At 34.4% G+C, this 72,089-nt stretch overlaps 1 protein-coding gene across 2 annotated transcripts; it reads right to left on the minus strand.

Moving 5' to 3' along the window:
* Window positions 1-2,033: 2,033 nt before the first annotated feature.
* Window positions 2,034-60,512, minus strand: LOC149789813 (adhesion G protein-coupled receptor G2-like). 2 transcript variants are annotated; one of them, XM_089971805.1, is made up of 17 exons: window positions 60,366-60,512; window positions 51,658-51,944; window positions 48,232-48,381; window positions 43,761-43,928; window positions 31,156-31,260; window positions 29,894-30,039; window positions 29,310-29,453; window positions 23,677-23,771; window positions 22,437-22,684; window positions 21,572-21,744; window positions 19,644-19,790; window positions 16,503-16,627; window positions 12,432-12,694; window positions 9,186-9,255; window positions 6,106-6,302; window positions 4,635-4,762; window positions 2,034-3,873 (listed from the first exon to the last, which is right to left on the minus strand). In XM_089971805.1, the coding sequence occupies exons 2-17, from the start codon at window positions 51,713-51,715 to the stop codon at window positions 3,730-3,732; spliced, it is 2,361 nt and encodes a 786-aa protein (XP_089827931.1). In that variant the 5' UTR covers window positions 51,716-51,944; window positions 60,366-60,512; the 3' UTR covers window positions 2,034-3,729. The 2 variants fall into 2 exon arrangements, with proteins under 2 accessions (XP_089827931.1, XP_089827930.1); XM_089971804.1 differs by having other exon boundaries at window positions 19,644-19,802.
* Between the last annotated feature and the right edge of the window lie 11,577 nt (window positions 60,513-72,089).

A 72,089-nucleotide genomic window follows, 5' to 3' on the forward strand; every position in this document is an offset into this window, starting at 1 on the left:
AAGCCAGCAAGGCTTATTGTCCATCTGTAATTTAAAAACCAGTTTGTATAATTTGTAATCAACGGAGATCTATGTAGCTAAAAATTGACATAGTAGAGTGTCATAATCCTACCTATTAAAACGAAATGTTGCTGTCTGGATCCTTCTCTCTAGCTGTGATTGTAAAGAGGATTAGCTTGGTGGGGGGAGTAATTTTATTAAAATCAGATTTCCACTGTCCTGCATAAAGATCCGTTAGCGACCGCTTAGGGGTCTTGTTACCCATATTATTACAGTAATGGCTAATTTAACAGCCAATGAGATTTGTCTTATATCCCTGCGATTGGGATCCTGAGCAGTATGACGGAAGAGCATCCATATATGCTGAACGATTTTGATTCGCTTTCAAAATTCTGAAAGCTGCATTTCCATTTGCTAATTCAATGGTCCCGGGACCAAGGATCGTGGCGGTCTCTGTTAGATCTTCACGTAGGACAGTGGAGATCTGATTTTAATCAGATGGAGGGTCGGGGTCGCCGATGGATAGAACAGCAGTTCATTCATAAAGCACACTCAGGAAAAACATATGAGTTAGCAAATACTTGTTATATGTAATTTGATGAACGGTCTGGATTCAAGAGGAACAAATTCACAGACACAATTCAAATGCGTGGTCCCTACTTGGGACAAATTATACAGGCTCTACGATGCACGTGATAGCGCATTCCATCACCAACAGATTAATATATGCACTTAGGATTGATGGCTTGCTAATCTGACGAATTTACGTGTAATATTACCGAAAATGGATGACGGGAAATAATAAAATAGTGTAATTACTTAAATAATTTCGGTAGGGGACTGGAGTGTATGCATTTGTAACAGTTAATGCAGATTTTATTTATCTGGTGTACTACATTCTTTCCATTCGCATGAAAAATACTGCAAACTGTACCCGAATGTCCAGCGGATGTTGCTTGTCAATTTAGTTACAAAATCTGTTACATTTTGACTCAGTTATTCGTTTCAAGATGTTTACATGATTACCAAATAAAACATTTTGTTTTCAAGGAACATGAATCCAAGTGGGTATTTTTGAGGTACAATTAAAACTAACCACCGGTCTTTTACGTCTTCTTCTTTGAACTTTATCTAAGTAAAATGTCTACTCGCCCTTATTTTTTGACACACCCAACCCTCCTCCCCTTTTATTAATTTGCATGATGTTAAGCATAAGCTGAACACACCATAGCCGTAATGCTCAGTAGATCGCCAGAAATGGCAGACCTACGTGTTTGCAGAGGCTATGAAATCCATCTCTAATTGTACTGATTGCTACTTGTATGTGGCTTCTTATTATTCACGGCTTTAAACAGACATCCCTGATATGACTTTGTTAACTACATGCACTCCTAACTGGAGGTAGAAGATTATTTGGCTTCAATGTTTGTAAATGTCTTTCATTTCTTGTTTATTTGGAGCCTTTCGTATGTATTCTAAGGTCATAAACATTTTGTCGTTGTATTCACTTTCATTATTGTCGTAACGACCATTCATTCATCTTTCAGTCAAACACATTTCTGGAGCGTTAAGTTCGTACCTGTTAATTATAACCAGATTCGACACTATAGATCGTAAGAAAAGAAAATGCACACTAACACGCAAACATATCAAAACTGAAGCTCAACATCTTCCGGAACATCCGTTCTTAGCAATCATAGCGGCAGACTTGAAAGCACAATGTCCCTCCTGGGCTGTTGATTAATGATAGACTCTTGAAAGTAGTGACGAATACAGTAACCGTTATCGTTCAGATCACTTCGTTTATTGGATGGACAGACACTGATAGAGAACAGACTTTAATACTGTGTAGATGAATCTGGCGGATACAAAATGTTATTATACTCTCAAATAATCAGTCATAGTATAAGTCTACCTATAAGGGTATTTGTGTAGTGCAAATTTTAAGCATGCATCAAGGCCATTAGATATTTTTCTAAATTATGTTGGACAATCAACAATAATTATATTTAGTTTTTCATACAACACTAGAGACCAGTATACATTTTATTGAAGAGAGACAGTGGTGTAACTTTAAAAATTACACTATACATGGTTAACTGTAGGAAATCAGAGATGACGGTGATTTATAACTGGGTCATTGTTCACTCTCTTAGAAATTCAATTTTAATTGCTTAAATCAAATGTTCGTCAGCATGCAGCTGAGTAACTATACATCTACAATGTATATGCACGTACCTAAATTCAAATAAAACGCATTAAAGTGTTCGGGGAAAGAGTAGAATGGGCTACAATCGGTGCAAACTATGCAACTGATGCATATTAACTCTGACAAGAGTATCGGTCTTTCAGTAAAAAAAAATAAATGAGAAAATGCAAAGAAATCCGTGCAGAATATGAAATTATGTGTACAAAAAATATTTTCTTATTTACGTTTGGTTGTTTAGATATGATTCTTTATTCACTTGAAATTAAAGTTATATCATTATACTTACAATAGTTATCCTCTTACACACACACACACACACACACACACACACACACACACACACACATATCAAAGCATGTCATTTGCTAACATAATACTCTTAAAGTGTTTCAGACACTACCTTTATCTAAAACTGCAGATTTAAGAATAAAACAATTAGTTTCTTTTCATTCAAATCTGTAGAAGGAACAAGAGCGAGGCTTTCATTGTTCGAATATGGCGTTCATCGTTTTAAAATTATAGAAGACACAACGGCCAAAGAGCGAGTCTCTCATGGTTCGAATACGGGGATCAATGGTTCTAAAATTGTAGAATTTACTTTTTCGCTGTTCGAATATAGGGATCATCCGCAAGGGAATCCAATAATACTGGTGCATGGCGTCACTGTATATTAATGCATAAACAAGCTGAGACATTAGGGATTGGGGTTGTTTGTAAATTAAAGACAAAATATGCAGCATTTCCTCATTAGGAGATTGACATCAAGTACACGTGCTAATCGTTCGAATGGTAAATGTAGACATATTAACAGTTTTAGTTCCAAAATGGCAGACTTAAGTTGATCAATCGAAACAGATTCATCTGATTTGTTTGTGAATTATATAAGTTTCGGACAGATGCTTTCCTTGTGAAAATATTTTTGATCGTATTCCTTGTAGCATATATTAATATTTCGCTTAGAAATAATGAGGTGGATGTAGGTGTGCTAATAGAACTGCCTTTACAATTAGTTTATCTTATATTAAAAGAAAGCTGCCAGATTTATTATTTAAGTTAGCAAGCAATACGGCAATATAACAAACAACCCATCATTTATCCTGACGGGTGTTTGACACCACTGATAATATCAGCGTTCCAGGTTATGTAATCATGATTTAAGTTAAGCAAACAATGCAGAAATAGAACAAATGATGTATCATTTAAATTAAGTAGAGTATCTTTTCGGAAGGAATGCATCGATCAGGTTGATGACGACATTGCTCCTTTCCCATTAATATCTTCAGCTTTTAAACTTAGCAATTCAGAGCTGGAAGTTTATTTGTTGCTTTTAAACTTAGGCATGTAATCCCGGAAGTGTTAATGTTGTTTGTTGCTTTTAAACTTAGGCAATGTAATCCCGGAAGTGATTAATGTTGTTTTCCCGTTGGGACTTAATAGTTGATAATCGCTGTTTTTCCCAGTGGGACTTAATTGTTGATAATGGCTGTTTTTACCAGAAACATGTAAGCACACGGTGAAGTCTACGCATGACCAGACCACTCGTTGGAGACATTTGAAGAATGTGACAAAGGGACGCTGTACATCTTGCGACGTGAGTCTGAGTAGCTGGTGCTGTTCTTGTTAGCCCCGTTCTTACAACATAGTTTTACCCAGCTCTGTCGCACCTAGCGTGCAAAAGAGATAATTACAATGAAGGTGATGAGGATTAAATTATTTTAGTTTTAATGATCGCTGTTAAATCAATTTTTTGGTATAATTTTTTTATTTGCTCTATATTAAAGTCTACCAGACGTATAAACACCTTTTATTTTCGTTTTAAAGGGTTGTCTGCACTTCCGATTGAAAATAGGCATAATTTCCAAAGAATGACTGATCCTACATACCAATGTTTAAAGTGTATATTAAAAAAGTGAGATTTATTTATTTATGTGACCACATGCGGTGTATACACACACAGACACACACACAGACACACACACACATACACACACACACACACACACACACACACATATATATATATATATATATATATATATATATATATATATATATATATATATATATACTGAATCTCTTGAGTGCGAGCCATATCAGAGGTATTTGTACCAAATATTTCCCAGTAACATGTAACTTGCTTAAATATCTTCTCTGACATACATTATTATTATTATTATTATTATTATTATTAAATGTATTATTATTAAATATATTATTATTATTATTATTATTATTATTATTATTATTATTATTATTATTTTCAAGCTGATATTTATTATATGTTTTTTTGTGGTATTCAGAGTACCGCTAACCGTTCCCGAACAAATCATAATGAGTCATATGGTATATATATAGAACAAGTTTAAAGTCTAAACTAAAATCACTTTTACAGCAGCTCAGAAGACGTGTTCAGATGATGACTTACCTGCTTTTCTCTCGCAGTAAACAGAAGGAATACGAAAAAGCCTTGGAAGGCGTTCAGAAGAGCAAACACGTACATAAATGTCACTCTGGCTTCTTCTACAGCCATGAAACCAAACACCCATGTTAATCCTGTAGAAAATAACATATATGTATAAGGACACAACCTACATACATATTGGTTTTCACACCATAAACAAAGCGCAAATTACACATTTTTTCTCAGTTATTTTGACAATTTAATGAACTGGTGTTCGTGTTCTACACCACCAACGCATTTATTTTGGTGCGGCAAATAGGATATGGGCTGCCATATACTTTTGCGAACGCTTCGTAAGGGGAATGAGAATAACTTGTGGTGGGGATTTTAAGCGATGGCAAACGTTGTTGAAGCCGCTAAGACAAATAATTAGAAACTGAGCGACATTGAATAGGAACATGATAATCCAGCATTTGATTCCGTTCTTAGTTCATCGATGTCAGAAATTGCCTAGTAGCATCGCGTAACCTTGATAGATGATTTCAATCTCCACATTCTGGAGGTCAAAATTATTACGTGCCTATCAAGTGTTCGACTGTCAAGTATGTATACTGTCAAGTATGTATACTGTCAAGTATGTATCTTTTACCGGTAATCCCGCTTAAAGGAGATCTGTTTCAAAATGACATTGTGAATCGATCTAGTTTTGTTGTACGAAAAGTTAGCATTTACTTTAATTAAGAAATAGAGCAACGGGCAGTATGATGTTCTAAATATTTTAATTTAGCAAGTGTTATCATCGATATCTGCTAGAAAGTAATCGATGACCCAAGCTGTGTACTATTTGCCCCGTTACCGACCGACTATTATATGATTAATTGTAACTTTGTAACAGTTGCTGGACTCATATTGTCATTTTCTTTATGAATGTACTTTACAAAGTCAAAGTTATTCTGAAATGCCTTTTATGTGTACAAAATTAGTTCTACTGACATTGATCACGAAGTGAAGAGTGCCTTGTATATAAACATTCAGTATCATTACCAAATGGGGCGCTCTTAAGAACAAAACATATATGCATTTTATAATTTGTCGGTAACAGAAATGGGACTGACTGAAATACAGTCACACACAACAAGCATTGAGTACACCTATGTAACATGCAATTGTCCATCTCACTCTCTCTTTATGTAACACACACACACACACACACACACACACACACACACACACAGCCCCAACCAACCAACATCCTTTCACGAACATAGTAACCACCGTCGTTTGTTACATTTTGTACACTGAACGTGTGTGTCGCAAATATGACTAAGAGTAAAAAAAATTATGGCGAATCTTAGAATTTTAATTGAAAGAGTATATATTACATTTCTCTGGGCCACATAATAGAACAAAAACTTCCATTCCAGCTGTATTTATTACATTTCTCTGATCCGCATACGACAAATCCAGCTCTATGTGCTACATAGCTCTGACCCACCTAACAGAACGAAAACGGCCAATCCGGCTTGAAAATTCATCATGGCTATCTTACGGTTTGATTGGTTCGCCTGCATCCCTTTTGGTCGTCGACACAGTTTGACGATGACGATGATAAAGATGATAAAATTGGCGGCGATGATGAGTCCTATCGGCAAAATGAATGCCCAGTATAGTGGATACAGCTGCATCCAACAACTGTAGATTTAAAAATAAAAATTAGAAGTATTTTCTTTCCGCCTTGCCTGTTTACTATATAAGCCATATTGCAGAGATGAGCACATTATTGTTCCTGAGCATTTTAGTCAAAACCTCTTTTTCACGCGTGCAATATAGTCTTATGTAGTGGTCCTTTCTTAATTGTTTTGTTAGAAAACAAACAATTTATTGATGTGTCACTAATCTCTCCTTCTGTGACATACGTCATACTCAGTAGTACGCATTGATCATCTTTTCAGCTTGTTAGCATTCATAGATACCTGATTGCCTTCAGGTGTTTGTTCTGTACGATATGTTTTGTTACAATCTTAAGTAAAGAACAAACACTTCTGTACTTAGAATTTTGTTACAATGTATGAAACGAAGTTACCACTCAGGTGTCCTAAGTGGTTAGAGAGTCTGCAGGAGGTGGTGGGTTCTAACCACAGCCGAGTCGTACAAAAGGCTTATAAAAATGGTACTAGCAGTTGCCTCGCTTGGCGCCCAGTATTAAGAGGTTAGTGATACTATTAGGACAGGTAGACCTGGTGTCAGTATAATGTGACTAGGTGGGACATACTGCTACATGTTTGCACCATGATGTCCCAGTGGTAGACATCACTATAAACTGCTAGACATCGTTGCTATATGACTAAAAATTATAAGTCCTGTTATACATCAAAATATCTAGTTCACTCAAGAATGTTTGTTAATTGATAATCGTGCATTTTCTAGTCAACAATTAAAAGTTGAAATCAAAATTATTTAGATAGTTAATCCAGCTTCATTAATTTAAAGCCACTACAAACAGTGTTCAATAAAGAAACAAAAGATTTCCTTCCGTTGTGCTTTCCTTGACGACTAAATCAATGCTAGTAGTGTTTACTGCAACACCTGGGATTAAAATATAGTTAATATAAGAATAAAGATGAAAATGTTTATAAAAGTTAAATGTAACATGGTTTTGTTTTTAATTTCACAACAAGCAAATATTCCAACAACTTAGAATTCCAGGCGAACGCATGTAGAATTTTCTATTAATATACCCATTTTTGCTAAGAGTCATTCATTTGTTCGTTCATTCATTCAATCATTCATTTTATAGTTCATTTATTCATTTATTCACTCATTCATTTGGGAATTTTGATTGAAGCTATCCAAGGAAGAAATAATAATAATAATAATAATAATAATAATAATAATGACAATGAAATATGCAGTATTAAAACGCTAGAAATTAAAAAGAAAGCGTCACCCACGAGTACAACAGTCAAGATGATGATAATGATGATGATAATCATGGCAAAGGTGTAATAAAAATGCCAGCATTTGTTCTTGTAAAGAAACGGTTAACTATAGGATTAGTGATAATCCAAATTATGGGTACCAGCATCTTCAATTGCCTCTCCGGCATGGGAGATACAAGATGAAGGTCAGGACATAAAATCGAAATTGTACTTAAGATTCTCAATAACTTGTGACAATATTTCCCACCCCTACCCACTCACTGAGCATCTTCATCGAACCTTTAAAGGTAGTAAATCCAGTGTAATGTCTGTCCATTTTGCAGGTTTCAGAATTTAATTTTTTAAATAAGTGACTTACCATAATCAGATCGGCTATAGGTACTGGGTGTGCTAAATATGTGCCAAAAGTGAAGGCTCATCTGGAAAATTCAACTTTCCCCAAATAATATCAGCCTCAAACCCCGTCATGTATAGCAATACTTCGATATACTGTGAGACAAGTATACAGAAAACAAATATTACCCTTAATACGACCAACCTCCAATCTTCGACATGTATACAAATCATACAAGAGTCTGACAGACTGAGAGACGTGTATGCAGAAAACTAAACATTCCTCTGACAAGGTAAGTTTCTAAACTCCGACATTTATAACAATTATATTATATACTGAGAGAGAGTTGTACAAAAAATATAAGTTTCTTTATAAGATCATCCTCTAAACCCCGACATGTATAAGATAGATTGATAGATAGACGGGTATACAGAATATACAATAGGTATATGAAGCTAAAGACAGAAAGACGAAAGGTTGCAAAGCCTACAACGTTTTAAGATGATTACCTTTAGATTTGTTACAATACAGATATACAGAAAACATTAAGTTACATAACGACATTAATATGACCCTAAACAGTTAGTTTTTCTTGTTGTTCATATTACAATCGTTCTTCCATGTGACATACATAATTAAGAGAGTATTTTGTGTTATTGTGATATTTATAGTAAGAGTGTAATAGTGCATGTCTCTTTGACAGATATAGTAAGGGTGTACTATTTTTGTGTGTGACAGACATAGCAAGGGTGTATGTTTGTCTTTGTGATAGACATAGTAAGGGTGTAATGGGGTGTCTTTGTGAGCGTAATGTATGTTTCTTTATGACAGACATAATAAGAGTGATTATTTACTGTCTTTGTGACATAGTAAGAGTGTATTATTTGGGCATTTTTGTTTATAGACGTAAGAAGAGCGTAAGTGTGTGAACTTTGTGACATGCATAATACTCACGTATTGTGTATCTCTGTGACGGATACAGTAATAGCGTATCATCGTGAAATTCTGTGAATACCTTACAACAGCTGACCAAATAACAAAACCTAACTTGACCAGCGTATGAATTGAATAACGATGCAGCGGACTGACAAGGGTCACACTGTCTTTTGATAATACATTCGTTATAGCGCATATATAATACAACCATAACACTGTATACTACTAGCACAATAGTTATGGGGCATACATACAGAAAATGGTAACATTATACACTGCTAAGACATTCGTTATTGGGCACTACAAAATACAAAGATAACACTGTACACTGCTAATTCATTCTTTGTAGAGCATGCAAGTACTTACTATCCTTTCCCTCCGTAGTAAAAGTTGTAATCCACCGTAAGAAGGACTATTACAGGAACAAGCGGCGTTCCTACAAATTATATATATATATATATATATATATATATATATATATATATATATATATATATATATATATATATATATATATACACACATACATACCAATAATACAATTAATATAGAAGATATTCCTTGCGAATCGCGGCTTAAAGAATGTTATTACCATATGTCATCAATTTATTTTTGTCTTCTTTTAAAGATGCATACCATTTGTCACTGGTGTAAGAGATAGTGGTAATGTATATGTGTATGAGGGTCATAGGATACAAATAGCATCAGGTCATACAGGTTATGTCACGGACAACTCGCACGATTCATTTGAATAAGTAATTATAATAACGTTAATTATTAAAGTCTGGTTTTCGCTGTCCATTTTAAAGCATTCTTGATGGCGCTTTCTCAGAGAAATTAAAATATACTAGAGGGTCAGCAACCATGAAACATTTTAAGATCTGTTTATCACGATGGAGAGAGAAAGAGAGAGAGATAGAGAGAGAGAGACATAGAGAAAGAGGAGTGATAAGAAAAAGAAGGGAAAACTAAAATAGGCTTATACACAGAAATAAAGGTCTGAATAACGTACATAAGAACAGGTATGTTTCCTAAATAGAAAATGAAAGTAGTTTCAACCAAACGTGATATTGCCACTGTGGTAAAAAAATGGATTCTCCTCTTTGATTATATAATTTATCTCCCACTGATATATCTCAATTTCGCATTATAAAATCTATAGCAAATTGCATTTTCTGGGATTTTTGTTCATTAATGGAAAACGTGCTGGCTTTCCATGTGACTGTTCCGTGTATGTTGAATAGTTCGCATTTCTGTATCGTGCATACTGTGTTGGTTTTCGATGTGACCATTCAATTGATGTTCACCATTTCGCTTTTCACTGTGCTGGAGAATGTGTACATTTTCCATATAAATACCATATACACGTCAACAATTTCGACTCTTCTTGAGCTGGGGAATAAACTGTTTTTTTTCCATGTGACTACTCTTTGAATGTTCAAGGTCTTGTAGGTTGCTATGGTAAATAATGTTATGACATTTTATGTAAGTTAAACATTGCGAATGTGTCTGTGATACATAATTTGTTGGATTTCCATAAGACTATTCACCGCCTAATGCTGTATTAGACAATGTACTGATTTCTCTTATGACTAATCACTGCATTTTAACATTTCACCTATAGTGATGGACTTCCATGCGACCGCCATGCTACTAAATGAGTTTTCTAAGATCTCCCATATCGCTGTTGTAGAGAATATGCTGCTTGCCACTTGATTATTCCACGTACGTTCTAACATCTCGCCTGTTATTGTGCTAGACGTGAATGTTCAATGTATGTTGTAACATCACGCCGGTGTACATCATTTTGCATTTCACTTTGCTGGTGTTACATTTAACTATTCTTTGCATAATCAACATTTGGCCTTTTGTTCTGCTAGAGAACGTCTTAATTTTTCATATGACCTCTTTGTAAGTTCAGCATTACGCCTAAGGCTAAAAAAGGTTGACTTTTGATGTGGCCCTTAAGCTACTCTGTTTAGTATGCCCCCTGTACCTGCACCCGAAAACGTGTTAGTTTTCCAATGATAGCTTTATGTATGTTCAACATTTCCCCCGTCACTGTGCTAGAGAATTTGATTGTTTTCCTTGTGACTGGTCTATGTATGTTCAACATTTCTCCCGTCACTGTGCTAGAGAATTTGATTGTTTTCCTTGTGGCTGGTCTATGTATGTTCAACATTTCTCCTGTCACTGTGCTAGATAATTGTATTGTTTTCCTTGTGACTGGTCTTTGTATGTTCAACATTTCCCCTGTCACTCTGATAGATAATTGTATTATTTTCCTTGTGACTGCTCTATGTATGTTCAACATTTCTCCCGTCACTGTGCTGGGGAATGTCTTCGTTGTAATCTGGTAGATTTTGCATTCTTTGTTGCCATTGGACCATGATGTGAATATCTAGTTTGGATTGTTTTTTGGCCTAAGACTTGAGCTGAATAGGATGTCTAATATTTTCATGCATGCTCTTTTAAGCCTTGCTCTGGCTAGGATCTCTCAGATTTTAGTGTTTGCTAACTTTAAGCCTTGCTATGACTAAGATGTCACGCAGATTTTCCTGTAAGCAATCGTAACCATCGCTCTGACTAGGATATTTGAGATTTTTCGTGTGTGCCATCTGAAGTCTTATTCCGTCCAGGATTCTCAGAAATTAGTTTCTGCTATCGTAACCCTTGCCCTTACTAAGATGTCTCAGACTATCTTGTCACAGATGGGCTACATATGGCCTGTTTTCAAGGAATTAATTTAAGGTGATACTTGATTCAACAATGAATGATACTAATACTATGGGGCATGCTAGGATGAATGTAACTTGTTTATCGCTTGGCATGGTCCTCTGTACTGCCTCATTCTCAGGTATTCTGTTACGTGCGCGGTTCAGAAAAGGTTGAAAACTTATATATATATATATATATATATATATATATATATATATATATATATATATTACTTCTCTTATTCATTTCTTTGTGTTATTCTGAAAATTACATGCACGCGTGTCACCGTTTGTTGGGGCATTTGTAGGTATTATTTGTACAGAAAAGATAATTTTGCGTTGTTGAACCTTGAAACTATACTCTTAGTTACATTTATTTATAGGAAATAACTATGTTTATGACAATAAATATGCATTTTTCTAGACAACGTATAATGTATATACTATATTGTGGCACATAAATGTTGTGCAGTATTATGACGTAAAGCAGATGCAGTTTAATGGTTTGTAAATTTTATGCTGTATTATGCTTTAAATTAGGGTATACAAATGATAATACGCGAAATGAACTTCTGAAAATAAAAAATACTAAAATTATGTTGCCAGATCATCGTACCTTTTTTGTAGCAAAAAGTGTTATTTGTTGTTATGAACCGCACAAAGAAACGAGAGTACACTCATCCAAAACGTTAGTTTGAATAATGAAGAGAGAGAGAGAGAGAGAGAAATCAGCATCGAGCACCAAATAACACATAAAATGTTATTTTGTACCAAGACAAATGAGAGTAAAATGCAATGCAGTGCGACACATCATGGTGACCAACCAAGCCATTTTGTTGAGATAGATAGATAGATAGATAGATAGATAGATAGATAGATAGATATAATGACTTACCCCACGCTGGTATCAACGTCTTTATCATGAATTTCGGTATATATGTTCCAAGAACTTTGACAAATCTAAGATACTGTAGAAATCCCTCTATTAACATCCACATAAAGGAAGCCAGGATAAAGTAATGTAGCAAAGCGGAAACTATAATGCAGCCTATGTATGTTTCTGTTCTGTCTATTCCGACTAGAAACAATATGGCAGAACCCAACATGGCGATGCAAAAATATGCCAGTGTCTTCTGTCCATTGCTCTTCCTTAAGTTACTGGTTATATGAAATAGGAAAAAACAAGATTAATGACATAAGGAACTCAAATTTGTCAGTGAAACTCATTTAAAACTAAATAATATTTTAGACGTTGATGGTGGGATGGATAATTCTGGTTGAAATGACCAAAGGCAAGATGATGTTTGTACCTCTTTCCAAAAACAAAACATGAACAAATTAGAACGAGTTTTTTATATCTTGGAAAAAAAAGTTTTACTATGTGGCAATTATTATCTATTTTTCAATATATGCGAAGATTTTATCTTGATTTAATATAATGATGTGGCTAGTCTAAACGTTGTTCGTCACTTATAAGAACATGTATTCGTAAAGGACATATCCTCATTCACGAACAAACGCTGTAAGGGATAGCATTTATGAAGTCCCTTTTAAAGTTTACTACATATTATGACTGCAAATAATTACATTATGATCTATTTTGTGGTACCTTACGTGCTGTGTATAGGCAGCTGTAACTATAGTTAACATTGCAAAATTAAATATAAAAAAAAACAGAATCCGAAAAATACAGTTAGAAGGTGTTTTACAAATTGGAAAATACCGATGTTTTTTTCTATTAAAATTAGTTTCTTCTATTATACGTACCATATGATAATGCCTTTTGAGAACGACTACTACCTCTCAAATCCAGCCCTTTCAGTCTAGAAGTTATTTACACGCCTAGATGTCAATTATATCGATCTTCTCTTGATACAGGGATTGGCGCCAAATACAGCGAATGCTTCAGTTACTGAGATGAAGGCACGTTCTCTATATGGACGTATTATGATCCTGTAAGTATTTTTTGAGGAGACATATTACTTCAAGAAATAGTTTCTTCTTCAAATACTCTACACGCTTATATCACCTTATGAGAATAAGTTAGACGTGGGTGTCGATACATCACATTACCACGGAGAGACTACCTCAGGTCCACTTATGTCTGTGGGACAGCTTCTAGATAATCCGACTGGAGAATATATTCACTTTGTTGAGATCGGGTTAAAAAAGGACACAAATACCTTCCGCAAGCACAGCGAAAGTCGTGAAGCCGTGCCCTTACGAAGCTGTAGAACGACCCGCGACAGTCATATTTAGTGCAACGTATATACGTCCGAACAGATCGAGTTGAACCATGGAGAAAAGATATGTGAGATAGAATACGGTAAGCGAATTCGGATCTCCATCCCACGGCATGGATAAGGTCCGACTGAGAACAAATTAGCTTAAGAGACATGTTAGTGGCAACTGCCCTAACTTCCTGAGTCGAGATCCAAGGCAAATTCAGTTTGTCAGGGGTTATTTTCCAATATGTTGAACGAATAACCCAGGACGATAGTGTGTGCTGATATATCGTTATTTTCTGATGTGAGGCGTCATCTACCACGACGCAGCGGCTCGATCCTTCCTAAGAACAACTTCAGAAGTCGCACTGGGTCATGTTGACAAACTTGAGATTAAATGTCCAAAAATAGATCGGGAATGCATTAGAAAAATCTCACTCCCAAAGGTTTTTCATGAGTGATACTGACCCACTGCATGTACGTTTTTGTACATTGATAGAGCGCGTATTCCGCTGATTTCGCCTGCCGTTTGATACTGAATTGAAGAGCCAGGTCTTTATTAACAATAAACCTATGAGGCTCACGAAAGTCGTTCAAATAATGTTATGCTCAGTCACTTTTGGTACCCATGACAAATTCCACTTTGGGCAAAGAGGAAAGGTCTTAGTTCCTGTGTAATCAAATGTATTTGTTATCCACTCTTCCGCGATGACGGGTATCAGCTACCGTGTAACTGCGGCTCTTGATTGCGATAGGTGCTAAGTGTTTCTCATCTAGAGTCATCGTAGGGAGTTGGTTATTTCTGGAAATGATATACATAGTGGTAACATGGGTGAAGATCTTCCATTTGACTTCGTACGCTGTTAAAGTGGAGTGCCATCTCGCTTGAGCAATTCCCTACCATTGTTCTTCAAAACTGTTTGTTCCTGATAGTTTATTTAATATGAGCCAGACGTGTAGGTGAGCAATTCTTGGTCAGGATGAAACACTCGCCGTCGCTGCTGGTTGAGCGGACTATGGACTATCTTGATTTTCCTATTGCAAGATTGATGCGGTCGTTGATACACGATTTTCCCATTTGAATAGAAAAGACAGGATGAGGTAAGCGAATGCGTTCGTGCCGTCCCAATGTTTAGAGAGAGAGAGCGTTGATTGTCAAGTCTGAGAGAAAAATCAGGGATGAAGGGACCATTCAATTTGAAATAGTTGATTCTACTGGGACAGAGGGCCCTCTAATATGTTAAATCGGCTTGTAATATGACGGCCTTGGACGTATATTTTTGTCGTTGAAGACGTCGCTTTAAAAAACCCAGACAAGAACGCGAAGTTCTAGGACGTTGTTCTCAGTTGCTGTTTGAGATAAGCGAACAAGGTGGAGTTATCGGACAGGACGAGAACTCCCTTCCCTCCTCTCATGAACGAAAAGCTTTTGAAGTCGCTTTCATCCCAAGAATGTTGATATGTAAATGACGATCATGAAGGGGCCACACTAGACTGCCTTTCTGGATTGATGGAAGGTGATGCCCCTCCACCCTTTGTTCTCGCATCAGGTTTCTACTTTCGGAGGTTATACTGTAGAGGTATACCCTACATGAGCCAAATATGGTTACCCCATTGTGCAAATTATGCTACGTTAGCTCCACGGGCAAAGGCTCGGCCTGCATTTGAACAACATAATCATTTCTAATGTACGCATATATAGGTTACCTAGGACTAAGTGGTCTCCTGACGCATTGAGCAAACCCAGCAGGAGAAGGAATTCTTGGGCGGGTAGATAGTCTGGTATTCGGAAGTAAACCATCATTGTAGTGATTTTTAAAGATCTTTCCTCGGGAGAATACTCTGTGTTTACTTGAGTGTTGAACTCCATGCCTGGGCGAAACAAATGCTGACATTGTACGGGTTCAGATTTGTCTTTATTCGACAAGGAAACCACGGCTGAAAAGGAGAGTAACACTGGATATATTGTTTTGGCTCCACGATATATCTCGCCTAATGTTTTGTAGAATGTAATAGATGGTTTAGCCACCATGGAGGATGTCCGGCCCATCAACTGAGTGAAACTTCTCCTGGTGGCAATTTGAACCCGTAGTTGTGTTTGTATCGTGAACAAAGGGACGCGAATCAACCGATTGAGTGTGCTTTCGTCGAAGACTTGATGAAGAGTGGCAGGTATGTAGCTCACGAAACATAGACAAAGGAGGAGGAATGCCGAACGTGATACTTAGTAACTCGGAAACCACTTCTTGGGTCAATGCGTAGTAATGGCATATATTATCCCATTCGGCAGCCAAGAATTTGAGCTTTCTCCTACCGGGATCTGTGGTCAGTGCGGCGTTAAGCTGTTGTCATTGTCTTAATTAGAGAGGCTCTCGTGGAGACATGCGCTGTTGGAAAAGATTACCCTATGCTGCTTGTCCACCTTTCTTCATGGGAACTGTCGCTTTTGGTTTAATGTAGAGAACTTACAAAATGATTTTATGTGGATTGATAAAACTCTCTTTCTCTAGAGAGCGTGTTATTCGACACGAGCGGAAGTAGTAAATAAGGTATTGTTGGCTTGTGACACCAATCACTATATCAAGTGGAAATCACTCTAACAGCCACCTAAATAGCAGATAACTTTTATCTTTTCAGGGAAAATTTTCAGTTTGGGAGGACTGGATTAGCGAGGCAGTATTAGTTTTCCTAATGTAGTATTATCTGGCAAGGTTTATTTCTGAAGAAGAGAAATTAATCACCTGAACATTAAGAAGGTTAAAATCGTCAGACTCAGTCCCCCAATAGATACCCCGAGACCTATCTTGGTTATTATTCCTAATGCTAATTTGTCAGCTTCAGATATATTCCGGTCAGGCTGAAGGTCCTGAAAAAGTAAATAAAGTAGGGGCTATACTCCGGTCCGGCTGAATTTCCTGAAAAGGTAAAGAAAGTATGTGATATACTCCGGTCCGGCTGAAGGTCCTGAACAAGTAAAGAAAGTAGGGGATGATCCAAGGAAACGAAGCAATTGAAACGGAGGATGGATCTAATTATTTCAATCGCTATTATTTTGATCTATATTGTTTGTTTCATGTAAATACTTATACCTATGAGTCTTTGACAACGTCGTGCTAGTTTTCTTCTTTAATATTTTACACTTCATGAATACAGATAATTGAAGGTCTATGTACTGGAAATGTTTCTGTATTCTTTCTCTGTAGTTATCCGCCATATAGACTGCTGATGCTCTTTCCAGATTATTACAAAGTTCTCATTCATAACCATGCCAATTTGTTATGGATGACGGACAGATAATATATACTTATTGTAAATGACTTTTTCAAGCATATCTTTTATATCCTTGAATTTATGATACAACTTTGGAACGACCATGGTCAGCTATGACCAAGCTTGTCTGATTGTATAATGTATTGGAAATGTACCCTATCAGTAATTGTCCATTGAAAAATAACAACAAAAATAAAACAATAGCTGAATGTGTAATTCCAAATTCATGAAAAGTGTACAGATGAAAGAACACTGACTATTATTATCAGAAACAAATGGGAAAGTGTATGTTATAGACCTTTTCATTGTGATACAATTCTTGGAAAATTGTATATGCAACAGAAATAATGCATGGCCTATTTAAGGCGTATCGTATGTCACTGACGATTTCCCAATATATTGTATACGTTTCGTTCAAGCAACCATTTTGCTATTATTGTGATTATTAAAACTACGTAACTTTTAATTATTTATTTTGCTTCAGACTTGAAATGAGTTCATAGCAATATCATTCACGTAAGTAAGAAGTTTTGTCTTATAAATGATGATATAATGTTAATTATCGCGTCATTTCTACCTTTCCTAAAGCGTTGATCCGTAAAAGTCCCATGTCAAGAACTGTCAAGGTTAGTTATATTAAAAATATTTAGTAGCAGTAAACATGTATCAATATTTATGAATATTTGTACCATCAATCTCCTCCATGATCGCAGCCATTTCTGAAGTTGACATTGTTAATTTGAATAATGTATTCACTCGATAGCTAATGTTATGGTTAATTCAGTTTCAATGACAAATGTAATCCAAAAATAACATTAAATTCAGTTCAGGGAGAAAATGTTATCACGAAAGGCATGGTATGACATTTAGCGCGCGGGTTTTAACTTTATTTTAAACAATTCAGACTTAATAATATCGTGAATTGGAAACAATCATGCAAAAAAATCCGAGGAAAGAGACTATTTCCACTTTCTTAAAACCTACCTCTGACGCGTGTAAATATTGAGAACTGAAAAAGGTTACCACCAATTGGTTCAATATTTAATAAGTTCCGATTGGCAAGAAATTAGGATCTATTATCAGGTCAGTCTGAATACTTAATCCCAAAATAATCATACGCAATCCCGAGCTAATTATGTCTAGTACAAAACTAAACCCTACTTAATCCCAAGCTAATCAATAATCCAAAGCTAATTATACTTACTCCCAAACTAATTATACTTAATCCCTGCTAATTATACTTAATCCCATGCTAATTATACTTAATCCCATGTTGATTATATTTAATCCCATGCTAATTATACTTAATCTCATGCTAATTATACTTAATCCCATGATAATTATATTTAATCTCATGCTGATTATATTTAATCCCATGCTAATTATACTTAATCTCATGCTAATTATACTTAATCCCATGCTAATTATACGTAATTCAAGCTAATCATATTTAATCCAAAGCTACTCAGTATTTTGAAAGAACCCCATTCGCTCTATAGTCACTGTATGATAAAATGTCATTGAAGAGAGAAAGATTTCAAATAGTTCAATATTTCTTTTAATTTGCACTAAAATGATATAGCTCAACAAAAAAGAGTTATTCCATGTCCAGACGAAAATATATTTGCTGTCCAAAGTGTACATTTCTGTAGAAAGTTACTTTTTGAATGAGTGTCCCAAATGCCCGGCTTCATAGAAAATAACTTTTTTAATGTGTTGCATGGCTTTTTATGCCCATTACTTTTAGCCGCTTAAATTGTAATTTGTTGATGAAAGTGATGGTTGTCGCAGTTTGAAGAAAACAGTAGAAATAATTATGAAGTTTAATCAGTAGAACATCTAAACGGGTTAAACGGAAGCCTCACAATCGATATATTTCGTTTAAAAATGTCAAAAGAAAAAATCTTTCATGATGTGTATCATATGAAATATTTTTTATTGTAGAACCATTATGTTCTCGTGTATTGACATCAATAATTTATAATATATATTTAAAGTAGAATTGTGTCTCATTTTTATCAACGTGGTTACGAGTTATTCGTAATAATATAAAATACACATACATATATCAATCTAGCATGCATGTGTGTGTGTTGGATTTTTAACGTAGTTTTAAAAAAAATTTCAGTCACATCACTACGATGTTTGCAGTGTGGCAGTTTATAGTGATGCCTAGCACTTGAGCATCATGCCCCAGACATGTAGCATGATGTCCCACCAGTCACATTTTCCTCAAACCAAGCCGACCAGTCCTAACACTAACCTCTTAATACTGAGCGCCTAGCGAAGCAGCTGTTAGTAACACTTTTATAAGTCTTTGGTATGACTCGTCCCCGAGGCGGAGGCTCTAACCACTAGGCCACCTGAGCGGTTGTCAATCTAGATTTTTCTTATTATACATGAGTGTGTATTAACCACAGTGCAAATGCAAATGGCAATAGAGAGATTTCACATTGATTATGAACCTGTATTAATATTAAATGCATATACACTCGAAATATGTGTATTGTATCATAAGATATGAATGCGTAATAATATTAAATGAAGATACAAATCACAGTATAGGGTTTTCCTCATCAGAAACGAAAGCGTTACACCAAGCAATAACTTACAATAAGAAGAGCAAAATTTGTAAGATGGTTGCACTTGCAGATATGACGTCCATCATCCACGCTATGTGTACAACCCTTTGTTGACCAGCCTCCTGCGTTTTCATTCCCTGTGTAGTTCCAATGGCCGCACACAACATCTTTATGCTCCTGGTTCGGGAATTGCGTATTTCATATGCAATAACGAATCATCTTATATATATATATATATATATATATATATATATATATATATATATATATATATATATATATATATATATTCTACCGTAACCTATATGTATTTATCATCATTCATCTAGGTTTGAATTTATGACCGTGTTATTACAATACCAACCTGCATACGTATGTCTGTTTATTAGTGTTAATTCAGTACCAAATTGCACACTTAAGCCTGTTTATAACCGTGTTATCAAAAATACCCAACTGTGCAACTAAGTTTTTTTTAAATAAAATAACTGTGTTATTAAAATACACAATTACATAAGTATGTCTACTTATAATCGAGTTATTACAATACCCAATAAAACACGTATGTCTGTTTATTACCTTATGTTACAATATCCAATTACAAACGTAGGTATGCATATGACCTGTTATTCCGATTCCCAATTACAAAATGTGTCTTAATAACCGGGTCATTGCAATAATCAATTGCATATGCTTGCCTGAGTAACGACCGTGTTCTTTCAATGCCCACGTACATGGGTTCGCATGTTTATAACCGTGTTATTTCAATAGCCAAATGCACGTGTATGATTGTTCAAAACCGTTCTTTTGATACCCCATTACATTCGTTTGCCTTTTTATAACTGTGTTATCAAAATATACCCAACTGTATACGAATGTATGTTTATGACCGTTTCATTAAATTACCAAATTATGTTTATAACGGTGTTGTTATAATAACCAGTTACACACATTCCTGTTTATTACCATTTTATTTCAATCCCCAGTTACATATGGATGATTGTTTAGACTGTTAATTAAGACGCCCAGTTACACACTTATGCCTCTTTATAACTGTGTCATTACATTCCCAATTGCATTCTTACGTCTGTTTATGACCGTGATATTATATTATCCAGTTACCAACGTATGCCTGTTTATGGCCCTGTTATCCGAGTGCCCAATGACACACGTATGCTTGTTTTTGACAGTTATTACAATACCCAATGACACACGTATTTCTTTTTTAATCGAGTGATTCCTATCCCCAATTACACCAATTTCATCAACGTGTAAGTGTGGATTAAGAACTATTCCATGTAGCTATTCTTAAATTTTGCTTGAACAGAGCTTAATCATACGGATTGTTTTTCTTTTCTTGAAATACATCTTCATTTTTGTACTCATAATATAAAATTATACGATTTTCTACCTTGTATTACGAATACAACATGGCAAAAAGTTCTATCTTGTATTATATAATATTAAAACGGTAGGAAGTACTAGTTTGTGTACGTACTATAATTACTACTTTGTATTAGATAATATTAATATGGTAAGAATTACTACTTTGTATTACATACTTTTAAAATGGTAAGTATTATTACATAATATAAATGGAAACAATATCTTCTATTAAATAACATATAATGATAATACTTTCTATTTCGCAATACAAGTAAGCAATTGATAAAGGCGACATTCATATGGATAAGTTGATATCAGGGCAGATATGCGTTATGTATCCCTTTCTTGTTGAGTATGGATGTAACTCGGATCCGCATTAGCGAACTTGGAATACAACACTAAATTCAAATGTGGATAATAACATGCAAAACTATATTACAACATACAAAATATAATGCAACACAAAATAAAACAACACAAAATGATGTGATGTAAGACGACGCAAGCCAACACGTATAGGACATTACTATTCAATACAATACAATACAATACAATACAATACAATACAATCAAACCTTGAGTGGCAGAAAAATTGCCGTAACAGTACTGTTTCCCAAGTTGGCAAATGGAGTTCCATTTTTAGAAAGCCTGGCCGCTACAACTCTGCTGATAGTTTCGTATCGGTTGGTGTCGTCAACGAACATTTTAGTGTCGTAATACAAATGCATAGCAAGACGACTTTTAGAACCTTAAGTTAAAGAAAAGAAACAATCAGGCAAATATAGATATGCAGTTTGAAATAAGAAATAGCGTGTAAAGTCGTAATATTTAACACGATTTTGTTATGTAGGCAAAAAGCAACATCAAGAAACTTCTTGAAAAGCAAATGCCAATTTAATTTTGATGTTTTGTAATTGCAGATCGTTAATCGTGGTATCAACATTAAAGAGGTGGAAATTTGCAAACAGGTAACGAGAATATTACAAAATTTATACCGCAAATTAAGGTGTAAACGAAATATGTTGTTGGTGCAGAAGTTTATGTTCGAATTTAGCAGTCCCAGATGATCATATGCCCATATATCCAGATGCCCTTATGCCCATATACCCAGATGCCCTTGTGCTCGTATACCCTGTTGCCCAGAAGAAAAATCTACGTCTTTTGAGAACGAAGTTAGGTCAGCTTGAGACTAAATAAGGTGTCCGTGTTAATCATATGAGATGTATAATACTATTTAGCAAACTACAATACAGACGAGTAACAACGATTTGGTATGTACCTCATAAATACGAAATAAAAACGTGATATATAGCAGACACCCTTCCTACTAAGTCTCCATGTCCTATATGGTTTGGAAAATGACAGATGAAGATGTCTGTGTCAACATTGTATGTTTATATAGGTATTATTATTAGTATTTTATTGTCATAATATACGTACCTTTTAGAACTTTTGGATCAATATAAATGGCGGTATCAACTCTGTTTAGATTGTCTGGAGCAGTATTAAGTGTATTGAAGGAGTCATTTCCCATTGGATTCCCGTTAACCTGAGTGAACTCTAGACCAGTGATGTTTGGTTCAGTTTGCTCCCAGATTACCGCCGCTAAGTTGGGCTTGATTATTCTTAATTGTCCCGGCTGAGACAAGTTCACATTATTTGACATGTCGTCTACGGCTCGTACAATCCTGAATAACAATGAGCAGAATTGGATTTTATTTATTTTCCTTTCTTAAAGTGGAACTCAAAATAAAAGCAATGTGGCAAAAATGGTGTTTTACTACGTTTGACATGAATTTCAGGCCAACTCTACCAATACATGGTTGGAATAGTGAGGGCATCTCTTGAATAAAAATCTGCTTCGCTCGTGATTTGCATTATTCGACAGATCACCATTTTGTGGTATTGAAATTTGCCATTTCTTTTAAAACTTTTGCCACGATCCTTGACCTGTCCTACTTTTTAATGAAAGAATCTTTAGGAACTGCGCAAAACAGATTTGTGGAGTTTTGCATAACAATCAATCAATTCAAACAAGAGCTTGTGTCTTTCCCAATCATCGCGACTTGATTTCATGGCCCAATATGTACCAAAGAGTTTGTAGGGAGGTGCTGAACTTATTTGCTGGGAATGCGGTTGGCTACAGAAGGAAAAAGGTTTCCAAATGATGACCAGGTGCATTTTTATGAAGGAAGAACATAAAGAAAGGCAACAACCAAATGTATTACTTTAGTTTCCTTGGAGACGGATATGTTTTAGCAAACATTTAATTAATTAAACGAACACATAAATAGCGCACGTGAAGTGTAGGCTATTTTACAGCTGAGAACTACACAGGCTGAAAAAAAGGATCAAAGTCATTCAATATCTAGCATTATGAATTTGCGAGTACGAAGGCGCTGACTGGTGCAAAATATCTTTGATGGCCACGAGACCATATTATATTGGTTTGCCAATATATTTCGGGGACCGGCGAAGTAAAGAAAACGTTGAAGCAGTTTGACTATATGCAGTTCAAGATAGAATCAGGCCTGTGGAGTGAGAAACTATAAACGCATATATTGAAACTGTGACCAGTGTTTAGGGAACAATATTCCAAGCACTTTATAATAGAAGTTAATATTATTAGTTCCAATATGAAGGTAACAAATTTAGTGAGTTAACATAGTTTAAACCTCACCTGTTCGAGGCACTGGAGATTTCTTGCGCTGAATGAATTATATGAGGGTCTAATTGCAGCATGTTGTTTGCTACTGTGATAATACCATCTAGTACCTGAACAAGGAGTACATGAAAAATATGAGCTCAGTGTAAGATAATATTTAATTAAATAACACAAAATACTACAAGAATAAACTGTCAGGATGTACATAAGGCAGCTATTCACACACGGTCACGATAACAATGACTGTTGTTATTTTACTTCAGATTCAGTGGATTTCACCTTCAAACAGTAACAAAATAATATCTGATTTGATGTTTTTTTCTGACTAATAATTTTTGTGTGTATGCTGTGGAGAATCTGTTACATATGTTTTTATAAAAGCACGTTCGGGTTTGGTTTGGTTTGTTGTTTTACGGCACAGAAAAGCAAGTATATTTCCTACTATACTTTCAATGTATCTCTTATCGAGTGAATAAAACCGCTGCTCGAGCGTCATTTGAAGTCTATTGTTTTACACTATTCCCAATAAACCGATTAAAACAATTTTATCAACAGAAGGGCTATTAAACGAGAGAATACTACAAATAATGTTCTCTAACAACCTAATGATCTCACAACACGAAACTCTGATTTCACACTTGAATGGTTTTATCGTGTTACACGTTTGTATGACTTATCAAAATGCATTTCCAAGTCGAATAGTAGTGCTTCACACCATGTAATAAAACGGCCTAACTACCGAACACAAACAATATTGCCATCTCAAATTATTAAACATTTATACCTAAATGGTGTCAGAGAATTCCTTTTGACATGAAGTAAGAGAGGGTTAATTGTATGAAACTAATTCATATTATCATACATTCTGGTGATAATTATCCTTTAACTGCTCCTAGAACAGGTCAGTTATTCTGGATGAGAATTATTGTCCCAACACCGACTCCAAATAATCACAATCACTCAAAAGAATCTAACAACAACGTTATAAATTTAGCACATATTCTAGGTTTATTCCAGTATCCACGACTACGAAAATCACTCGTGATCAGATATGTCATACTTCTGGTTATCAATCGCAAGTAATTACTCTAAGAGATATAACAAATCAAATGCTTGATTCCTGACTCATAATAAGTGGATCTGATCCTGTATATCTGCCACCTTCCGTCGAAATAAAGATACGCCATAATCAGTTCAATACAGATTAAGTACATTTAACGAACAACACAAAACTACATAAAGTTCGACAAAACATGACATTGCTTTCATTGAGTTAACAATGCTGCAAACGTTCGTATATGAATAGCAGGTATAAAGGTCACTCATACATATCAACATAATATTTGTGAGCGAGGTATAACAAATTACGAAAAGACGACAGCCAGATCAGAGTACCCGTGCTCTAGTACTGATTGATCGACAAGTTAGACTAAGCAAACTAAATAAATGAGAGCCTCTCACTGCCGATTCAACACATATGCATGGAATATCGTTGGTAGAATCAGCGAGCCGCCAACAGACAGTCAAACACGCAGGCATCACCTGCTACCACACCGAAGATACCACAGGTCAAACTATATCGATCCTAATTGCCTGTCCGACAATTGTCTATATAAACCGACGCAGTTTCAACCTACCACTGTTGACGAGCTTCTGACATCGCATCATTTCTACCAGCCACAAGACTGCCCAATACGACGTCAACAAAACCTGGTGCGTCCACACTACACAGCTCTCAAAAACCTGGCAGTGTCATTACGCCGTTTTCAAATTTGTTTGCCTTGCTATTACTGACATAGGTCACGGCCTCTATCCACTGTGACTTGTGCACATTTTAGAAAGCACGCCACATATTAAGTGCAAACTGTGGATTATTAATCAACTAAAGCGAAATGGCCAAACAATGACCGGATTCATATTAGATAGGCGCATTTACCCAGTGCAATACCATGTAAAACCAGAAAAACACTACTAAGGAAAACGTTCTAATGAGCTTTTAGTGTACGTAAATATGCTACGAAGCACCTTATCTGTGCTCATAGTTGTCAGTTGTTTTCCATTTCTGCCATTCCATTCTAGAACTCGGCCTCGCTAATTATTTTATTCTAGATCGCCAACGAATACATTTTACGGATCGTGTTGAGACGGACGTTCTGAATATATACTTATTCGTGAATGTAACTGTATATAAATGATTTTGCTAGCACCACCAGATACACCAGTTATTATTGATATAGCCTGGTAATAATTCCAATTCGTGCGTCTACGATGGTTGTTGTGGCTGCAATTCCTCTCACACTAAGACCAGCAGTTGTTGCCACGTCTCCCATAAATAGCATCTACGACATAGCAAACGTGTTTTTATTTCACGAGTAGCGTTCTTCTCTTGGTGATTTCTTTGTGGGAATTCTTATTCCGCGTTGATTTATTCTACGACGGTAACAACGGAGTCCATTACTATTAATAATACAATCGAGTAATGAAATTGTACGACAGTCAGATCCTGTTCTGAACAATCACGTCCATGAGTAATATGCACTTCTAAGCAAGTACCCTTTTTACCTGACACAACTGTCGTATTATTATATAAAATCTCTGCCTGAAGAATATTTAAGTTTTCATCAATTCTACGTTTTCTCTGAGTCTACCATTACGATAATATAAAATATGGGTGGATCTTGGTTACAAACATTTTCGCATGTGTAGTGAATAGTTTGATTTCATCCTAAGAATTAGAGCAAGATTGGTACATTCAGTAAATATAGGTAAGGATCCATTCTCGACTGCATACCGATACGGATTTAGCCAACTATCAACCTCCGGGAAAGCTTATGAGGCCAGTGGATGCACATTATTCATATCATGTGTATATTCTAGATATTCTTGATCAACTTCAGAGACGTATCTGTGGTTACTGTTCATGTTGTAATCGTGTATTATGCTTTTGTGCGTGAATGTGTGCTGGATGAATCCACTGTAACCACCAAGAAGTAACGGTACATCATTGCCCATGCATGAAGGACACACACACACACACACACATATATATATATATATATATATATATATATATATATATATATATATATATATATATATATATACAATGTAACTGTTGTTCAACGGGATCTACGCCCTCTGCGACTCGGTTATTTGTGCGCGCCTATATTTGTTCGCCATAGAAATCCTGACACGAAGTTTTGGTCAATGTCAGTGTGCAATTCCAGCTCGGTTTTGGTTTTTGACAACAACGCTTCCCAATCATTTTACGGTGATAGAAAGTAATGTCCGGGACCTAACTTGTACACGTGCATTTCAGTAACAAGTAATTTCTCAAACTCATCAGGTGGCACAATCATGTCAGAGCGCATATATGGATCGTGATAGTCACCCATGGCTTTATATTCAAATGCGGACCAAAGATTGCTTGCGTGCGTGTGTTATCGTTGGCTGAAATGCCTTCACGTGACAGCGACAAATAAAATGCTTTAACCGGTGGCAACCGAATTTCAGCAAACTTTCTCCGTCGCTCATGTACTAGAATAGATGCACACCTTTTTCGTTAATAAGTCAATGTTTTAAGGGTGGACTTTCTAGTCGCTACTCAGGCACAGCATGTTTTCCACCATTAGATTGCTCGCTAACTTGTGAAATTATGGGACTGTAACAAATCGATGAATTGGAATTGTCCTGGCAGATACGTCATGTATTGTTCCATGTTGTTTGGAGTAACACTTATTGGTGTGTTCAATGCCGTTTCTACTGCATGCATAATCAAGTGACCATCAAGAACTACAGGGATTATATTTTGTTGGGGTAAATATTTAATCATAGATTACAAAAGGTGTGTGCGGCCACTTTGTATGCGCCAGTGATGTGACATTGATAAAGAACTCAAGAAGATTTACTTCCATACTCAGCTCGATCCAATGGACCATCACGGATCCCATAATTAGTGACTAGAGAAAAATCACGAATGTTGTCATAATCATATTGAGCAGGTGAATATAGGTGTTGTCGAATCGATTTTTCTGTAACCTCTAACGATTTAAGAAACACCTCAACGGTCTCCTTGTCACGATACAACATTGTTGGCTCAGTTTGCCCGTCGGATCTGACTTCAGTATAACAAAAATGGCACGAGACTTGTTCATCGAGTTCAGTTGTATTTGTTTTATTTGTCAAGTCATGGTTGTTGGAAGTAAACCTAGGTGCATATGCGTCTCTCACAGTAAAGTTGAGACATTCCGCGTAGATTATATATGGAACTGTCAACCTTTGTTGTATAGCAGTAAATTTGAACATGTTTTACATGGTAATGACATTATTGTCCACGGCTGGTTTTCACTGATCCCCCCACAGTTGCATTATGGTTAGTGTCCAGTGGTTCGTTGTTAAATGCATGCATGCAATGTCTGCATGACAAGTTCGTATGTGTGTGCTTGCTTTGTCGGTTCAGCAACCTGGCAAAATTCTTTAACGATAAGTAAGCCGATGCAGATTATGAGTCTTTCGTATTACTCCGCAAGAACAGATCAATCTTGGTTCGATCATGTTTTCCATGTGGTGATAGTGCACGCAGGTAATAGTCTGATTTGCAAGTAAATACATTAAAGGCAATGTAAGACAAAATGTGTTACTAATTAGATGTGTGTCCCTACTAAACACTCTAGAAAGTATGTTACCAAATTAAATTCACCAAGCTGCCGCCGGAATTGTTGAGGTTGGTTTTGATTATCACTAACTGAATATAACCCTGACTATCACTAGCCGAATATAACACTGACAAATTGGCCGATTCAGACGTTGATGATTAAAATTACTTACATTTATTACTGACCCTGGTGGGACCTACTTTGGTATTGGTATGTAAATGGATCCGCGAAACGTGTGATATGGAGGGACATCTACCCCGACATGGGAACACCTATCAAGAATTCTTACTTAATCTCCATTAGTGTATTTTCCAAACGTACATTTTCCCCATTATTTCAATGCAGTTATCAATTTCATCATTGATTGCCTTGGCTTCTTTACTGTTCAACATTGTGAATCCACTGTGTAGTCGCTTTAAATCCACTCATAACCAAATGTACGTTAAGAGCAAAATCAGTTTCAACAAAGAGTGGCCAGAACGTTGTATCACCGTATGATCACACAACAGCTCTCTAGCGACTCTTCCTGATTGCCATGTGCGATGAACTGCCACGTGATTTTCTAATTCACCATTAGGCGCATGAAACTTGTATTCAAGTACGTGTTATTGCTGTGTTTTTTCAAGAACCTACTCAGCAGCCTCAGTAGAATAGCAGATGCAATACATTTTTATTCATCCCGATGACGGTTTTGGCATTCCTCAATATCATTTCAACCGCGGTACTGTTCACCCTAAAAAGCTTACTGTCGCAAGCATGTCGCTTTGCTTGCATCTGTTCGTATTTGTATATTGCGCTCACATGCAAACTATTCCAGTTGTTGTAGTATTAACAGTTGTTGTATGAGCAACCAGAAATGAGTAATCAGAGACAACAAGTTGATCCATTGTAACTATGGATCTCAATAATTCAAGAATGTCACCTGTTCAAGCACGCATACAGGCTAACAAAAATATAAACTTGTATGTAATATATGCATTTATAGTAACTTACGTTTGACGGTAAAGAGGAGATATGCTGTAACTTTTCCAGGATTTGTGCTGTGTATAAAACGTCAGCATTTCTCATTTGGGGAGCACGCGTCAAGTTTGCCATGTCATTTATTATTTTCGTAGCATTTTGTACATCTACATCAGTCTACAAATAAATGTATACCCCAAAACAGATGAAAGGTTGACAAACCTTGCTCAAATGGACAAAATACAAATTTACTGATACCAAAGAGAGCAAAACCCAAATCTTCTGAATTAGTTAAAGTGAATATATTATATTAGTGAACTAGAGACAGACAAAGTGACACACAAAGGGAGAAAATTTATGTACTACTCTGTCTGTTTTAAAAATGGAGAAATCTTCTGAATCGTTTAAAGTGAAAATATATATTTTCTCATTTTCTCAATTATTTATCTTGGACAGCAAATATTGTTTTTAATTAGCATAACCTAATTTTCTCAAAACTATTTATTAGATATGTATAGCCTTATGGAAACTTTTCAACGTGAGACAGAGAGAGAGAGAGAGAGAGATTTGTACACATGTTGAAAAAATGAAATATTAGTAGAAATGTATTATATTACCTCTGAAAGATGTATCAGAGCTTGGGACTGACTGGAATATTCAAGGCTTGGTGCTTGTTGACAGTCATTTGCAAATGTAACATCACCCCAACTGGCTCCGGTGACATAATCACATAAACATGGGGCGGAGGCGAAAGCACGTGCGCCTGAAAAATACATGCTAAGAAACAATTTGCATTTGGCTGGATTAGATACTATCAAGTTGAAGTTAAAATATTATTTGCCGCCCAACCATAGGGACCAATAGAAAAGATTATGTTTCAGATTTGTCAAGAAAATATCTTAATCTGTTGTTAATACCTTATTATTCTGATAAATAAACAAGTAGAGAATTCGTGACCAATGTGTTACGTGGCATATCAATACAAATGACGAATATATTGGCAACTAGCCGAGTGGGTTAGATGGTTAAAGTCGAAGAAACATCTTTAATTATGACTTTTGGGTTCATATCCATGGGGTGATGATTTAATTTATCAAGTGCTTCAAGGAAAAACTCAGTTGAATGCCTGGCGAGCGCATAAAGAAAGAAGACGAACACTACCTCGTTTCGTAGATCTGCCATAATTAAAGACTTAGTATTGAATAATCTTGCTTACTTGGAAGGACATTTAAATCTCAATGACAGTTAATCATATTTGATATAATTAAACTGTTTGTTTTAATTACGTATGAGTGATGGCTGTAAAAAAAAACAGAATGTAAGAACGAATATGAGTTAGGTCAGCTGAAGAAAGAAAACAAGTCTGATATAATGGTTGTTGTGAGTCAATTATGTAATGCATTACAGAGTCAAGCATGTAGCACATAGGTGAATTCATTATGTAACACAGACACCAACATAAACACAAACAAATAGATATATATAGATGTAATTCAATCACTTTTGCATGGGATGGGTTGTTGTTGTTGGTTTTGGGGTTTTACGCCATTTCTCAGCACATGATAGTCTACGCATGGCGGCCAGCAAACTGGTGGAGGAAAAAACCCTGTAATAAACAACGATCCACGCTAAGCTACTAGGAGCTTTCGTTCGTACCTACATTGGTTGATCACGAGACTCGAGCACAAGCGGACAGAAGTGAGATGCAACTGATTGATAAAGGCGAGCGCTTTAGACCACTCGTCACAAAGGGCAACTGTTCTGCGTAGGGAACCTAAATTTCTCCATGTTTAAAACAGACAGAGTAGTAAATAAATTTTCTCTTCCTGTCTCTCTGTGTGTCTCTAGTTATCGAGTATAATGTACAAAATGTTCATACCTGGATTACAACGGTTCCAGCTGTAGCCAGTGAAGTTAACTCTTGTGAATGGGATAATAACTTGCGATGAGCTATTGGTCATATTTATTCTCATGGTAGGACAAACTGAAATATTCCGAGAAAACAAAATTGGAAATAAAAAAAGATCTCTGAAACGGTTTCTGACCTTGCCCAACCTGGGTCCGAAGGAAATAAAATTCCACATTTGATCGGGCTATTTAGATAACTTTAGAACCATACCAGAGAACATTAGTGTCATAGTTTATAGTACTCTTTAAAACGCATATGGTTTTGTAATGAGATGGTCATGTTAGAAATAGTATTATCTACAAAGTGTTTTGAATTTTAATGCGAAAATGATTTGGTGATATCTATTCCAGCGTTCATGTGTATGAATCGAAAAGCGCAGTAAATTTAAATTTTAGTTCGCATTACTTGGCCATGGTTGTGTCTATGAGATGCATAAGGTGATTCGGGGTCTTTTCGAGTACACTGGATCCTTTGGGGTACTGGATGTATCAGGGTCCGACTCAGATATTTACCAAACACTGACAAAGAACACTGCAAACTAGTTTTTCGACTAGCCTTTGACAATGACACAACGGGAGTCAAACTTGCATAGGCCAATATAAAACTCGTTCTGTACAGTTCGTTGTCAGATGTGCACTTAAAGTTTACCAAAACTCTGAATGTATCGTCGAAGCATTGCCCTTGGGTAATAGTATCCGCCACACAAGATTCGTGTACTTTTGGAACGAATTAAGGCTCTTTAAAGCGTATTTGATTACATCATTGACATTTCCTATACGTTTCTTTGATTTATTCGTGCATCTAAATATGCCGTTGGGGATCTAGGAATAAGCTCTTTCATCTCTTGTCTATTTATTTTTTGCGTTTAGCAATGTGTTAAGTTCAGCTTATTATGCAAGCGATTTATCGGGCTGTACTTGTAATGAGGAGCGGGTTAGTTTCCTGCTTGCGGCGAATTGTGAGTTATTCACTGATCTATAAAGCAGCAACGCCTGCGACAGCAGCTGCGATACGGCTATCTTTCTCGTCTTCAACCAAACCTGCAATTTCAGCTTCTCGTGCTCGTGGATGAATTTGGATATATAAAGTTTGCTAGGGTTTCAAGAAGCTGTCTCCTATTAACCGGTCATTGCTGATCAGAGGAAAGTTGTTAGGTAATAATAAATCAAGTATACCATCATTTCACACATTTGACAGTACTCTTTAACAAGTTTGTGGTTTTATTGTGAGATGCTCATGTTGGAAAGAGTATTATCCGGGTATTTAACATTAAAAGAAATATCGCCTTTCGGGTTGTGCTTGTGAATTGGTATCCTTGAGATTATAGGCACGCTATTAATAGTAAGCTGTTGCACAAGATATACTTAAAGTCGAGCAAATATGTGCAGTCCATATCAATTTGAGAGATTTCAGGTCGACCCCACATCAGCACAGAGTCTGCCAAACGACATGCTAGAAGACCTGCACGTTATTGAGGCCAAGTAGGTCTCAAATATTGATGCGTGTCTTGTACTTTTATTTGTCATCACTCTTACGTGACCCGATTAGATTACATGTATTCTTGTACATCTTACTCAAGGATGGCTGTCTCCTTTATTATTAATAAACAAATATAATTTTCTACGAGGTAGAATCACACTGTTAATATTATGATCTATAATGTGATGCCCTAAGTATCATGGCCACTACGCACACTAACAGGTAAATGAAAAATCTCATATTTGAAGTTAAGAAGATGATGGAAAAAATACGTTCGCAGGCTACTATTAGAAGCCAATATAAAATACATGCCATATACATATACTATTTCATGACTTAATGTAAGACTCCATGCAATGGTAGGCATATATTTACTTTAAATAATAACTCATAGTTCTTTAAATATTTGCTAGCGCACTCATCAGACAAATAATTCGTGTAGCTTTTATGCTGGCAAATAGCAATTTTGCCAAGTTATTGTATTAAGACAATACATATACTATTTGCGGAGTTGGCAAGAAATAATTATTACTTTGCTTGATTACATTAGTAACTGATTATTTATGTTACATATTGGCAAAATAGGTTATTTGTCTTTATTGAACACGTCTACATACAAAAGTCATCCTGACTGACCACAATTGTACAGATTAGATATGTTATGCGAAGTCTCAAAAATAAAATCGGCGAAAAACATTTCGCATGTGTATAGGTTGAGTCTGTATTACACTCCGAATAAAAACTAATAGTGTTATAAGGACGGTTTTGTTAGTTATTGATATAGGTCACAGTGTTCTACTCTATTTGAGTATCCTCTTGATGGTAAGTTTCTCCAATTAAAATATGAGGGCTTTTGGAAACTATTATGTTGGTTAGAGGTTTGTATCTTGGACCAATAACCAATATTTTGCTTTAAAAACATGAAAACTCCTTTGTGTCGTTAAGCATTCGGTGCATATTACAAAGAACTTTCTGATGATATGACAATACCCGCGTTAATCGAGTATGGCATAACAATATCCTCGTTATCTGAGTATGGCATGACAACACCAGCGTTATTTGAGTATGGCATGCCAATACCAGCGTTATTTGAATATGGCATGACAACACCAGCGTTATTTGAGTATGGCATAATAATACCAGCGTTATTTGAGTATAGCATGAGAATGCTTGCGTTTTTTGAGTATGGCATGAAAACACCAGCGTTATTTGAGTATGGCATTGACAACACCAGTATTGTTTGAGTATGGCATGAAAACACCAGCGTTATTTGAGTACGACATTGACAACACCAGTATTGTTTGAGTATGGCATGAAAACACCAGCGTTATTTGAGTACGAAATTGACAACACCAGTATTGTTTGAGTATGGCATGAAAACACCAGCGTTATTTGAGTACGGCATTGACAACACCAGCTTTATTTGAGTATAGCATGACATCATCAGCGTTATAAGATTAAGATATATTTATACTGAGTTTATATTAGAGTGAATTTCATAAATAATTTCACACATCTCATAACTATGTGTAAACAAACTTTGATGTTTCTGTTTCATGGTGTTTAAAATAAAATAGGAATTTATGAATATTTCCATAAACCTTGCTATGATATAACATAAAGATGTGTCGTGACTTTTTGAATAAAATGGAAAATAAAAGATTGTGATTTTAACGTCAAGATGTAAAAATTTTCGAAACAGGAATAAAGTGGCTAATAAAGACTTTAAATGAAAAATACCGTAATACACACAGAAAAGAATGTAATGAAAACCATTATCTTTCTAAAATCACATATATTTGCATTAGGCATTATAATGTTACAGATTACAAATAAATAATTAATGTTGTATATGAAGACAAATATATTTAATTACTAATTACAAACTGAGAACATAATGTGTGTATAAATAAAACAAAGAAAGGCAAGAAAAGGCTGAAATAATACATATTTAAAAATAGATAATCGAAACGCTTTAAATGTTGTAATAAATTAGACAACCAAGTTGTTCGATCCGCGATAATGTTGGGGCTTGTTTATAATGATATATCATTGCAAGGCTGGTCAGGACTGTATTTTTTGTGTTTGCTCTTCGACCTGTCTGTCAAAAAGTGGGAGTTAATTCATTTGAAATACAAATAAATGACTTTGCGATAATTTTTGCGACATTCATAACGTTGTATATTTGTAACAAATAGATAAAGGTTTACGGTACTGTAGTGCAGAGTTTGTATAATTGCATGCATTGTAAAGTTCACGAAACCTTTTTAATGTGGCAACTTATAAGCTGAATTAATGCATAAACATCTTGGCTTTAAGATGATCCGATGAGTTAATTGTTGAATAATTGCTAGAAATACATTTAAAGTGGGTACTGTTTTAATTGAAACTTATAGGTCACGAACTGCTACTAAAATATCACGTGACCACATAAAATGCAACATCATGTTCTTGTGGGCGATTTATGAGTCACATTCTCGTAATTAAAATATCTACAGTAAACAAAAATGGCATTCGCACGAAGGAATAAACACGTAAATGTCGTCGGCCTTGGTCGCGTTTCGAAAAAAGTGTGAAGTGTTGTCAGAGAAATATAATGGAAGTTATCATAGGTTCGTCGTGGGGACCAGTTTGTTAGAAGGAGAGGATTAGATGGAGAAGTTAGAAATGTCATTAGTGAACAACTAGACCAATGTTTATATTATAAAGTTTGATCAATTTGTCATAGGTCTTATTTCTACGTTTGAAAGCATTGTTTTATTATTATTATTATTATTATTATTATTATTATTATTATTAATTTTATTATTATCATAGGACAATGGTTTGATTTGCTTTGCAAGCACTGTTTTAAAATTATTATTATTATTATTATTATTATAATTATCATTATTATTATTATTATTATTATTATCAAAAGGACAAGAATTTGATTTGCTTCGCTACGTTTCAAATCTCTATATGACCGGAATGTTAATAATTCACTCAGTAAATGCGTTGTGTGAGAGGTTGTGTGTAGAGATGGGTATGTAACAGCTTACCCAGTTTATTTGTCTACATCTACATTAACTGCGTGTGAGCGCACACTGGCCTAAGTGGTTAGAACGTCAGTCTCGCTTGCAAGAGGTTTCGGGTTCGAACACACCAACCCACACACCAGAGCAATGGAACAAACACATTGCTTCCAGAAATGGTAAGTAATCTCTGCATGTAAATGTGTAGAACAAATACTACTGTTTGATGTTGAACAGTTCAGTGGGTTGTCTATATCTACTTGTAAAATTGATTCTGTAAAAGTTTCTACTTTCATGCTTATGATAGGGTGGATGATAAGTGTATTTCACGTGTTTCAGCTATTAGTAAATTCATTATCAAACATTGAAATGACAACATTATTGAAAAGATCTCTAGTTATGATGGTAAATGAAGTTATGTGTTATGAGAGCATAAGGGCTAGCAGTTGCCATTGTTATGGTATTGCTTGGTCTGCAATCAAGGTAGTTTATTTGTGTTAAAACATGTCAGGGTTGTTACCATAATATAACTTGCTAACTTGCTAAAAGTAAAAACGTCGGTTGTAAGTATTTATTTAACTAATACAGAACAAAGAAATATATACAAATTATAAACAACTGAAAGTTTATTTATTACAAAATAATGTAGCTGCATATGTACTCAAACATGCAAAATATATTGTCGCTACATCAACGTGCGTAATATCAACACCTTGACCGGTCCTTGCGGTACACAGAGAGAATCATGACACATTGAGTATCTAAAGTGTTTGCTTTTGAATCAGGAAGGTAATAATTACAATTTTCGTGTAATTGTTTAATTTATTATTTTTAGTGGCTGATACCAGTAATGTAAGAAATGCACTGCTGACAAAGTTTAGTTTACAAAATGTGCAAATATGTAGAATCCCCACTTTTATAAGAACAACAAATACCACCTGATGCACAAAATGTGTAATATTTACTCCATTTGTTATGGTTTCACAAATAGGTTCCAGAATACTGTGCTTACTAAACTGGTGGTCACTGCTATTTGTCTCTACCCTCTATTTCCTGACACGTGTTATTACTGGTAATCAGTACTTGGAGTACCAGTGATGCCTGTATTTTGAAATTGTGTTTCATGTCCCAAGATGCCTTCTCTATGCAGTTTCCATAGTTATACGCAACATGCAATTCACAGTTAACAATCTCCTCGCATCTGTCCACTCAGCTCTAAATGTACAGAAGAAAAATAAAGCTTACAAAATGCTGATAAAACTTGCCATGTTAATATAGCCATTATTAATTATACATGTGTCATGAAAATCGCCTGTATATTTGCAGAAAGCCACGTGTCTCTGGTGTAGATGGGAACTGATAGTAGTAATTTAGATGTCAATTCGCAAGTATAATTAAAAATATTTTTTGAAACAGATTCTTAAAATCCAGTAATATATTGCAATGAAATATAAGTAAACGAATACCATTGTGAATGTTATGCTTCATTGTCATGAGCGCGATATCCTTTTTCATATACATTCTGTTCTCTGAATGAATAGGTGTTCATTATACATAAAAATTATTTATGTACTTTTTTACTTAGGGTACATTGTAAAGATGTACATTTCTTAATAACTAAATCCTTAACAATTTTGTCACATTGTGTATTTTAAAAACATTTCAAGGGCAGCGGGTTTGATACCTCAGTCCACATCACCCTCGGTCATTTGCCTTGGTGTCTCCTTCGGAAAGTCACTTAGCTTTTGATTTCTTCCGTACGATAGAGCCAATAGTGCTTAAAGCGTTGCGAAAATACCAAACATTATGCAGACAAACACTTGTAAAATATATAATAGTCGCTTAAAAAGCTTTAATTGAAAGTGAAGTCAACAGCAGAAAATTTGATAAGCCTGATATATATTTATTTCAGTGGTCAGTTATTTTTCCATCGAAATCGTTTTGATAGAAATAGTCTCCATCCTATTAAAAAATTTGGATGTCGATGTAGAGAAAGAGCGATATATCGATATAGAGAGGGGAGTAATTTAACAGTGGCACTTAATTTAGTAATGTATTTAAGTATGTGGAATTATATACTGTACTAAATGTTTGTTTCAACTTCAGTTAATTATTGGGAACCATGTCTATGTTACATCATCATTACTGAGCTATGTTTTTGATGTGACTAAACAAGTCAATTATTGGGACCTACTTGTTTATATTCTAGCTTAAATTGAAATAGAATGTTAGTGATCCTTACAAAATGTGCAGCCACTACAATCGAGATATTCTAATCCTGTAATGCATGCATTTACTTCATGCATTATGAACTTACCCTGATAATAAACACCAGAGAAGATAAATGTGCAGAAAAGAATTAATTATGTAAACATGTTGTCTGTTATTGCAGGATGTTTATGAACTGAGCCAACGAGTAATTTTATAGAATAACAATTATTCCTGTGATAAAGCTCTGGAAGTGGTATATTATTTCTGCTTTGATGGTTGCTGTTCATGTTTTATTTTGTTTGTCTTCTTTTCAAGATTGCCAAACAAAAGTAAAACTTGGTTTGTTACATGCGTCTAAATATCATTTTGGGGGTTTCCATACAAGACTGATAGTAGCTATCGCAACTGTTTGGTGAAATTTATGTCCTGGTACTTTGAACAGATTCATGTGTGTAACTGTATAATGATATTTTTTTTGTATGGAAAAACAAGCTGCATTTCCTAATCCTTATCTTTTGTCTATATTATTTTGTGTGTTGTCCATGTTTATATATCACATACTCTTGAGAAGTAATCGACTTGAAATGTCAGATTAATGTGGAATGTTGAAAGAACATTGCTCTAATAGTGAATAAAAAGTTATGATTCGTTAAGAATGTAGATACAATACATACACACATTATGGAACTTGATCAGAAAGGCTTTATCTCTCTACCTGGGGACAAACAGGGTATGAGATGGAAGATATAACTCAAGGAGCAGGATCAAATGAGAATTATTAGAAGCCTAGCGCCTCAGGAACTATCATTAACTTAAATGTTTACGGAGATCCTTTGATTTTGACATTAGCTACGTACAATAGGAAATTGTGTCCGCTGTGGAAAGCTTTAGTTTACACAATATTCTATATTGCTTGGGTGTAACTGTAAAATATGTAGCAAATGATCCTTCATGCTGCCTGTCTCCACATTTGTTATGATCTCGAATTTTTCATTCAGAATCCCTGTTTTTTTATGTGGTACAAAAAGCTTTAAAGCTAAAATCATAATACCATGGAAACAATTAAAACATCAGTTAATTAAACCAATTATCAAAAGTTGCAACTTCAACTTGGAAAATCAATTCCGCTGTGGGTGTAAATACTGTATTGTAAAATTAGCTACCCACTACACAGAGAAAGTTTTGCATTCATATGTAGCAGTTACACGTGTGTGATTTACTGCTATATTACATAGTAATGAACATTATATAGCCCAGTACCTTCCTATGATATTGTATAATTGTAAGCTTGAGCTCAAGGAATACATACAAGTTCCTGATAAAATTAAAGAAATTTGAAACTTTTCATTGCATCAAGTACAATACCTATTACATACATTATTTGGATTGTTCATCTGCTTAGAGATGAATAAATAAATGCCATGGAGCTCAGGTAATAAAAGTATTACCCAAATTGTTATATAAGTTATGAAGGAAATTTAATTTTATAGTACACTTTCATGTTATTCTAGACTTAGGGAAAGTAAAACATTCTATGACTCTTTACTTGTTGATAGTTATGATGATATTACATGCAGAGCAATATCTTAACATATTTTGTGGTGTTCGAGAAACTCTTTGACGCATGCTTCAAGTTTAAAACAGACAAAGTACAAGTGAAGACATTGCTGTGGAAGACTTAAATAGAGGTATGAATTTTGTACAGGTGTAATGTGTCTTCTTGTTAATTGAACTACAGTAAGGCTACTTAGCATGATGTAATACCTAAACTCTAAGGCAAGATGGTACAGTTTATTTGTTTTATCTATGTATTGTTTTAGAAAATTTCTACATTTTGTTTTAATGAAATTGTAAAAAATGTGTAAGTTGACGTTAACAATATTAAATATTTGTTTGTATGTCACTTGTGAGAACACTTCTTTCCTTCATGTGTTTATGAAGTTTATATGTAAATATTTGTTTGAATTCAAATTCCAGGACAAGCATTTATTTACATAATTGTTTTGCATGACATAAATAAAATATACCCTCATTGTCACCAACCTTGTTTCAAATATATGCAGAGTTCACTCTGCCGTCTTCAGTCTGCACGTCACGTCTACTCCGATTGAACTTTGATTCCTGCTCCATGACTCTACCTTCCTGTCCCTCTCCCTCTTAAACGTCATTCCGAGCTCGAAAGTAAGCTGATTTCTTAATTCTGTGTAACAATAAAGTCTTCACGTTTGAATTTATTATAAGGTGGGTGTCTTCTCTGTTACACATTATAATTGCTGATGTGGAACATTTGCCTCGGTAATGAATTGTAATATTTAAACGTATTTCATAGTTGTACAAGTGGTGCACTCATGATTATTTTTAAAACTTTTATGAACATTATGCTAATGGAGAGTCACAAATTAACACACCCGAGATTGTTATGTGATTAAAGATTTGGAACTCGATTCCCTAATAAATCTACATTTTCCCAGGTATAGGACATTTCAACCCAAAGACATGTTGACTCCAAGACATTTCAACCCAAAAAAGTTCGCGTCGAACATTTTCACCTCAAGGACGATTCGACCCCAATACAATTCGACCAGCTTAATTTATTGTCTGTATGTGCGAGTCATATAATAGTGCACTACGGTCAATGACCTTTTTGTTCTAGAAACCAACTGAGACAAATATAAGGTAGACGACTCTGTCAGCCATTTAAATTTTTAAATTTTACACCTTTACACATAACAAAGTGATTGTGTTGCCGTATGCAGTTCTAGCTGATTTAAACTGGACATATCATCAACAATATAAATCATTAATTAATCGTTAATTAATCGTTGATTAATCTTTAAAATACAAGTTTGTTTATAATATACTACTAAACAATAAAACTACACTAGAGTTCTAGTGCCATAGGGACTATCAGTCTGTTTATCAAATCAATATAACTTTGTTAGAAAGATATAATAGCTATGGAAAACAAGGTGCAGGAAAAAGAAAGGTATTTAACAGCTTGTGTCCTTCATATCTCGTTAGGGTCTCGTGTGTTATAATACTGTTGATTAATCCTAGGAACAGAACGCCAACTTCAAAGAAAATAATTTTAACATATAAAGTGCGGAGTCGTACGTTGGATTTTTATCACAATCAATAAATAAAATGAATAAATACATTTTTTTAAATATTGAAGAAAGGAAGATTACCGGCAGAATAAAACGCAATGCTGCCATTTTCCACATATATAGCCTATCACACGAAAAAGCATGTTGGCGAGGCCTCACATGCCTATGGCATTTTACACAAAGATAAAAGACCATTGTCACAATTATAATTATGTTAGCACTATACTAAAATATATCCATCGAAATGTTGCAATATAAAATTTATTCAATATAAATTAATCCAATCTAAAATTTTCACACAAGTATACCAAATACCGTTATTAAAGTCTAGGATCGAATTGGTTTGGAATGAAATGTTTCTACTCTTGCATACAAATTTGTAATGTGTGGCACCATTGATTTTCATGCCTTTTCAATTTCTTTCTAATTAGTGTGCACTCATTAACTTAATAAAAGTGACTTAAATTATGGCTAAATATTAATATATTTCTTCAGCGACTTAGCGGTTTGGTTTGCTTATGATTATCAAAAGTAATACGATAAGATTAAAGACCTCATTACTGTCTCCATCTTTTTATTTGCAGACATCAGTAATTACCCGTCTGAATAGTTGGAATTACTATTATCAAAGTGCTAATTATCGTTTAAAAATTGTCGGCTCCTTTACAGAAATTTAAAATGTGTGGTACGTATGATTTCTTTGTATTCAAATTAGTGTTCATTGATTTACTTAATAAAAGTACATTTAATCACAATTAATTAATGGCATCCTTTTTCGGCGACGTAGCGCTGCATTGGACTTTTGTTTTAATTGCTGATATCAGTTAATAGCCGTGTGATAGGTGGGAATGACTATTAGCAATATGCTAAGCAATAGTTTTATGAATTAGGATCAAATCGTCCCATGGCTGCGGTTGAAAAGTCTTGGGAAATTTCTTAGGGACGAAACATCGTGCGGTCGACATATCTCTCTCCCGAATCGTTGCAAAATTTTCTGTAGCACATCAATTTAAATCATTTTGTACAAAAAAAAATTACTTCAGTATAGCTAAGAAAAGTAGTTTTCAATAAATCCTCTAATAGCAGAAAGTATATAAGAAAGTGAACAGAAGCAGAAGAATATCGTACTCACCTTTGTTGAAATATTGCGCTGTTCGTTTTCGACGTCATCAACTTCGGCGTACACAATATAGCATATATTTATTCAATTTTAAGTTACAGAAATTCTTCTCGGGATCTGCCGATCACTGCTGAGCGCGAGTTTCAAAATGGAGACAGTAGATTTATTACGATATGTACGAAGTTATCTGAGAGCTCGTATTTCATAATGAGAAATTCTACGTACTTTATATTAATCAAAAAATTGCTTTTGATATATTTCTTAACCAATTGATGTACATATATGTCACAATATGGTCGTGAGAAAATTTTGTCAGCTGCACTATTGTGCCTTTAAACATTTTCTTGCTATGCATGTTGAACGACTATAGGACTGCTTAGGTTTGGACACCACACAGCACACAACTGCAGAAACTATGTTCAGAAACGTACATTATTAAAACAAATCTCTGAAAGATTGTCATGAAAGCAAAAGCGACAAAAATAGGCGGAATACCAAAAATGCACATAAAATATTTCATTGTGATTGTACATTTCTTTATAGGTTTGTGTTTCTTTTTCTTTTTTAGTTTCGGTTTGTCTATCTACTGGTGAAGAGTCATCTCCTTGTGTTATTTAGTTCCTTAATGTATTATTTAGATTAGATTTTTATTTAGTGTTATATTTAGTTTTCTCCTTGTTTGTTATTGAGATTCTGCTTTTGCGTTCCTTAGATTCTTTATAGAGTCATTTATATTTTTCTTCTTGGTTATTTATATTCCTCTCCTTTTTGTAATTTACAATTTTCTATTATTTATATTCTTGTCTTTGTGTTATTTATATTCTTGTTTTTGTGATATGTATATTCTTGTTTTTGTGATATGTATATTTCTGTCTTTGTAATATTTATATGTCTGTCTTTGTGATATTTATATTTCTGTCTTTGTGATATTTATATTTCTGTCTTTGTGATATTTATATTTCTGTCTTTAAGTTATTTATATTTCTGTCTTTGTGTTATTTATATTTCTGTCTTTATGTTATTTATATTTCTGTCTTTATGTTATTTATATTTCTGTCTTTGTGTTATTTGTATTCTTGTCTTTATCTTATTTTTGGTATTGTTCCCATTTGTTAATTAAATTCTGCTCACTATTTTGTGTAGCTTCTTCTATTTTAGCTACGATTCCTGTCATTGTGTTAATTAGAATGTGTTATTTTGATTCTTCCCCTTTTGTTTTTAAAAAACCCCCAAAATCTGTGTTATTTAGAGTCTTCTGATGATAATAGTTGGAATCTGTTTGTTTTTGTGTCTATTTTATTAACTTCCTTGTTTCATTTAGGTTTGTCACCTGCCTTCCAGTTGTTTTAGTAATATTTAACAAATTAGTCATACACTGTACATATTACCATTACAAGAAAATTAAAAATTGCCCTGTTTCAGAATCGTAGGAGAATCGTCTCAAAATAAGGTTTCAGTTTTCAAAATGAAATGTCAGCTTTAAATGGTTCTGACTCAATGCCATGACATAGAGTCGCAAACCTTTCATTGGAGTATTATAATTAAATATGACTTGTATGCTAGTTCAGTTTATTAAACAGCTATTCTAAATAGCCCGTATTAAAACAAACACAAAATTAATGAATATAACTATTTACTACGTACCTGTTGACGAACAAGCGGATGCCGTCGTATTTGTTATTTTTGTCACTGGTTTCGTTGTTGTTAATGATGCTGTTGTTGTACGACACGAATAGCAGCACATTGAAATATTGGTGTTTAAAGGACACAGGACGACAATGCAACCGGTCACTATGTCTCCATACTGACAACCTGCAGGATAATTGTGTACCATTATCCTCTAACATTAAGGTAGTTGTCCCCAATATTCACATTTCCAAATATGTTCCCCTATATATATATATATATATATATATATATATATATATATATATATATATATATATATATATATATATATATATATATATATATATATATACATGAAACAAGTACATAATGCGAAATATTTAGCAAAATAATGTCAAATGAATCTTATTGAAAAAACAAATTAGGTTTCATCCAGAAGTGATATTTACTAGCCATTTGCACATTGTATTTAAACTGTTAAATAAAATGTTTTTAATGTTTGCTATTATACATTCTATTCAGGAATTTACTACATTACACAAAATACATATGAGATTGTAATTTCATGAAAGAAGATAATTATAAAAGTAAATATCGTAAGGAAAATCTTTATTTAAGGAAAGGATTCAGGTCTATTAAAAATACCCCATGTTTACATTCTATGCTTTTTGAAAGGGTTTTAATTTGTTCTCTATGTTAGAAAGGGTATTATATTTGGAATCGATTTGCACGTATTTGTAATTAAACAAAATGGTTGAGACCAAACAAATGAAATAGTTTCACCGTCGGAAATGTTTCATCTCATGCAGTAAGACATATTATTGAATTGCATTGGACACAGTAATAAATATATGTGTATTACGTTGGACAGTAAGGCATAAAGATGTCATTACGTTCGACACAATAAGGGTAAAGATGTCATTCAATTGGACACTGTAAGGCAGATAGATAGTATTATACTAGACACATCAAACCATATAGATGCCCATACATTCGACGCAGAAAGGGATATATACGATATTTCAATCGACGCAGCAAGGGATATAGATGCGATTAAATTGGGCTCAGAGCGGTATTTCGATGCCTTTATGGTGGATACAGTAGGCATATAGATGTCATTACATTGTATACAATACGACATATACATGCCATTACGCTCAACACAGTAAGGCACATATCTGCCATTATATTGGCACGATACAAGAAAATAAACTATGAAACGTTCCGGTTATAAACCAGTCAAAGATAAATTATAATACACTCTCTACCCTATCTCCACGTCCAGACTACACACTATATTACACCCTCTATCCTAACTCCACGTCAAGACTACTAACTATATTACATACCTTACCCTGACTCCACGTCAAGACTACCCACTATATTACACACCCTACGCTAACTCTACGTCAAGACTACCCCAATATTACACCCTCTACCCTAACTCCAAGTCAAGACTACCCACTATATTACACCCTATACCCTAACTCCTCGTCAAGACTAATCACTATATTTCACCATCTACCGTAACTCCACGTCAAGACTACCCACTTTATTACACATATACCCTAACTCCACGTCAAGACTACCCATTATATTACACCCTCTACCCTAACTCCACGTAACGACTAACCAGTATATCAAACCCTTCACCCTCACTCCACGTCCAGACTACACACTACATTACACCCTATACCCTAACTCCACGTCAAGACTAATCACTATATTACACCGTCTACCGTAACTCCACGTAAAGATTACCCACTATATTACAGCCTATACCCTAACTCCACGTCAAGACTACCCACCATATTACACCCTCTACCCTAACTCTACGTCAAGTCTACCCACTATATTACACTGTCTACCCTAATACCAAGTCAAGACTACCCACTATATTACACGCTATACCCTAACACCACGTCAAGACTACCCACTATTTTGCACTATCTACCGTAACTCCACATCAAGACTACCCCATATATATTACACCCTCTACCCTAACTCCACGTCAAGACTACTAACTATATTAAACCCTCTTTTCTAACACCACTTCAAGACTACTAACTATATTAAACCATCTTCTCTAACACCACGTCAAAACTACTAACTATATTAAACCCTCTTCTCTAACTCCACGGCAAGACTACCAACTATATTACACCTTCTACCTTAACTCACCTTCAATACTACCCATTATGTTACACCTTCTACCTTAATCCCACGTCAAGACTACACAGTATATTGCACCCTCTACTCTAACTCCACGTAAAGACTACCCACTATATTGCACCCTATACCCTAACTCCACGTCGACTACCCACTATATTAAAGCCTCGACCCTAACTCCACGTCAAGTCTACTCACTATATTACACCCTATACCATAATTCCACGTCAAGACTACCCACTATATTAAACCCTCGACCCTAACTCCACGTTAAGACTAGCCACTATATTACACCCTCTACCCTAACTCCACGTAAAGACTACCCACTATATTACACCCTATACCCTAACTCCACGCCAAGACTACCCACTATATTACACCCTCTACCCTAACTCCACGTCAAGACTACTCACTATATTACACCCTATACACTAACTCCACGTGAAGACTACCCATTATGTTACAACCTCTACCTTAAGTCCACGACAATACTACCCACCTTATTACACCATCTACCATAACTCCACGTCAAGACTATTCACTATAGTACACCCTATACCCTAACTCCACGTAAAGACTACTCACTTCATCTTCATCTTCCTTAACCTTGAGCCAGTGATCGTGACCTAAAGTCCAACTGATTTATTATATCTTACTCGACCATTTGAGTATATATATATATATATATATATATATATATATATATATATATATATATATATATATATATATGTTTCTACGGGAGTGCATTTGTCACCCGAGAAAAATAGTTCATATTTTCCCATACAAATGCAGAAGCCTTTTTATTATATACTCATTTGTTTATTCTACATAAGCTTAAGTATCAACAATATTCACCACAAGAAACAAATTAATGAAGAAAAAAGAAATTCACAGCTGTATATTCATCAATACACAATATCAATATCAATGCTCACATAGCACTGCCAATCATCCTCTGTACCTAGTCAAGGGCTTGACAGAAGTGTAAAATATAATACTCATTCTGGTCTACTTAAAAGTGGAATGTAGTCATGTTGTGAATGAATGCGCATTACATGAACGTTTCCATTTTGTCCGGAATGAATTTAATTTGTCTGTTTTGTATCGATGCATCTCAACTACTTAACTACTCTGATTACAGATTTGATTTGGCTGTGTCAATTCCAACGAAGCACCTTTGAAATGGACAAGGTGGGTCGAGGTCTGACTCTGGTGCATGTCTGTTTCTGTTCGTTCATTGAATGTTTGGAATATTATTGTGTGAAAATATGAATTCTTTCAATTGTAATATGAACACGATACTTAGGAATATCACGTTTATTTCATTCTTAGTGCGGTAGGTATAATTTATTTTGTTGCAGTTGGAAATATAGTCGAAATTACAGTACAATTTCGCAGTGTCTAATACAGTTTAGAACCCATTAAATAGCCTATATAATCCGAATTTGCAGAAATAATAAAGTACATTCTGAGGATATTCAAGACGCAAAAATGTAAGCATATTGTTAGCCATTCTTTTTAGCAGGTAACGAAGACACGTTCATGCCTTGTTACTTGCATGCTCTCAGCAGGGACCTAAGTATGTTATGACCTGTATATCGTATCAGCGTCCCTTCAGCCAGTGGAAAAATGAATTTATCCTCATCTTTGCTTATTGGCATGAAACCTTTACTTTTCTACCAAAGTTGCATTTGTTTCCACTAATTTAGTAAATAAACTTATAAAATGCCACGTCTCTGATCGATATGCTATACCCCTTGCCCACAGTATGCTTTTCTATGCTATTTGTATTTACCTGAGAGAGTAATGCTCATAGTCTGAACTATTCCATTAAAGTTACGAATATTTCTCCCAAGTATATGTTTAAAAGAGAAGCATGATATTTTCAATACTGTATCTCTCACGTTAAATGATCAAAACACTATTTTAAAATAATCCGTCTCACGCCTGTTATGGATATTGCAAATATTGCGTTCATTTATTTGCTTGTTTGACTAATTATACTCCTCCACATTGTCCACGTGATCATTTCTACTTAAAGATATATGAAACAGCTGCTTCAGTTCATTTAAAACAAATTTATTCAATTAAAACCTGAAGTTTCTATCTACCACATGAGTATACATGGTTTGTAAGCAAGGTAGTTCCTAATACACTATACTATCTTTTGTACACGTGTCGTGCACGTGCGTACGATATCAAGGTGTTCAGTATCGTAGAATGCTGCAATATGATGGCAATGTGAAACTTAATGGGGACCAAAATGAACATATAATAATATTTCATTAAATACTGTTGTTATGACCGTACTCACCGGGAATTTGTGTGACTTTAAAGACACACGATTGGCAGCAACTGAATTCTTCAATAGCGTCATAACAATCACAGTTGCTACCGTAATCTGTCTGGGAACATGTCGTTCCATTCTTTACTAATCCAGACGTGTCACCTAACTCGCATGATTCTGAAAGGTGCGGATGCTCGGTGTAAGTCCTTATTGCGTATAAATATGCACCATAATATAACAATATGTATGCAGTTATGCAAAACAGTCTTCCAATATTTAAAAAAACAAGCATTTAAGCTCATTTCAAATCTATATTTAATCGATATTTATGTATAATTTGTTCACACCAGTGGAATCTTTAGCAACATTTTATAAACAAATTCATTTTTATATCTTTATTGATTATGTATTTTGTTTTCGGATAAGGATATATATACTGCTGGCATTTGTATTGCATTGTTATCTCAGATCAGAAACGAACATTTTGTTCAAGTTCTTCTGTATTTTATCTATATAAAGATATGTACTGTATATTTCTTTTACGTCATCTGTAGTAGTATCCATATATGGTATGGCATTATGATGTATATCGTCTACAGTAATAGCATACAAATAGGGTATGGCATTATGATGTATATTGTCTACAGTAATAGTATGCATATAAGAGATGGCATTATGATATATACTGTCTACAGTAATAGCATGCATATAGGGTATGGCATTATGATGTATATTGTCTACAGTAATAGTATGCATATAAGAGATGGCATTATGATGTATATTGTCTACAGTAATAGTATGCATATAAGAGATGGCATTATGATGTATACTGTCTACAGTAATAGTATGCTTATAGGATATGGCATCATTATGTATATTGTCTACAGTAACAGTATGCATATAAGTTATGGCATTATTATGCATATTGTCTACAGTGATAGTATGTATATAGGGTATGGCATTATTACATATATTGTCTACGGTAATAGTATGTACATAGTGTATTTATTAATACATGTATTGTCTACAGTAGAAGTTGGTGTACAGGGTATGGTGTTAGTTATGTTTGGTAAACAGTAGTAGTAAGTATATAGGGCATTGTGTTATTATTACAGATTATATATAAAGTTTACGGTATTATCACCTTTATTGATTACTGTGATTATATATATATATATATATATATATATATATATATATATATATATATATATATATATATATATATATATATGTGTGTGTGTGTGTGTGTGTGTGTGTGTGTGTGTGTGTGTGATTATTAGGTATGTATATTGTGTAAGCTAGAAAACTGTGTATTGGTTATGGTATTAGTTTGTACACTGTTTATAGCACTAACAGCTACCTATCATTCAGTAGAGGCCAAATGTTAATTGTTTATATTTAACTTATAATCACAATTCTAAAATAATTTGTATTTAAAAAGAATGCACCCTTATAGAAAAAGTCACATTTTGCAGAATTAATGATAACGCCGTGATTGAAGAATTTTTCCTGAAAAATATAAACACCACTATTAGTCCTAGAATTTCAACACGCATACATTAGGCCAGTTTTTTATTATCTATGAATGAAACATAAGTATGCCATTCTTTATATTATTATTAAGCTGAATATCCACAAATTCCAACTTGAATTTATATTATCTTATTTTTTTAATATACAAAATAAAGTCTTTTTATTATATATTAGTTGAATATTCATAGAGTGTAAAAGTCTTTATGAGTTTGATACACATAAGTTATTCCAGTGTGATATATATATATATATATATATATATATATATATATATATATATATATATATATATATATATATATATATATATATATATATATAGCTTGTAGAAAATAGTTTTGTGTATATCTCGACTGAACAGTTTGAAATTTGTTTATGGCTTGACTTTTTTCGTGTTTTGTCAAATTCAGATAAAATAGTACTTTAGATAAAAGAAAACACAATGTAGGAATATAGGATTGTGTTACTCAGAAATACTGTCAACGCACATGTTACCGAGAACGACATATTCAATTTGATACTTACACGAGCACGTTGATACATCAAATTTTATTGGGAAAGAAACAAAATTATTAATTTGCCTATAATCACAGAATCGTGAAAGACATATTTACATCAATCAATCACATTAATTAAATTGACTTTTCCTTATTTTTTAATTAGATCTTATCTGTTGCACTAATTCATGGATGATATATATATATATATATATATATATATATATATATATATATATATATGTATAACTTTTTTAACTACGGACTTAAGTTTCATTGGCAAGGTCTTTATTGTTATTTATAATGGTATTTTTAACCTGACCTAGTTGAAATTAAAATTCACTATATACCTGAATAGCGACATTGATGTTGTGTTATATTTCGCAAACAAATAATGAATAGTGAATATAATTCTACGAGCGTTCGTTAAATTTTATAATCATTATTAATATAGATAATGATGTTTATTTTGAGCTGTCTCTACGTTATTGTATGCCCCGTGAATACCCAGTCATACATGATGCTTCTCACGTTATTTATTATAATTTAAGGGACAGCTTAGATTCTTCTAGGAATGATCATTACATCCTATTTATAGTTGTGTTCCTTAGTTTTTCGTATAATCTTGTCTACTTGTGAAATTATTAATTGCTGTGGTAACATCAAATGCAGATCATCTTTATTGTTGCGCTCATTGTTTTAATTTAGGTCTAATTTTTTATTAAAAATATTAAACTTTTATATTACAAAATGTCTAATAATATTCTTAGACAGAAATATTATTTTTGAATTATAGTGAATTCAGACAAAGATATATTGGTTTATATTAGTTTGATTAATTTCAAGACTATTAGCATATCTTTAGGCGAACGATACATTAATACAACCATGGCAACAAACACATCACCTTCAGCGCCTTATTCATTGCGATTAGTGACATAACACTTTGGACTATTTTGTATTTTATTCGCAATACTCTAAGTTATTTTTATATTTTCATTTTGTGTTCTAGGTAATTACGTTATTTGTTAATTTTTGCAAAATTTCTGAGCATTTGTTCTTTTCTGTTTGATTAAGACGATAGAGTCGCATTAAAAGTCATTACCACTATGCACTATTTTTACCTTGATATTTTTGGGATTTAACCTTTAGTCGATTCTACATAGTGATGAGTGTGCGTACGTGCTATTATCCTATACGTACATACATACATACATACATACATACATACATACATACATACATACATACAAAGATACATACATACATACATACATACATACATACATACATACATATATACATGTATGCATACATACATACATACATACATACATACATGTATACATGTATACATACATGCTTACATACATGTCACCAGTTCAAAATGTTGAATCATGTTCTCGATACAAATTCTTACCTGCCGAATATACCCACAGTAGGGTAAGTAAAGTCAAAGACAACGGCATTAATCCCATTTGTATGAATATATTCAAAACATATCGACCTTTATGGTAATCCACATTCAGATATTATAATCTATCTTCAGTGAATTTCACACGACCTTGTTGGAGCGCTTGAATATGATGTATTGTCGAATCAGATTCATCATGTGCTCAGCTGAATTGTGTCCTCCGTTTCATTTAATCATCCTCATGGTCGAATTACATCTGACTACCTTCGTAACCGTTTTGAATCATGGCTTTGCTAAAATACGAATACAAAGATTATTGACAACAAAATAATAATCATATGTGCATTTTAATATTATCTTTTAATTTCAACATAATCATATTTAATCATTAAAGAAACACAGATAATTAGAAACATAGACAATGTAGACACATTAACTAGTCAGACAACGAAACATGCAGGCATAAACTAGGCAAACATAAAGACTAGTCAGACATAAGGACTAGGCGGAAAAATTAACCTAACACATACTGTACATATGCTAGAGAGACATATAGACTAGTCAAACAAAGATACATTGACTAGTCAGACAAAGAAAGATACAAAGACAAGGTAGACATTTGGACTAGGCGGACTAATTGACCTGACACATACATATACTAGACCGACACATAGACTAGTCAGACAAAGAAGGGTGCTTAAAATAGGCAGACATATAGAAATGTATAACTACAAAGCTAACACATAAACTAGGCAGACATATGGACTAGGCGGACAAGCTGATATGGCAAACACTAGACAGATACAGACCAGGCAGAAACATAGACTAGTCAGACATATACACTAAGCAGCCATGGACAAGGGAGACACATTGACTTGACAGACACATAGGCTAGACAGACACATATACTAGGCATAAACTTAGACTAGGGGGAAACATACACTAGGCAGATCTATATACTAGACAGAAACATATGCACCAGACAATCCCATAGCCTAGACAGAAACATAGGCTACGCAGACGCATAACAACATAGTGATTTCTAATAGTTTCTCAGCATTTTGCGTAAGGACCAATTGATACCAGTCCCATTCATCCCTTCCAGCATTTTTACCCACAATGCATTATAGGAACAATGTTTTTTTTAAATGTTGCTTTCGTCCTTGTTATCGCTTATCCTATTGTGAATTTTGGAAGTCTGTTTTGCAGTAAGGCTTTGATTATAAATGTATCTTTGTGTTGTGTGAAACTCCTAACTGCTTGTGAAACAAAACAAAGTCTTGTTTTCATATGTGCTTTGAATGTCTACATCAAATAAATTCAAGTCCACCTAGGAGAGTTAAAGATAAGAGCTCTTCATTTCAATGATTGATGTCTCTATTATTAGCCGCTAATGTTACCATGATGAAGATAGTTTTGAAGGAATCAATATTCATCAGGTATATCACTGTTACATTCGTTTGTCGATTCGTTTTTGCCGTACTTATACAGGAACAATGTAGAGTAACGGAAAAGAACGAGCATAAACGCTTTTAGATTCTGCAATCTGTGCAAATAATTTAACGCATCTCTAACTTTATTGGACCATAAAAAGTTATTTATTTTAAAGTTACTTCGTCATACTAAGAAGAATGAAAATCAAATTAAGTCCAAATTAGACCCGAATTCTAACAACTGTGAAGTTTCGAATTACTTTCATCTTATTGACATTTTTTCCAAAAACTGGAATGAACTTTACGATGTCCCAGGTACGGCTAATTACTGCTTTCATAGGTGAGGAACTTAAAGATAAAGCGACATACTGTCACTAGAAGGAAATTGGGAATGTTACCACTACAAACGTTCTAACGAGCAGGATACGTGCAAATATTAGCATTTCTGCTCATTCAGCGTTTAGTAAAATCAATGTCACATTGTTGTAATGTGCGAGAAATTACACGTATACCTTTATTATGGTTACATTTGTTGCAAATAGTGTTTGCATTCAAGTCTTATCTATCCTTACAAATGCATGGTATTTCTAGGTCAATATCTAGTATTGTTGTACACTGAAAGGCTTAGCTGAGGACGAAATAAGATAGATGGGGGGGGGGGGAGTGAGTCGAGCGAGCTGGGATTAATATGTACAGTTCGACTCAACACATTTTGCATGATTGAAAAAAAATATTTCCCTAGATAGAAAAAAGAAATTATTTAAAAAAAGAAATGCATTGAATAACACTCTTACCGTTCAATTGTTTTAAAGTCAATTTCAGAAGTATTGAGCAATTCGAACGGGTTACAATGGTATTCAGACTGAGGCCATTTAGTGTGCTGATGTGTTAAAAATTACTATGATATAACCCTAAGTTGTCTTTAACGGAATTCACAGTATATCCGTGGCTCCTATTATTCTAATTAATCTAAAATATTTCGAGCACTGTAATTCCAACTAATTATTGAATTAAATAAACGGATGCCTCTCAATATACCTAGATAACTACCAAGATTAATGGTACCACTAAAAATGCCTAATTTAACGTAACAATCCTCTTATACTGATTTCTAAGTCGTAATACAATTGAGAGACTCGTATTCATTCCAGAATGATTTGAACTGAGACACACAATTACGTGGTTACACTAACTAATCAGACATTAGGTCGGTCTGGTCATTCAAAAACCCTATGTCCTCCAATTATATCCCATGATGTTTATGTGAATTACAATACATGCCGGCCTCGTTGTCAAGCTCTTCACCTTTGGAGTAAATCAAGAATCTCAAAATACTAATTGTTACGACACTATGGTCGCAAACTAATAATAGAAAGAAGCAAAAATGCAACAAGTTGTGTAAACATTAACGACCAATTTAATTATCAAAGTCATAAATAAAAATGTGACAGGATTATGAAAACATTATATAAGGTCCTAAATGATTGAAGAGTACTATTTAAATTTCAAAACCGGAAATGTACTGATCCACCAAGAATCGTGACGGTGTCAAGATGGTGTCGTCAGTATTCCTCATAATAAATCAAACCATTCGAGAATAATAGTATAGTCCAAAACAATCAGCAATTTCTGTTTCACTGAACAGTTCAAACAAATATTTCACCTCTCGAATAATATATAATTACAACTTAAAATAAGTCTGCAGACAAAAAACATGAATCTCGTTGCTTAATTCTCTCCTCATATACAACATGCATTGCGCTTGTATTTAGCAATACACTCCACGTGGTAGCATACTCTACTTATTTTGCATCATTTTGGCTTATTGATATGGACTAGCCGAAAAGAAAGAAGTTGTAGAGTCTTTCTAGAAACGTCAACTTCCAGTCCGCAACTCTGAAATTAAGCCATAAGTGTCATTAAAACATTATTACGATTAGCAATAATTGTCACAACATACGTAAACATCTATTCATATATCCATTGCACTATTATGCTCAGAGCAGATTCGTGTGACGTAGGTACAACTAATTAAAATTATTCGGGATAGACTACAGCCCTGACTATAACGTTAGAAAAGGTTTCTAAAAAATCATGTACCAGGAGTTACAAAAATATAGATATGCATAACACTTTTATAGAAGTGGTTAGATTTTAAAAACAGTGGATCTGTTGATGTTTTCAAAACCAGAATGACAGCAAAAATAGTACCGCTGCTTCTTATACCATGTCTACTAAAACTACTACTTTGTTAATTTATAAGCCGTTATCAAGGTAGAAGAACGATGTGTAAGAATCATCATAAAGCACGTAAAGCGCTTGATTTATATGGCAATGCGTGTCCAAGCAAGTGGGAGTATATCACGCTTTGGGCGTATGCATGCAAGTGTATGTGCCTTACTGTATATCCTTACCAACAGGTTTGTCTGTAAGAATGTGTGTGGTTGCATGGGCGTATGCTGGATTGAGCGTGTATTTGATAAGTATGTGTATCACCGTGAGGGATGATGTTGGAGATCCCCATCTTCCTATCTTTTTTATCAACGTTATCCAGATGATCAACCACGGTGATATTCACCGGGTCTAATAAACAATATATTAAAATATGAAATTAAAGGAAAGAATAAAAGTAAACCGTTCATAGATATATAATATAATAACACGATCACCAGTTTGTAAATATAAGAATTTAATCAATTAAATAATCAACATGAAGTCGAATATGATATATTAGCGATTTACTTTCTCTTAGATATGGAGTTAGAGAATGTATGTGAAGTTGAATTAGCCATTCTGTTACACCATAACACAAAATTTTATCATGTCATCGAGTGACTGATTGAACTCAAGCTGCCGGTATGTCAGCATCACCTAGTTGCCTTCTGTCTTTTCCAAGTCATTATTTTGTATAGGTCGTCTTTGTCTTATTTATTTTCGTTCTCTCTCTCTCTCTCTCTCTCTCTCTCTCTCTCTCTCTCTCTCTCTCTTTGGGTCATCAGCAGTCTTGGATGCTGGTTGTGTTCTTCCCTACTGTAAATTACAGGCATGGAGCTATTATTCTCCTTTAAAGAAAAACCAAACATCCAACTGAAATACGGGTCCATTTCTTTTTCTTATGGGATCAAACAATATTCTGCTCTTTTTTGTCAGATGTATCATCGCAATTCAAAATAACTGAGCAATGGTTAGATCGCTATATAAAAAACAATCAACATATTAACACGAATTTATGTTTTTTTTAGCAGCTACTGGATTCTTACTTGAACCATGCCAAATTTAAGTCTCTTTCATAAATATTACTGTGCCCCGGTGGGTTGTAAATCACTAACTGAACTATGCTTGTCGATACACTTTCCCTAATGCTAACACCCTAGATTCTCGGTTGAAAAGAATTCACAGATTAATTAGACAAATGAATTAATGGACTTCAATCCTTGTCCTCACTACGTTACTTTGCTAATTAGCGTTTCATTGACATATTTTCAGACATAGAAGAAACAATTATCATCATAATAATAAAAATCATCAAATAGTTAATTTACTTCTCACATTTCGTGTCAGAAGAAATGTATGGAATTTTCTACGATACTTGAAGCCGGTCATGTGAATGACCAGGATTTCCAAAATCATTCATATCAACGAAATATTATTTGACATTCTTACAATACATGAATCATATATCATTCCAGATCTCTGACGCACACTTATTTTCTGACCCCAGAAAAAATACTAAATGTTATTGAAATAATACATATGTGCATTTCCACTGTCTTTTATCTGGTTTCAGGTGTCTCAGATTTGTAGACCCTGTTTCTCGGACGATTTATGTAACGCGACGATTTACTTATTAATTTTTCTTTGGAGTTAAATTATGACTTCCTTTAGAACTTAGACTAACTAAACTCTTAAGGGAAATTACTTTTGAAACTTTGAATTATGTCTAGTGACACATATCACAGCTTAGTCAATCAGGATTACTTTCTGTATCCACGGAACACTTTAAAAAAAAATCCTCCGCCTTTATTAATAACTATCCTGGACAATATCATTTTATAACTTCTCTTTCAAATTGCATACAATTTTTCAAACCTTGCTCTGGCTTCTCTCAACCGAGTCATTTCCTATACTTAACCGTAAATTGACATATGTTTCAAACCGTGATAGAAAGGACTCTAATTAAAATTCAATTCATGCCCCAAATAAAGCAAATCCTATCCCTTGCAGCGAGGAATGTAATGTGAGACTACTGCATGCGTCATAATTAATGTGTACGTGTCACGCTGACCACGACAGAATGTACTGCGAAGTTACTCACAATTTGTTTCACCATTACAATGTGGATTGTCGAGTAATCCTAATAACTTCTTTATCGTTAGTTATATGTCAGATGTGTGAGATGCAACCGATGGCCTTCACGTTGATGTTTTGGCTGAGTTATTGTTTGATAAAGAGGAAGGCGATAACGTACTCATCTTTGTTGAGATTTGGATCATGTTAAATTAGACTTGAATTTTAACAATAGAAATTAAGTGTGAACTTAAACTTAGTTTACATTCCAGCAATTGGATTAGATGAAATATTTGCCAGTAGTCTGATAAATCTAGATTCTGGCCAACTAACCCTATAATACCATGTTTTAACACTGTTGTGTTATTCCGTGGCTGACAAATGGCCAAACATTTATTGAAAATCAATCCAACAAACAAACGAACACATAAACCTGTTTCAATAACTTGCAAAGATGTGCTGAAAATCCTGCCTCATTAGACTTAAAAGTTTACTGGCTACCTGCTCCATCTAGAATCAAACAAAATATGTGTTCAACATGCTTTATTTTGTTGACTGGCTCCATTCCAATATACATATCTGACGTTACCCATGTATACGGCACATCTAAAAACGTATTCTCCTCTTCGTTCACTTAAAAGTTTCGTTCCCACTGCTTAACAGAAGTTATAAGAACAACGTTCTTTTGTGCCAGAGGACCCAGCTACGCGGAACTAATTGCACTTAGATGTTAGACACAAGGGCACTGTTATCTCATTCAAGAGTGCCCTTCAGACGTACACGTCTTTCGACTACAAGAACATATTTAAGATCTTAATAATGTTTACTTCTTTATTTTCAGAATACTTTTTTGTATTTTTATGTTTTTTATTTTTTTTGCAATCTTGTCAATGTCTCTGTATTCATGACTTATCAAATATTGTAAATGGTTTCAAGCCCCTAAAAATTAGGCGCTCCACGAAGTTCTCATCGTTTTATTATTATTATGATCATTATTATTATTGTTATTATTGTTATTATTATTGTTATTATTATTATTGTTGTATTATTATTGTTTCATAATACCAGATAAAATATGTAGACTATAGTTTACACCAAATTTGGATTTAAACTGAGCGATAGAATATACATTACATCAAAAGTGTATATACAGTGAGAGATAGACTATTCCTTACATCTAGTGTGCATTTATAAGGAGAGATAGACTATAGCTTACATCAAGGGTTTATAAATAAGGAGAGATAGACTATACTTTATATCAATGTGTATTTATAAGAAGAGACAGACAATGGCTTACATCAAGGTTGTATTTGTAAGGAGAGATCGACTATATCTTACATCAATGTGTGTTTATAAGGAGAGATAGACTATGCATTATATCAAGGTTGTATTTTTATGGAGAGATATACTATATCATACATCAAGGGTGTATTTGTAATGAGAGATATACAATAACTTACAGCAAGGATGTATTTATAAGGAGAGATAGACTATGGTGTATTTATAAGGAGAGATATACTATAGCTTACATCAAGGGTTAATTTATAAGGAGAGATATACTATATCTTACATTTATGGTGTAATTTTACTGAGAGTTAGAATATATCTTGCCTCAATGATGGATTTATAATGAATGATGGACTATAACCTAAATGAAGGGTAACTGAATTATGCGATAGGCCATAACTTGCATCCATGGTAAATGAATAATACGATATAGACTATGGATATATTTATCATGTGAGATTATCAAGGACGTATTTATGATGAAAGATACACTGTGGCTTGCATCAATGGTGAACCTATAATGCGATATTGGCTATATATTGCATCAAGGGCGTACACACAATACGAGTTTGCTATAAAATAAGTTAGATTTCTTCCTCGTGTGTTGCTACGATTCATTGTTTGTTATTTATAATAAATTAAAACATTGCTTCCTGCAATCTTATAGTACTAAACATGCATAATATCAATTTAATTGAGTTAATAGCTCATGGAGAGTCAGTGCCAACTAAAAATACATGGAAGATACAAAATGTCTTCTTGATATTTTCTTAACACCAAGCTTCCATGGTAACCAGCAAGTGAACATTATACCTATGTCAGTAATTAACTCGTACAAACTCTTACTTGCGAGATAAATCAGATAAAAGTGGACAGACGACATAAATTGACTGCCATTTAATAAAGTCATTTTCATGAAATGTACATATTTTAATGTAAAAATTAAATTTTCTTCATGAGACGTTTCTTAAGGCAAACCCACCCATATATATGTAATGCAATGATGCGTAAGCATGTATGCATAATCAGAATGTTTCTGCATGCAATTACACTCTTGAATGGGTATGTGCCAATGAGTGTGTGTAATTGCACTGCTAAATGAATGATTATGCATGTATGTACATTCCTGTACTTCATAATGGGTGCGCGTGCGGAGTCGGAATGCATTTGTATGTAATTGCATATTGTATGAATGAATATTTGCCATCATAGTGTTAGTCTTCTGTCACAGAAAAGGCATTGAAATTTGAATAATATGTAGGGCTGGGTAAAGGGATGAGGTTAGTGGATGGAATGACAGCGAAGAAATAAGGGAAGATGTATTAGTCAGGCAATTTCAGTATCAACATCGTTATCGTTGTCGTATATAAAACCTGCCAGCCAATTTACGAAGGCAATGCAAATGAAAACGTTTTTAAAATACAAGACTCTACTTTGCAAAGGATATTAGGAGGCGGTGATGGAACGTGAGGACGGAAATTTGGACAATAACTGCTATATTATACAAGTGAGTTTCTACGACTACACGCAAATGCTGTCATGATGCAGTTATACAAAGTACGCCTCAAAACTTCGCCTTATTGTACTTGCAGTTTTAATATCCTATATTTAGTATATTGCTTTCCAAAAATATAAATTAAACAATTTATGAAGAAAACGTGTTTGGATTCTTAAAGAAAATGCTACTGACAAATTTTAAAATCTTACCTTACCGCTCAGCAATCGAAGCAAATAACGTACTTTGGTTCTTGCAGTGTATGAGTCTTTAACAATGTCTACTTGTAATACGAGCCTTCAGATGGAAAAGCTGGCGAGACCAAAGGTGAGATAGTCATGTGTGTCGACTGAAGTCAACTGCAGGTACCAGATATGTTATCTCTGTTAAAATGCCAGATCAGATGCGAATGAAGCTTTTGACCTAATTTGTGTTATGGTCTCCCCCCTTGGATAGGTCGATATCAAGTATGAGATGTAACCCATACCTGATTATCATGAAGGTGTTATATGTATGGAAACGCGTGTTAACGATGTATTCACGTAACAATATACATGGGATGTGTGGTTACATTCAATTAAACGTTTGTTGACTCGATAAACAATAAACCCTTCTGTAAGTCTTTGTCATTAAAACTCATAGCTAATGTCGTCTCATCTAAACGACGGTTCACCAAGAGATATATATGGTTTCACTGTTGTTATTTATCAAGACAATGCCACTGTCCTTGCAATTTAGGGACATAAACTGTACGTAACAATTTATATCCAAAAGGGAGTGGATTTCGTATGAATATGGTTATTAAGGACATCAAAAGTGCATATAAAAGAAATGTTTATATTTCATACTCACTAAGTAATATTTGTATTTATTTTAACTGACATATTCATCTTCTTCGCTGCATAAAGCATAGGCAGCAAAATAGTTCTGAATTAATATATCTACCGTGCAAAACATTATTCGCTTTTGTATAAATGTATGTGTTTAAGTGATAGTTAACTTGCTAAACAATATTGTTTTATGTATTGTCATGTATATTTAATTTACATTGTCTATTTGTTAGTTTTGTAACTGTTATTTGTTATTGCAATGTAACTTTGTATGTTGTAATTGACTATGTCCAAAATTGAGTTCATTTCTGCTTGACCTGAATTGATTTTTTAAAACAACTAATACATAGCTAAATTATTTTCTATGTTCACGGGTTTAAAATCAGTATTATTATTAATAGAAGTAAATATGTTTATTTGGGTGTATGTCTAGGTTTTCGGGATTTCCTTAGTGTATTTGACATAGTCCAGTTTCTGGTTTCGATTAATAACTGACAATTCTATTTGGAAATATCATGATCATTCTAGAAAGTTATTTTCCATTATGTAATAATTTTGTTTTAGAAAAATGCTAATTGTGACCTGAGGGCAAAAGGAGAACTATACAATATTGTAACTGAGAGGACGTTTCAATTGTGCTTTAAGATCTAGCGTTTTCAAATTTTTTTATATATTGTGTTCGGTTTGGCGGAAATTTATTTCTTCGAATGATTGAATTTAATTGATTATTTTCTCTGAATAGACTCAATTACTGCAATTAATGGTGAATTCAAACCTAGAACCTATATAAGTCATCCCACTTATCAGTTGTCCACGTCTCTTAAAAGCCTCAATCCTTAATGTCTTGTTAGTTTCATACAAATATATTTGCTCATATCGTAATCATGGTGTCGGTACCTCACGTTTAACAAACATTATTAATGTATTGATCCTGAATAAAATTATGTGAGTGTAGTTAGCAGCAAGCAGTACTTTGCAGTATAACACCATGTACGTGCATGTAGCACGTAATAGTTTTAGGCATTATAATACCATGTACGGTATTTAGCAGTGAGACATGATTGGCGACTAAACAGCATTAATGAGCACCATAGTATCATGTACGTGTAGTTAGCAGTGAGCAGTACAAAACCATATTACCTGTGAGCTGCAATGAACAGTGTAAAGCCGTGCAAAGGTTGTTAGCGTTGAGAGCAGCAGTTAGCAGTATAACACCATGTAGGGGTAGTTAGCAATAAGCAGTAACGTGCAATTGTGCACAGTATGCTGTTCCACACTGAAGGTAGCTTAGCAGTGACAATCAAAAGTTGAACGTACGTACACCGACACAAATTTTAACATCACGAATAAATTACAGACATAGCCAGAGAATATACGTGAAGAGTTTAATGTTTGAAATTTACTATTAACATTGGAATTTAGATTGTTGACATTCAGCGTAGAAAACGCATAAATTGCTACACCTGACTTTTATATCATAAAAGGCCTGAGTTCAAGATTTAAAATAAATTAAATAAAATTATAAAAAGGACATAGAACACACCTTTCAATGGAGCATAGCAAGTTACACCAAGCACAGTGTTTGTCAAAACACCATCAATTTCTAATAAAATGCTGGTTATTATTTATTTTTAATTTCATCTAGACGCCAGCGTTTAAATATGCAGATTTCATATGTTATGTGCTTCCTCTATGTACATTTCACTTACCGTAATGTCATAATAGTATAATATATTATTTTACGGAAATATCAGAGTGAGCCCATCATTACTGTGTAGAACGGCATCATATTTAAACGAATCTCGAAATAAAGTTTGGTTGTCTCGCAATGGGTTTTATGTCACTTTTGTACTTACAATGTACTTATATGAAATATTTCTCTCGGGGAATTGTTTGCCATTATACGGAGAAAGGTAACGTTGTGGTATAAAATAACGAATTACAGTGTAGAAATTATTCGTCGAGTATTCAAAAAGAGACACCGGTCATGTGACATAGAAAATCACAGATAATGTATCCACTAGTGAGGCGCAGCAAAATGGAAGACCAGTGTACATTTAAAGGAGTTGGAGATATTCATTATATTTACCCATATGTTCTGTAGCCATTATGTTTTGTTTGTGCTTTTCTTGATTTGTCTATTTCTTCTTTATCTTTTTTTATATTATTTGTACTGTCTTTTTTCATTTTGTTCTTTCGTCTTTCATTTTAATTTATTTTGCCTTCTTTAAACTTGTCAGCTGATAGTTCTGGCTGAGTATTTGCTGGCGTGCAAAAAAGCATTATTTCAAACGTTTTATTTCATGGTACTTATAAATTCCCGACCTTCGAATATACTAGGTATGTGTATATCCTTTTAAGTATCCATAGCAACTCATTTTTCCACCTAGAGTGAATTCTATATGATGATCGCATAATAATCTCAAATGGTACATGGCAGATCGTTGGTCCGTTCGAATCCTAACCATGTGTAGAGTTCATAGATCCCTCGTACCTCCCTACACCTAGGACCTCCCTACACAGTAAAAGTCGCGGGATTACACTGACGTTGGCTCAATACGAAACCGTATTTCCTTATAATGACGCATATGAAATACTGACCCAATGACATCGATGCTAGTATCAATGTATATACTGTATTTAACCATGTTGATTCAATCTTGTTCTATGAGCATTATCAAATTATATCATTTATTTAATCACGGTTTCTTCCATTTTGTTCTGTTGGGTATTGCAGCAATATTCTTAGATATGGCCGTAGCGTAAATTCCCTGCAGAAATAATCACTTTCAGATTAAACGATAAACCCCATATGTTAGAGAGTGTGGTTTTTAATGTAATGAAGAAACAACATCCATGGAAAATGAGAGGATTTCCCATTAAAATATACAATAATAGGCAAATCTACTCTGCTAATTTTATTGGATGTTAGAAAAGAGATTACGAGTAAAATTGATAGATTTTGCATTGTTTCTCATGGCTTCGCCACTGGTGATAATATAACGTTTCCCATTCACTCCTTAAATATATCCTTATATCTATTTAAAAACGTAATATTCTCTATTTCTTTCACTGCTGACAATTTAACTATATAAAAAGCTATCCCAGGATGTAAAGAATTCCCAACTACGTTTTCTTTTAAGATGCTAACTGAGATAACGGAACTAATGCCCGTACACTACTTCTTTGAAGAAATAGTTATTATTCACGGTTGGCTTGAAAATAATTTATCTGCTCTAGAGATGATTCAATATTTTAACAATATAATGTTAATCAATTCATCCAGCCATTATTGTTTTGAATGTAGACTATATAACCCCCCCCCCCAAAAAAAAATAGGCCAATAATAATACCAATAATAGTAAGAATAAGAATATTTAAAACATCGCTCCTGGATATCAATGGCTTGCGCACGGGAATAAGTAACTGGCGCAAGGAAGTAAAATATATTACGCACGGAAAATACATTGGTCCCGCGACATCTGTATTCCAGATATACGTCACTATGAGACAGGATTTTTTTTTGTTCGTTTAGTATGAGGAAAGTGAGGCTAATAAAGAAAGTTAGGCTAATAAAGAAAGATGAAAACAAAACATAGGAAACAAGAAAAATCAAAACAAAACCGTGAGCACATAAATATTAAAAACTAATATTAAATTCTCTGTTGAATGCATCTGCCAAGCATCAAAAGAATAAACATATCCTGAAACAATACCATATGCATCTGCCAAGCACAACAATAATAAACATATCCTGAAACAATGCCATATGCATCTGCCAAGCAACAAAATAATAAACATATCCTGAAACAATGCCATATGCATCTGCCAAGCACCAAAATAATAAACATATCCTGAAACAATACCATATGCATCTGCCAAGCAACAAAATAATAAACATATCCTGAAACAATGCCATATGCATCTGCCAAGTATCAAAATAATAAACATATCCTGAAACAATACCATATGCATCTGCCAAGCACCAAAAGAATAAACATATCCTGAAACAATACCATATGCATCTGCCAAGCACCAAAAGAATAAACATACCCTGAAACAATACCATATGCATCTGCCAAGCACCAAAATAATAAACATATCCTGAAACAATACCATATGCATCTGCCAAGTATCAAAATAATAAACATATCCTGAAACAATACCATATGCATCTGCCAAGCACCAAAATAATAAACATATCCTGAAACAATAGAATATGCATCTGCCAAGCACCAAAATAATAAACATATCCTGAAACAATACCATATGCATCTGCCAAGTATCAAAATAATAAACATATCCTGAAACAATACCATATGCATCTGCCAAGCACCAAAATAATAAACATATCCTGAAACAATACCATATGCATCTGCCAAGCACCAAAAGAATAAACATACCCTGAAACAATAGAATATGCATCTGCCAAGCACCAAAATAATAAACATATCCTGAAACAATACCATATGCATCGTAAGATCAACATAATAAAAGTACCATAAAAACTATACAAAAGACATCTAAACAAATCGGCCAGCGGAACGAAAGCATAGCTTTATTGAAGTAAATTATTTTTTCTAGCTATATATTTCTTATAGGTAGTTGCATTAGGTCAATAATTATCAACTTGTGGAGTCCTTATGATAGATATGGTTTAAACAAGTATTTTAGTCCGTACAAAAGATAACGTTTAAACAACTTTTTGAGTCCTTACAAGGGATACATTTTAAAAACTGTTTCACTCCCATCCTGGGGTAATGTTTTAAGGACTTTCGAAGTCCATACAGCAAATACGGTTTATCAACTCTGTGAGCCCATACAAAGGATAAAGTTTTTCACAACTTTCTGAGTCCATACAACGAAAACGGTTTTAAGGAATTTCCGAGTCCTTACAATGGGTTTATTAAATCCACTGTCTTAATTGTCTTATTTGGTCAATGGTTGGAGTGGATGGGAAGCTGAAAAGCCACATAGATAGGTCAACACTTGCATTGTATCTGTATGGACTTTCTGTATTTCCTGACTATTTGCGAAATTCAAGAAATACTAGTAATTATATGTTAGTCTCATATTGTGTATATATATATATATATATATATATATATATATATATATATATATATATATATATATATATATATATATATATAATATACATGTATTCATTACCAATAGCTAGCAAAACTGATTTCATCAGTCTGGTTTCCTGCTTTTAACGACTATTTTTAACACATTATTACTCTCAGCATGGCGACTAAATATGAGATAAGTGCCTATCCCAATGATACACATAGGCCCCGCCCTTGGGCAAGGCGAACGAGGCAACAGCCTTGGGCCCATCGCTTCTCCGCAATGCAGTTTGGTTTCGCTTGGGACCCCGAGCTCATCGCTTGCTGCCTTGGACCCCGCATACCGCCTTGTGCCCCGCACATCCTAGGGCCGGGTCTGGATACACCGAAGCAGCTGGACGGGCTGACATTGGTAGGCAAGGAATCCACGACACATGGATTAAGAGTCCGACTCTATCGCCTAAGATATTACGGCTCTCTCCCCATTTGAATTATTTGCACAATGTATTATCTGATTATAATGTATACATAACTAAATTAAAATAACTATGGAAGGCTTCTAAGAATAGGTATTGGCATATTTCGATGACAAATTATCTGGCGCGCAAACAAATCAGTTAGCTCACAAGTGGAAGCCCACATATTGATGATACCGATGCACTTGAGATAACTATGGTCGATTTTGCCGAGTTAGCAGATACTAAGAGGAATGAGGTGCAAACACTGCCAGATAAAGTTGATGCAACTACTGTCTGGGTTATCATCACATGAGCATGTCATATGTTTAGTACCTTGACATGAGAGGTACTTGCCCCGGCAGGTAACGATAATATTTCAGCAGTATAAACATATGCGTGGTGTACATGAAACCAAAGCCGTTAGTGAATGGAATAGGCACTATGGATTACGTTTCGAACTTATATGTCCTCAGTTATCTTCCTGGTCCGTTGAGGTTTCTTCATATCTTAATTCACTTGAACGAATCATAGTTTTTTTCACCAGTCCAGCATAGGCATATTAGTGGGACAGCAGATGAATTCGATCTTATTACTGTATATTTTTATGTCTCTTGCATATATGCATGCTGTATAATTTATATTTTAAATCGACAAATTATAGTTATTGTTACACAGGGTGAAGAAATAAACATCGCGAGAGATATCCGCGTATATAGTTCGGGGAATTTTCAGGTCAGTGTCATAGTTTCCTTTAGTATACGAAGTATTTTAACACCATTCGAATCGACATAAAGCGTAACATATCTCTTTATACTTTTAATGCAGTCATGACTTGCGGAAGACATGATCTCCTTAGTAAGGAGTGAGCAGCTTTCGTTTCCGGATATCTTCGGTTGCCTACCCTGTGATTTCTCTGCAGTTGCGTCTGGATACATTACCCTAGTTCAAATCCTGTAACAATTAACTTTGCTATATATAGTCTCTACATTTATATCCCAGTACTAAACTTTTCATTGTATCCATATAGTAATAAATCATATTTTATTCCAAAGTTCCTTCATTATCAGAACCTCATCACTCACTATGAACTGTCGCCAAAATACACATTCAACCACACTATAATGCTCAAGTTCTAAATTTGTAAGGACATACGTATTTTCTGTAATCTAAAATCACAATGAAATATATATTATCGAGTTTATACGATACCACTTATTTAGACAGTATAGTTATTCAGCATTAAGAAAATGTACTAAACAATTTATTCAAATATATTATTGAAAATATACAGGCATGAGAAAGTAAGTTGATCCACCTTCATTTTCACTTGTCACTCTCATTTTTGATGCATTTTATCCGTCTTAAAAATATAATTATATACAATATATTTAATGGTTTGTTTTCCCTGTGAATCTTACATACACTATTTCTTTTTCTTGTAGCCTCCTTATTTGCATCAGCAGGAATGTAAATAGATCTACCTGAATTCGAATTAAACCTAACGCTTTCTCTCACATCTGTATTAATTGACATATCAAAGTGACGTGCGTGTATTTCTTATAATTTTAACCAAGTTTACCACTGCACATTTATTGGAACGCACACAGTATTTCCTTAAAAAAATATATTCCGAATTGAAAACATGTTATTGAAAGAAAGCCTTTGTTTTGTAGTTTCATTAAGTTTTAAAATAGCCTTTCCTAGTGGTATGTTAGCAGCGAAAACAAACGATTTCCTGCACGCGCTATGTAGCGTCATGCATATACTGTGCTGCTGAGGATTGATGAGGCTCAAAACGGTCACAAGTCGTGACGAGTATTTAACCTGTGTTGTCATTGTTTGCAATAACTGCTAAACATCTTACCTTTAGAGGCAGTGACTTCACGCATCTCATGATTTTCAACCTAATCTGGCTGAAATTTTTCTTGTGTAGTTGTGTTCTAGTTTATAACTATTGCTGTTAAAGAGTCTGGTTATGTCTCATTGGATAAATAATTACTTCTTAATAAGTGGCAACCTTGCATTTTATTCCTGTTCTTTTGCAAGAAGGTACGTTCCCTGAATTTTCCTTTTGACCCATCTTTGCTACGTAATGTTACGATATGATACCTCTATCTGCAGCTTATCAGATACATCAGCTACTTCAGTATATCTGGTCTAAGAATTTCATTGGATGCGTTGTCAAGCCACCATATCCAATCAAAATCAAGTTGTTCAAATTTGAGCACTGTTCCAACATGCTCGAGAAAAGGTGAGCTCACAACTTAAATGCTTAAATGGACTTAACAATAAGCACTTTCTTTCTATTTGCCGATCCATGTCCGAAGACTTAGATCCTTTTCTCAAGAACGTACTCAAACTTTCGATGTTAAACTTACAAAGCATTCCTTTGAAGTCAATTGCCACCGCTATTTTCGTTCGATATAGCACCGATGTTACACACTTTTAGTTAGCTGGCATGAAATTCAAGAGATGGCACTACGACAAAGCACTGAAATCTCTGATATATCTGCCAAGGTGTTCATAGGGTTAACATATCGTTACATTGGCAGACAAAAATGTCAATGACCTTCCATGTGAAAACAAATGAATAAATTATTTTTATTAAAAATAAAAATGGCGTGTCATCTGATAATACTTCTAATAAAGTGAGCATATTGTGCATTTTCGTTTATTCGCTTCAACACAATATCACACATTGACGTTAGCTCTCTGAATAATCAATTAACATAACTAAATACCCAATGCCATAGCTTAATCAGATCATGAAGGAAATGGACCTCGGTTGAGTGATTATCAGTAATGTTATTGCACTGACTCGGTGGATCAAAGGGCGGTCGCGCGTATCTAGGGTGGGTAACTATAAGGTGGTTGAAACACTGCTAACTAATCATACCGGATTTAGCTTGTTTGATTAGCTGATAATTTGGTTGCTTAATAGAAAATGAAATGCATCAGTAAGTGTGCTTGTGACAGTTTTTATGCACAAATCGAATTCCGCATTTATCAGGCCTAATATAAAAATCATGTGATGTGATGCGATGTGATTTTGATTTTTAACGTAGCTTTAACAATTTTTCAGTCATATCGCTACGATGTCTGCAATGTGGCAGTTTATAGTAATGTCTAGCACTGGGGCATCATGCCGCAGGTATGTAGCATGATGTCCCACCCAGTCACATTATCCTGGCACGAGGTCGACCAATCCTAACACTAACCTCTTAACGCTGAACGCTAAGCGAGGCAGCTGTTAGTACCATTTTTGTTAGTCTTTGGTATGACTCGGTCGGAGATCGAACCCACGACCTCCCGCATCCGAGGCGGACGCTCTAACCACTAGGCCACCGGAGCGTTTATAAAAATCATGAAAACAAAATGCACAGGCGAAGTAAATAAAAGTCAATATATTTGGATAGCTATATTAAAACCAAGCATAAGAATATTTACTTGACCTGATAAGTCAATGGTAGTTCATAACAAAACATGTTTATGCATTATAACCCCACATTTATATCTGCATTTCTCATGTGCGAAGATCATCTTTGACATCACGTGATGCTCACGATGGAAACACAAACCCGTTTCCTCGGTTATAATTTTGCAAAAATGTGTACTACAGAGTTCAATGCAATTTTAAACATTTACCATCTAAGCCGTGTTTTGAGACATTCGACATGCATCCAGGCTATATGTTTACTACCTTAGGTGGCTAACACCTTTTCCTAGCCGATTATTGATATTTTACTATCTACATACTGCATAGTAACTATGGAAGATGTACATGCTACACATCAATTGCAAGAATAACACTAGCCCGAAACATCCGGTTCACAAATGTATCTATAAATCCATATCATTCGGTAAACAATAATAGCTTCAAAGTCACGCCATGGCATTAGCTGAAGAAATTTGTCAGGGGCCATAGCGTAAATCTATCCCTGCCACCTAATATAACTCACGCACATGACACAGTTATCTTTCATGATTTATTGTAGACTCATAGTATGTCCATGATTAGTTTCAGACATGAAATATGCCTTTGAAAAGCATGAATGACCAGATGAAGGCAGATCAAGTGATTACTGTATCACGTGCTTTAAAATGAGACCACTTAATTGCGACGTTAAGCTAAGGGATCTAAAATTTTTAGAAGCATATAAGTATAACATTTTATATCAGCTGTAACGTTTTCTATTTTTCTGTCAAGTCATTTTTGTGAATGAAATTCAGCCGAAAATAAAATAATCAGCACTTGGACATGTTCTGATGTCAAGTGCCTATAGGTCAAGCTTGCTTGAATCTTTATAGCATAGACGAGGTCTTCCAATCGGTCCTTTTCCCATTCTATGCTCCCTATATCTGAGATCTATTGGAATGCGTCACAAAACAGATTTATTCTTTTGGGATGTGCGTCTTCGATGATCGTAATGTTTCCATAAAATCATGAAATTCTACGGCAATAGCCGCAGTTGTCTGTTTTTGTAAGCATTATTCCTGATCTCAAAACTTGCACAGCCGTTTTAAAAAATTAGTACTTTGCCTTAGACTATCTATGCTGGTCCAAATGTTTGACGAGTACTTAATGGCAAAGAAGGTCGTGATTATGCAACGATAATACTAGTTTTGAGTTTTCTTGACTTTCTTATATTATGCAGGTGTTCTCCTTCTATCATTTAATCGTTTTGTGCTTTAGCTAAAATGGTACAGCTAAAGGCTATATTGTAAAGACGAACGTGTACATTGCAAAAAGACACTACATATACATGTTTTGCAAAATTGACCATATAGAGAAAATACAACATGAAATGATTAAGTATAATTTGGTTAAACATGAACAGTAATTTAAAATGTTTCAACACTTTAGCAAGCAGCTTTCAAGCTGGTAGAATTATTGGATACTTTAATGGTACAACTGTAATCAACAATAAAATAACACATATGAACTTATGTCCCGGCCAGCTCATACCCCCCCCCCCCCAAGAAAAAGGCCCAATATGGAAAGTGTACTATGGAATAATATTAAAAGCAACTAAAGTGCATTAATGTTTAAATTTTATATTGAACCAGAGGTAGCTACAAAACTAATTTTCACCTTTCCAACTGCTCTATTCTGTAGCACCATACTAGTGATTGCTTCAAGGCGCTTTGTTATATTGAAAACTGTAAGAATTACACCACCGCAACATTGTGTACATGTGATGGTTTATGTCTGGATAAAATAATGAGATAAATGACCAGGCGGTGATAATTATATCTGCAATAAGACTAAGAAGCAGTATGTTCAATATTGGGACATGGACTATATATAAGTAGACATCGAATTAAATCAACGAAGTCACAATTCGAGTAAACTGTTGCCCCGAAACAATAGGATTTTACTATATTTCTTTTTCCTTGGGTAACGTTGAAAGGGTTATGTGCTAAAAGTATTCATTTCGATATATTATAATTATTATTAAATAATATATTTCACATCAAGACATTGGGAGTAAGTCGGCTGCATATGCAATACAATTATGGAAATTAATGAAAGGATTAATGAATAAATTTAATTTACTGCAGGTTCCAATCACACC

Source organism: Sinohyriopsis cumingii, chromosome 10, assembly GCF_028554795.1.
Source record: "Sinohyriopsis cumingii isolate HCF-2022 chromosome 10, ASM2855479v2, whole genome shotgun sequence".
Taxonomy (NCBI): Eukaryota; Metazoa; Mollusca; class Bivalvia; order Unionida; family Unionidae; genus Sinohyriopsis; species Sinohyriopsis cumingii.

What these genes read in the sequence shown, in the direction of transcription:
- LOC149789813 (XM_089971804.1), bottom strand. Translation starts at nt 51,715, where the DNA reads ATGGGATTAATGCCGTTGTCTTTGACTTTACTTACCCTACTGTGGGTA. An exon ending in CAAATTTTGCTCTTCTTATT is followed by an intron (nt 16,628 to 19,643) that starts GTAAGTTATTGC and finishes TTACTTTTTCAG; the next exon opens with GACCTTCAGCCTGACCGGAA. An exon ending in TTACTGCGAGAGAAAAGCAG is followed by an intron (nt 3,874 to 4,634) that starts GTAAGTCATCAT and finishes TTTGCACGCTAG; the next exon opens with GTGCGACAGAGCTGGGTAAA.